Genomic DNA, 56708 nt, shown 5'->3' on the forward strand with positions numbered 1-56708 from the left:
TTTAATTTGACCAAACATGGGCACGAAAAAAAAAAAAAAAAAAGCTAAATTTTTTTTTATCAATCAATTTGAATGTTTATATAGGGGTATGTGATTTCAGCAATGCAGAAAAACAAGGAACTCCAGAATCCAGTCCCAATAAATTATACAGTAAAACGCGGAATGTCACATATTTTGGCAAAATTTGGATGAGTGAATAAACAGAAGGTTAGTACACTTAAAGGGTTAGTTCACCCAAAAATCTAAATTATGTCATTAATGACTTAATTATGTTTTTCATACCTTTCTGGACATGGACAGTATACCATACACACAGCTTCAAAGAGAGACGGAGAGCTCTCGGACTAAATCTAGAATATCTTAAACTGTGTTCTGAAGATGAATGGAGGTCTTACGGGTTTTGGAACGACATGAGGGTGAGTTAGGGCTGGTTGATTAATCGAAAAAGTAATCGAAACCGAAATTCAGAACCTCTAACCGACTTAATTTTCCCATGTCGGTTATTTCGTTTTTTTTATCCTGTTAATACTTTCCCCTTAAAAGCAAACTGCCGCGTGTGTAGCCACATGACTCTGCCCAGTCCAGTCAGTGGCATAAAAGCAAAACACGGAGCTGAACGCCGGTTCAACAAGTGATGGCATGCGAGTGTGAGCCTTGCGTCTTCACTAAACTTTGTCAGTTGTATTTGTTTTATGGTTTGGACATTCAAGCGATTAGACTGTCGATGTGTATTATTATTTCGAGCTCCCATGTTCGAGCAGCTGCATTGTGGCACAAACACTCATATAAAGAGTAGATGTGAAGATCGCGTGATTTTGTGATTTATTACTTAAAGTAGCTTAGAATCTCAAAACTTATTATAGCATTTTTTCTACTTTTGAAGTAATTATGCTATTTACAACCCACAGCTTCACAATAATATGGAGACAGTATGAATAATTCACACACGCAATCACTCGTACTGGTACGGTGCTAATTTATCTTTATCTGATCTTTATTTATCTTTTACACCAAGCAATAATCTATAAGAAATGTTATGAAAATAGATAAAATAACTGCTGATAGTGAGCTATGATGTCAGATCGCTCTTTCAAAAGGAAAAAATATCCCACCTTTACTAGTCAATCTCAACCGTCTGGCTGAGGCCAGTCTAAAAAGACGCTCAGGACGGTTGACAGAATGCTGTTGCGTGTCGTCATGAAAGTGTATCATTTTCACGTGTTATTAAGCCTTGTCACTTGCCAATTTAACCATTTAAAAAACTTTAAAGCATTCAAACACAAGACGCGGAAAAGCTGAACTGAGCAGCTGGTTACTCGTGCTGTGCTTGGTGCACATGCGGAGAGACAAACAGCAGACAGCAACAATGAACTGACCTCTCATATGCGGAATTGCTAATGCAATCTTTTTATACCACAGACTTAACATAATTAATCATTGCTTGGTAATTGGCCAACAAAGTATTGACTGTTGTCTGAAGTTTTGTTTGATTGCAATCCATTACATATCTTTCTATCAGAGTTATCTGATATTATCAAAATGAATTTCTTCCGACAGTTTAACTCTTGAGTTCTTATATTTTATTTCCATTTTCTTAAAGTCGGCATGAAACGGAAGTTGAGATTGTCATTTTTTCCTTGCTGTGACGTATATCAGAGTTAAACGGCTTCTGAAATTAGAAAAAAAAAATGTAGGGCGGGGCTTGGTTTCGTCCATCGGGGAATTGATTTGATCGTTGGAGGTTGGGCGTTGCAAACAAAATAGAGGCAGATTTGAATGCTAGTTTACATTCAGTTGTGGAGGATTTCTCTCCACCGGGCTCTCCACCGTTACCCTCCCATGAAGGATTTTTATTGAGGAGCCGGCGACGAGAACGAGGAGCGAAATTTCAGGCGGGAATCAGCCCATATTTATACGAGCCTCCCGCAAACCAAGATGAGTCGAGTGAAGTTGTCGGTCAAGTTCACCCTCGAGAGTTTCTCTGAGAGGCGGTGCAGAAACGAGACAGACACCTATAGTCGCAACCTCATCGGCTCTGCCGCACCCTTTCTCCATGGCACGTGACCGAGAGAGAAGCGAGGTCGTTTCGAGGGGGGATGGTAGGGTAATGTATTTGATTAAAGATTATAAGGGCACATGAATTTAAAAAAAAATAACGAAGTGCACAAATAAATCATTTATAATAAACTCTACAGTATTACATATAAAAAGAAAATTTGTAAAATTTGATTTCATGCCAACTTTAACTATAGCAAACAAACTGATAATATAAGAAAAGTTGAATGTGTCTGAATAAATTTAGTTTTCACTGTTTAATTTTTACAGTGCTATTTTACATTTAGTTATTCGGTTTCTGTACCTGGACACTTACAAACTTGAAAAAAACTTAAAACACAGTGTAAATAGCACAAACAAATAAACAGAACGAACATACAATTTAAACACTTTCAAATAGGGCCCACTGGTACAACCTGCACCGGGGCCCCGCAAACCCCAGCTACGGCCTGTTTACAGTACAAACCTTGTCAGTGAACTATGAGGGCAAAAAAAAAAAACCGAAAACAATACAGATAAAATAATCGTTCATTAATCGTAATCGAGGTAAAATGTTCAATTAATCGAGGTTTTGATTTTAGGCCATAATCGTCCAGCCTACGGTGAGTTATTAATGACGTAATTTTGATTTTTGGTGAACTACCCCTTTAACCTAATCAATTTATGTGTGGACTAGTGTCCGTGAACATTAATCTTAACATAATATATTACTAATGTATTTCTCAAAAAAATTAACATTACAGTTTCATAGGGCCATTTTTATATCAGCTAATTTACTTAATTATTAATATTATAATATTCCTAGATTTAGTAATATTTTCTCTAACAAGGTTTACTTAAGATACTTTAATTATATATGCCATTTAGTTAAGTTTAATTTGTTATTATCTACATTTCAAATTTTCAATAAGTGTACAAAAGCACAGTACTGTTTTGCTGTGGTTTTGAAAATGTCTTCAAGAACACGAATTTCCATTTCCTCTTCCCCATTTTAATATTAATGTCTGCGTTCTCCTCTTCCCTCAGACTGAATTTACCCAGCTAACATATATCATGCTAACTGATGCATGTAACAGAATCCAGGACGGCCAATATGAGCATGACACAGAGATGATGAAAATAAGAGCAACGTAACAAGGTAGTCAACCTTGCGATACAGATTCCTTCCTGGAAGAACAGGTATGACACAAATTGAAATGCTTCCACAATTATTCATTACTGCACTCGTGTAATTTTCGAGCAACTACAAAAGGTTGCAGGCAGTGTTTTGAAGTATGAGTTTAAAATATGGGATTCTCACTGTGTTTATTCAAGGCTTATTTATTGTGTGACACTTGGGAACAGCTAAGCACTGCTTGAACCTTTCACAGACCGAGACAGAAGCATCTCTTTATGACCAGGGACAGAAAGAAACAGACAGCGGCAGATAGAACGAGAAAAATAGAGAATACGAGAGAGGAGGGGGGGGGAGGGAGAGAGACCCGAGCTCTCTGCAGTCTCCAGTGATTATCCCTCACTCTCAACCCATCCACGGTCTTCTAATGATTCAAGCAGCAGCCATGTCAATATTCACCGTATAAGAGAATACCCAGAAGCCTTCAGAGACGATCCCGAGCCTTCAGCAGCTCTCTCCACATGCCCAGCATTCCCAATTCCATTTGATTCTTCACAAAACAAAGGCTGCAAAAACAGGCAGGGGGCATCTGGAAATCTCTGAATCATACTGCGATTCAAAACGAATCGATCTGTTTCTCTTCTCCCCAATAACACACACATGCCAACATCCAACTGAGCTAACACAATTACTGTGACATCTCCTGTTAAATAAAGAAAGCAAGCCCTCACTAAAAAAAGAAATGTAAAAAGCACAAGCACATTAGGACTTAACTGGCTCCCTTGCAGCCTATTACCACTTAAGAATCTTTGCATCCAAAGCAACTCTACTGAAACAAAAACATGATCGGCAAGGAGCCATTACCTAGATACAGGTTACGTTGCTGTGCCCGAGATTTGTGCACCTCCACACATTTCAGAATAATTATGAGCTCTTTGTCATCCCGTTTTGCATGTGATCACAGCTGGCTCCAGACTCCTTCAGATTAAACACTCAAAGCGACTTCTGCACTCAAGAGCACAGGTAAAAGAGATTCAGATTAAACTTTACCTCTAATTGAGCCACGTATCACACAAATCAAAGAAAAATCACTAACCAGCTACTGAACAACTATCGTTATCATGTCATATAGGATCATACTCGACATATAATAGTTGCAATCTCCCTCTACAAAGAAACCCATACATAAACACACTGTGGAGAGAGCTTGACATTCCCCTTTGCCATTTTATCTTGACATAAAAGTTATGTTAACACAATAAAATCAGCCTTAACACAAAAACCTAGTCTCAGCGTCAGACGTCATGGACACAGACCGATGCTCTGGTGAGCATAAGTCCAAAAAATTTTATGGACCACAGACTTTTGGATGGTAGTCTAAGCAATAAATTTGGTATTTTTTCTAAAATGTACAAGTACAACACTAGTATATTAAAACCAAAAGTTTTAAAAGCTCATTGAATTTAGAACAACAATCACAATACTGGATTTCCTATATGAGAACTAGATTGCTTTACACGAGTGTGTTTTTAATTTACGTCCACACTACACAACTTAAAAAGCAGGTCACATGACCATGTCAAGCAGGTACAATGTGCATGATGTCCATTGCTTAGACTGCCGTCAAGGATACGCAGATCGAATGGTTTGCAAAAGTCTCCGCTTTGGTCCGTTTACACTAAAACACATGCTCATAGTTTTCAAAACTAAAACAGGGTCTGAAGCATTTTCAAAAGTCTGTTTTCTAGAGTCAAAAACACTGGGGGAAAAATGTGAAAACGACAGGCGTAACCATAGAAAAGGTTTTGCGTTTTAATATGAAAATGCACTAGTTTTAAACATAGCCTTAGATTTAACAGCATTTCTAAAGAACTTAATGGCAAACGACATTTAAATGTAAAAATTTAAAACTAAAAATAGGGGGAAAAAATTGCATGTACAAGTAAATTATTTAACTGTTCTTTGTGAAGCCTCAGAAATTATTTCTAGACTTCACGTATCACATTACAGGCCATCACTGTGGCCTTATTACCAAACTAACTGGCAGTACATTACCATACCGAGTATTCCCTTACTTCCTTTTTTTTGCCAGCAAATCAAAAGACATATGACTCTGCAAAATTTACATGCATGAAACCCTAAAGCATTTACCTAAAAGGCTATTTAAAAAATAAATGTGATGTCTTTTCTGTAATTCCAGCCAAATACTTCATGTAGTCCTAATGAAAAAATCATTTGAACCACAGCCGCACAAATGCATCGCTCCCACTAATTAAAAACACATCAGGTCCAGAGGCAATGGAACATACATTGAGCTGGGTGGAGAATGGAGGGTGTTTCTGCAGTTTATAATATCAATTTGTCGTGTTAAAGCTTATTAAAAGTACCACCCTTTAACAACATTCAAAAATTGTAATGCTATGTAAAGCCCTAAACATAAACTGTTGGGAGAAAGATGCGAGTCAAAAGGAGGAAAGGAAGAGATGCTGCAAAACAATCTTAAAGAGAGGCACATTTCCTTCAGAACACTCCTGGGGATGTTTCTCAACTTTATACCTCACCTGAACATCTAAAGCACTGAGGTTTTGGACAGAACAAGGTTACTGCACCATCAACAGATGTCAAGGTTTGTCTCAGACAGTTGAGAGAAAACTGGGGTCAACTTCTAGGGGTAGATTTCCGCAATTTTCAATCTCTTTGCGGGAGGAGTGCCAGCAGTCCAGCACAGTGCAGTTGAGCACATCAGAGCAGCGGAGCACAATGTATGCTTGAGCATTTTACAGAGGCTAAATCTGGCTCTGTAAATCCTCCTCCTGCTCCTCCATGCCTGCTTTGAATTTAAGCTTTAGCACTAACAGAGGAAAAACTTGTACAAATGCAGAAATTCACATGAAGTAGGCCTGCACGATAATGGTTAAAGTAATAATCATTATTATTTTGATTACAATTGTAATAACGATTATTAATAACGATTATTCTATCCTGCTGAAAAAAAAAAAACTACTACAAAAAACTTAGCTAGTTTTAGCTGGTTCCTCTAGCTGGTCTCACAGCCTGACCTGCTAAGGAAGTGGTCAAAACCCCTCTAAAACAAGCCTTCTGATCAGCAAAGACTGGACTGGATGACCAACTAAAATCAGTCAACCAGCTTAAGCTGGCTTTAGGGTTTCTTTTTTTCAGCAAGGAAATACAATAACATTTCATGTGTCCTTTAACCTCCACTGACTATACACTGACTTCATTTAACCAACTATGATAATAAAAAAACCTCATGGTTTTGGTTAGTGTTTTGTCATCTGTATTCACATTACATTTTCTAAGTGACCATTTGTTAACAAATGGGAAAAAGCCACTCAGATCGCAAAGCAAATTTGCTCAAAGATCGTTAATACACACTGAAAACTAACATTGCCATGCCATTTTCAACACGAAAACTGTTAAAAACTTTAGAAACTCTTAATATAAATGCCCAAAATTCCAATTTGTGTTAATTTTTCAAAGTGCATTTATTCCTTAAACACAAGAGATCCATTATTGAAACTCTGTGAAAGTTTGATCATGGCACATTTGGTAAAACAAACAGCACAAATGGCTTGTGAAATGACACACATTGTCTATAGTGAGCGTGCAGATTTAACAAATAAAAACACCAGACAGAAAGTGTCTCTTTAAAAAGGAGAAACGCTCTGTTTTGGGGGCTCTTCACATCTGGCAACCACAAGCATGAACGCAAGTGAAGACTTGTTAGCAATGCAAGATAACGCAAATGCCAAATTAAAAAAGTTTCAGGATAAATAACGAGCCCGGCCAATATCATAACGATTATTTTTTATTAATTGAGAAAGGGTGGATATTGTTATCGAGATTAAAATACGATTAATCATGCAGCCCTAACATGAAGTAAACGATTGTTCAGACTCTGCTTTAATTTGGATGTCCTGCATTCAAAGACGCTGTTAAAATAGCTCGACAGCAGTGTCAGCAGTGGAAATCCACCTGTCGCTCAAACGGCCACGCCCTTAATTATGCAGAACTTTAAGGCTTAATATAATTTAAATAGATGAGTTATAAAAATAATAAAAAAAGAAATATCCAAATATATTGCCTTGCTTACAATATCGCTATGTATCGTAACATCGTATTAACCCCTGTATCGTGATGCGTATCATATTGCCAGATTCTTGCTAATACACAGCCCTACTTTTCCCAGTATATGCATTTACATCAGTGTTTCTCAGTCAGGGGATTCAGTAAACATCGAAGGGGGCCTGCAGATGACTTACAATTATTTAATAAGAAAAAACAATCAATTAACCAAAATATCTCAAAATCAAGATTTCCTATCTCACGGTCTTAAATGGTGAATTTTTTTTTCTGTAACTTAATTCTTAACAAGTTTATTACAAACAACAAGAAAAATCATGGGGCCTTTAAATATAACATTGGGGGTCCTGGAGTAAAAAAAATTGAGAATCACTGACACAAACATTAAAGGACTAACACTCAGACTAAAAGCCAATGTATACTTCCGTATCGAACCTACGCCGAAGCCTTATGTGCACCTCTCCAAAAAACTAACAGCAAGTTTTTTTTCGCGGACCGCAAGCGTTGTGATTGGTCTGCTAGAACCCATCCCTCCGTATGTACTTGAGTTTTGTGTGTGTTTATGGGCACTTCTAGGAGGCTGATAAAATGATATAAATTTTTATTTTTGATTGGACTATCAAGTTGGACTAACAAAGATGGAAAATTTGATGCATCCAACTCTTCACATATTTGATAATGCATTGCATAGTATACATGTGGACATAATGCTCGCAGCTTGACTGCAAAAAAAAAAAATTTCTATAGCTTTATAACAGCACATGTAAAAGTAAAAAGTGATTTTACTATGGAAAAAGTATATGAACACCTCAAACCTGGAGTGGCTTATTGCTTTGATATGTCATCATGAAAGCACCTGTCCATATTTGCTTTTAAATCTAGGATGGAAAGCTTTGTAATCTTCAGAAGAGGCTGTTTAAAGGCCCACATGCACCACTTTCTATTCCAGCAGGACAAGGATTAAAGTATTTAGCAGTCGCATCTCTAAATCCCATTTTGCTCATATGGAGGGACTAAAGGCTCTGATGCATCAAGTGATTTGCTGTAAATTTCACAGCACGGCTTAAAAACCACGTCTCTCCTGATAAAGCAATGCCGCTGCGATGTGCGATATGAATAAGAAAGATATGTGCACTAAAAGAGCACAATAGGCCATCACGACCGGTGGCGAGGAATGTCTCAGGAATGTCTAAGCACAAAAAATTCATTACAAAACACAATACCTGAAGCATACATTCCAATACGCTCGCTCGGCACGCAAACCATGGGTGGTATGAGAGATAGAGATCTGAACACATTCAGAAACACACCGTATCTCTACACAGCTGTGGGCTTCAAAGTGCATTAGATCAGATACACAAAACGTCCCTGAACGCAACTGTTCAATCTATACCCCAAAACTTTTTGGAGTGTGCGCATTCTTTCTTTCGCACAAAATATTCAATGCAGTTTCTTCCTTTGTGCACAGTCTAAAGAGAATCCATGTTGTGGTTTTCCTGAAGAAACCTTTATTCTGCTGCAAAGCCTGCCATTCAAGAGACACCTGCATGGAGAACACAAAGAGTACCACTTGCACCAACTCGCAGTAGGCAAAGACAACGCTGCGACCCACTATCTGTCTTGCTACCTCAGTCGCAGCTACTTAGAGGATTCTGCCTATACTGCATTCTTCTCATCTCCTGTGGAAGGCTGTGCTTAACTCCAATTCCCTTTTTATCTTTTTCTTCTGACTGCGCTTGCAACGTGAGGGGGAAGGGGGATGGAAGAAGGGAGAGAAGCTTTGAAAAGCTGCAGGGATTTACCTGTATTCACGGTTGTCCTGATATCTCTTACTGTTGGCCACCCGCTGAGGCACGGTTTCCATGAGCAGCTTCTGGGTCAGCCTGTTGCTGGGAGTGGAGTCACTTTCATGGTTCTGCTCCTGTTCCTGGTCGCACCGCCATTCCTCGTCTTCGTTCAGAGTTGGCAAGTAGCCTGGCAGGGCTTTGCCGTTGCCTGACACCGAGCTCTGGTCGCAGAATAGTTTGGGACTCTCTCCGCCCGTCCTGGTGTATTCCAAGTATATGTCGGACTTTAAAAACAAAGGGTAGGTGTTTTCTTCCATCATAGTCTGAATTTCGGTTTGCGCCTGGTCGAACATGGCAGGATCGATGTGAAGCTTCATCACGCAGTCCCTGATGAAGCTCTTGGTGGCCGGTTTGATCTGCCTGGACACGATTCCATTGTTATCCAAGATGTATTTTTTGTAAATGGCTTTCGCGAGTTTCAGCATCTTCTCGTTGCCTTCGTTGGCCTCCTGCTTGCGGAAGCCGCTGCAGGCGAACCAGAAGTCCAGCAAGTCGGCACACTCCTCCTGCTTGAGGAAAGTCCTGAACAAGTGGATGCCATCTTGGTCGTCTAAAAGCGAGTGCAAGGACTCCGCCCATTTCAGGTAGGGTGGCGTCGGGGAAGCGCTACCCTCAGGCTCATAGCCCAGATCCAGGTCGGGTCTTCTGGGCGTAGCTATGGAGGTCTCGTTCTTGAGGCTCTCGCTCTTAGACGAGTAAAAACTGTGGCCATATTGCCGTCCATTTCTGGACACCAGATCGCCCTCTTCCCCGGGAACCGGGGGTCTGGGGGCATCCTCAGTGAAGCTGCTGCCCACATCGGGCAGATAACGGCCCGTCTCGTTTATACTCATGCTCGCACTGTCCCTGCACCCTGTCCCAGTACAGCCCACAAGGCAGAAAGTTTATTTCCAGGCTTCTATTAATGCCACTGCAAAAGAATTCCTCCTATAAGAGAAGAGAGAAAGGGCATGGAAAAACATTCAGAAATGCTTGAAACGATGATGCAGTGTAAAAACAGAGTAAAAACCATGTATAAAACAGTGCTGATTAGTGCAAGAACCAAGTATCTGATGCAAAGACTTTTACCTGAATGCTGGTGTAACATTTCATACCAACAAAAAGAATATCCATGAGAAAATAACATTACATAGAGGACAACATAGTGTCACTAACTACTCGAATTGCTTTCATATCATAGTGTTTTCTCAGTGTGCTGGATTTTAAGTGATAAGTTGTGGCACACCTTCACACATGCATCAAGCAAAACAATAATTTTATCACCAATTGTCACAAGAAGCAGATCAAGTGTATTCCCAACATAAATTCTGCACATTGCATACAGCATTAAAAGATTACAAAAGTAAAGGATGTTAGTTTATTTAAACAACATGTATTTGCTATAAAGTTAGCTGCTTGCAGCTATGCATAACTGTTAGTGCACGCAACGTCTGACAAGGACACTGTAAAATAAGTGTTACCATAACATTTTAAACTTTAAAGAGATACGAGTCAATTACATAGTAATAATAGCTCCAACGGTACACGTGTTAGCCAATTTAAAACCTATGTATCTAGGTTTAATTAAACACTGCAGGGCTCTACAATCCCATTAAGTTTACAGTGGCCTCAGGCATCTATCTTAAAGCAAAGATAGCAAAAAAGAAAAGAAAAAAAGGCCAGCCATCGTGGCACAAACACTCACCTGTGACACGCTTTACGACACCAACCATAAATCCAACACTTTCAAGTTCCGACCTTAAAACCTTTGACTGCCTGCCAAATAGATTTCGTCTGATGTTCTTGATAAGCAAGCGAAGGAGGAAAGAAACCTTGAGCTTTCCCAGTCAATAACTTCACCAGCGCGAACTTCAATGGCGATGAGCTAGCAGGCTAATCCAGCACAAGACGCGAATGTATAAACATTTTACACACACACTAATGCTGTAGTTTACTAGCGTAACGCTCCTAGTGCTAACCTTAGGAGGCTACAAGCTAGCTACAAAGCAAAACATGATGAGTTTAAAACACAAATACAAACAACATCAACCGCATCAAATAACATAACGCGCGAGGAGAGGAAGTAACGTTACGTGCGGCGCGACACCTTCCCGAACAAGTGATCAAAGATGGTGAAAACACTTTGACCATCCTTGAGCGCACGGGCCGACATTTCTAGCGAGCTTGATCTACTCATCCGACTCAACTAGTGTGAAAACACGTTGTCACAGCACGCTAGCCATCTTTAAGCGCTACAAACGCCAATATATCCGATCATCCCACTAACGCACGGGGGAAAACGCGGCCATCTAAAAACGGGTCGCGTTCGCTGCGCTTTTCCTTCGCTGACGGCATTACAACAGCTCTCGCGATCTGCTTTGAAGTGAGCCCCACATTCATCGCATTCATGTCTCGGCCTCAGCAGCAGCAGCAGGAGCGGATGGGGGAGGGGAAAGTAAGAAACAAACTCCGTACACACACACAGCCAGGCCCTTCCGCAGCCCAGGGACTAGTGTGCAACTTTGCAACACTGGTTTTCGCACTCCAACACACGCCGATAGACCGAGCGCGAGAGCTTTATACGCGCGCCTCGATCTCGCGAAGGATTCGAACGCGAGCGGCGAAAAAGCGACGGTGCATTTCATCTCTCTCTCTCTCTTTCACATACAGTCTCTCTCTCACACACACACACACACACACAACACACACCGCTACCGCAAACCCCCATTACACCCAAGCTAGGAGGAGGAAAAAAAGTGCTCCGTACTGTACCTGTGAGAACCTACTCTCCGTTTCCGAGCGCATCGGGAATAGCGTTGTATGCGGCGAGATGCGAATCGTGTCATCGATGCGGCTCTCGGAGTTTAAAAATAACAAAGAAAACAGTCGCTTCTCCACCTCTCCATGGCTGTCTCTCACACTCCTGTGCCCGTGTGCGAGTGAGAGAGAGAGAGGAGCAGGAGATGTGCAGCGCCGCGCACGGCCAGAAATCACACTGCCGCCTGGAGAAAGAAAAAAGGGAGGGAGGATGAAGGCGAGGAAACCCTGGAGTGTGTGAGGAGGAGCGCCTTCGATTCACTTCCACTACAGCGTGAATGTGCTCTCAGAAATACGTTTTGCCAATTAAACAATTCAGAGGTGAACAGCGCCTCGAGGAACATAATTACAATGACATAGGCCCGAGAAGATAAGCCAGCAGTCTTCTAGAAAAAGCGCTTTGATTCTTCACTGAGCAGGTCGCCCTCTCACGGACGCCGCCATGTTGACATCACATGACCTGCCGAGTCATACAGAGCACCAGATGCCACCAGTACTACTACTAAAACTGTTTACTTTTCACTAGATGACCTAAACCAAACATGCATACTGCACAATATATAAACAAACATAATCTGCACTGAAATAAAACAAACAAACTGTTGGAAGATGTACTGGTAATTTTCTGCTATAGGTATGTTTCTAGCCTTTCTTCAGTGGAAAAAAAAGTGCCCATATTTTGGTACTCTTCTTTAAATGGTGTTGGGATATAAAAGGACATGCACAATCTTTACCTATAGTATAATATTGCTGCACACGCAATAAAGAGCTTCTTCATCATTGTTTCCTATAATAGTAAAATTGTTGATCTCATCCAGTGCTCTTTTAGTTTTTGTTTTCTCTCATAAAATATCCCTTTACTGTTAGAAACCGCTGCAAGCTATTCCATGCATGAGTGAATCGTCCTAAAGAATCAAACTGAATATCAAATACCTTTATGCAAATCAGTTTGGCCGTAGATCGAAACAGTGATTCATTCACAAATCTGGCATCACTTGTTCAGATTCTGAACAGCTCATGGAAAAAACTGATTGCTAAAATATATTCAGGGGGGAAAAAAAAGATTCACAGGCCGGTGTGCGGTTGTCTTTATATAAGCATGTATCAGTAATATTCCACAACATACACATTTTTGATTAAACATTTTTCCAAAAGACTTTAATTAAGTATGGCTTTTTTTTTTTTTTGAAAGTTGTGTTTTGAAAATCACATCATGTGATCTAGGATCTTTATACAGGGCTTTCCATTATAAAGACTGCAAGGCTATACAATGCACCCTCTTTTTCATCCACATAAAATCCAATATGGCATTTACCCTGTCTGAAGTCTAAGATTTTATGTACTTAATGAGTCTACAATGGTGCATCAGCATCTGTAAAATCTAAAAATATCCAAACAAGCAATCATTCTCTGCTATAGTGATGAAACATAAGCAACGACCTCCGGCTTCCATATATACAGACCAAGGGTAAACAGCAGGACTTCAAGCACCGAGTGGAAATTAACAACAGTCACAGCTGCCACACTGCAAAAACGTCTCCAGACCAGAGCCACCAACAACATGAAACATTTCTTAAGAGTGAATGCAAGAATATGTAGTATAAAACACAAAATAAACAGCCGAAAAGGAACAAAACAAAAGATGGTTAAACTGCTTTAGTGTGTAGAGGCAACAGTTAGCAAACAAACCTCATCCAAACTGATAAGTCAACCCAAAACCACACTAAATGCAGACAAAGCCATACTGAGTGCACCTCTAATATCTATTCATTTTGTAGTCATTCTGCAGATGTGTCAGTGTCTGTATGATTTAGAGGATAGTCCTGTATGCATGCACAGCTGTATATTTGTTGATTAGTACAATTATAGTGGACTATAAACTTGAGGAAGTCAACAGTTTTCCATCTGCAGTGTCATTGACACATTTAATGGCTCTACCGTGACAGCTTGGACTTGCTATCTGTTTTCAACTCTTTATTTTCTAGCTATCAAGGTGCAGTAATCTAACAAAGTTTACCCAGTAAATCCCTTCCTTTTACAGTAAGTTCCTTTGGTGTGCAATATTCAAATACTGTTTACACATAAATTTATTGTTCAAATTACAATTTAACCTACCAAAAAAACTAAACTAAACTAAAATCCCCAGCCTGAGCTTAACACAGTAAAACCTGAGTATGAAAAAGCCTCCTCAACTCTCTCAGTTTGAGCAGAGATTAGAATCGAGGTACATTTTGCATTGTATCTCTCCATCTGACAAAAGATGAAAGCAACGTGGGTAAAAGAAAGAATGCAAGAGATTTAAACACTGCTCTTTTCTTTCAGTCATGAAAAAGCATGCAGCAGAAAGTATCTTTATAATCCTGTTCAATAATTTTTTTAAAGTCTTATAAACCTTACAGACATTACTGGAAATACGAATATCCTTCATCCCATATTTAGTCTATTGAAGGGTAGAAATACTGTATTTCATCAGAGTGGACATAGACAGGCGAACATTGTGAGAGTCAAAACCTCTGCAAATGATATGTGGAAGGTAATTCTGGATTTATGAGTTAGTTCAGTGAAGGAATTCACATCTTATGACTTTGAACGGGCTGTATAGTGTTAAAGAACCTGCCTTTGAAAAAATTAGCAGGCCTTAAAGAGGAATATTACTTTGTATGCTCTGAACCTCTGAAGTTATGACTCAACACCTGGATATAATCAGGCATGTAATCTCATGGATTCATTGCAAAAAGATCAAAGGCCTTTGGAATGTGAAGCCCTGTTCCTCCTTTTTATGACTTTATTTGATTAGCTCATCTGAAAATGGAAGAGGGGTTTGTGTGGAACCATGAATTTAATGACATATTACAAACTGCTCATGGGAAATCAAGACTGGGTGTAGTTAGGCATTCATCTCGGAATTTGACACACCTTAACTTTCACAAAAGAACATTAAAGGAACATTTGTCATGGTTTGCCAAGTCAAGATTACCAAAAATGTAGGAAATTTTGATGACCATGCCAAATGAACAATTCCTTTTTCATTTCCTTTTCTTTTTTTTGTATACAAGATACACTGCAGTTCAAAAGTTTGGGTTTGGTAGGTGTTTTTTTTTTTTTTTTATTATGAAATGACTTTTTTTTATGTGTGTGTGTGTGTGTGTGTGTGTGTGTATACAACATATATATATATATACACTGTATACACATACGCACAGTATTGTAAATACATTTATTATCAAGACATTGCAATTCCTAACTATATATCTGCACTTAACATTTGTTTTGTTCCCATAATTCAGTCCGTTAACATGAATAAAAAAGGTAAACCGATTACCTGATGAAACGGTAAGTTTCTGTCTTGCGTTTTCTGGCTTCCCCCAGCTCTCCCTCCATTGACAGAAGATTCCATTTCAATACCATTAACTAGATCAAGTTCCTGTAAAAACTGCATCCTCCTCTTTTTCAGAGAATCCAAGGCGAATGTCCACAAAGAAACGGTCCATTCCAGGTAATTCACTGTCCCCATTCGAATCTGAAACATGAAAAAACTTTAATTATCAAATCATTAGAAATTTTTAACAATGTAGTTCCTTGTTTTTGTTTTTTTTACATTTCATATTCTGTTTATTCATACCCAAACATGCGCACACACACGCATATTATATATATATATATATATATATATATATATATATATATATATATATATATATATATATACAGTAAATTTTGATGATGAGCATATTTTTCCAATAATGTTTTCCAGTCAACAGACTATGCATGGGCTAGTGAATACTGGGCCAGTGCTTAAATCAGATGGCATCAGCAGCTGCAAACTCAGATCTATCCTTGCCCTTCCTGAGGCCTGGCTTTGATTACTGGGCCCCCCACCACGAGCCAACACATGGCCATGAGCGCATACCAACTCAGTGCACAACCTCTGAGCAACCACTTGGAAACAATCAAGAGGTAAATAGCATGAAATAGAGGTGTTTGGAAATGGTTTGGAGAGATCGTGGAGATTAGGAAAGCATTTAGTAATTGCTCAAAGCCAGATTATTCTTGCATTTGGACCATTCGAGCAGGAATCATTTGGGGAACTGTAACCAGAGGTCAGAGTCACGTGGGTGAATGTCAGATTGTTCTATCGTTGTTCTTCTACATATAGTGAAAGTCACAGTCCCGGAGGAAACTATTGGAATCATTTGACAGCTGTGTTTGGCGAGCTTCCTGCATGAGTTTTGATGGAGGTTGTGACTGGCAGCTGTAGCTGCCATTCTGCTACCTGTTGAGTGGCCTTGGAACTTTTAGACAAATGACATGACAGGTGCACTTTCAGCTTAAGTACCTGCTCCTCTACAAAGCAGCTGGGGTGATTGCTGGTAGGTTGCACAAGACAAAGAAAACAACAGCAAGTCTGCTCTGAAGTACACTGTTTGCTCATATTTTCCAGTTCTGCTCTCCCCACCATTCTGTCCGTAGCTATCGAATAAACCCGTTGTTTTTCTTCTGAAGAATACTCAAATAAACACACACTCAAGAAACTGTTACAGCTGCAATGTCAGAATGAAGCACTTAAGGCATACATTTCGCAAGATAAATCTGGATAAATTAGATGCAGGCATGTCAAAAAATAGGATATACTCGGTATAAATATGATGATAAATCATTGCAACGCCTGTAATAATTTAACTCACAGTGCACTTTCAGTAACCTTATCAGAAACCTTAAATTATACTATCGTAGTTTTTGTTAATATTTTGAATTCTGTTTTATTTCTACATTTTCTCTTTTCATTTTAATTTGAGTTAAAAATGCGATTAATTTTGTTGTGTTTTTGTCATTTTTATTTTTTTATATATAGTTTTAGTTTTTAGTTTTAATTTACATAGTTTTAGCTATTTTAATAATTCAACTTAAAACTAAAAGAAAAAGATAAGTGCCAGCTTAAATTAAAGAAGTACATTTTTAAAATATTTTATTTAATTTCAGTTAATGTTTATTTTATTTCAAGTTTGTATGATTTTAGTTTTAGTTCACATTAGAGTTAAAGAAAATAACCCTAATGCACACAAAATGAAATTATGCACTTCCATCATAACGCATATTAACTTAAGTAAATAAACATTTGAATTGAATGAAAATGTCTTAATTTACTATATAAGCATTTTTCTCTCCTTTAATAATTAGATATGTTTTATTGTTGTTTTTTGGACCTGACTTGGTAACAATATTACAATAATTTATGCAATGTAACAGGCTCCTCCAGCATGAGGGTTATTATATGTTAGGAAGAAACTGTCACATAATCATGTGTAAAATATACATACACATATACTTCCAGTTTGGCTTATCAAACTTGTTAAACGTACACATTTAATGACAGGTGATGACTGATATGGCACAAAAGTTTGAGGCAACATTTCAAAGCTTTAGGCTAAATAAATTCTAAATTCATAGGCAAAAGCTTAAATGTGTTACTATTATTTTGGATTTCCCACATTATTACTATCACTGCACATATATACTTAAAATATGTAGTATTATAAGGCATTATATTGCATTTTTAAAAGTACATTTGTTAAATTTACAAAAACTTATTGGTATGGCATTTAAGTTTATAGGGGGGGGGGGGGGGGGTTAGTTTGATGGGCCTCCAGCTGAACTGTGGTAATTTTAAATTCCAAAGGTTTTCAGGTCTGACTAATAGGATTGCTGTGTCACTCTATATTATCTGTATCAGCAAAAGTAGTTCTCAGCTTCAAGGACATCCCGCACCATAAACGCAACTCGGGAACTTTGTGGTATACGTGACACACGGCATGATAGCAGGCCCATAAAAGTAATTACCTATGATTTTTTTGCATTGCCGATGACATCACAAACATTCTTCAAATGATCATTACATCAACATTGCACTGCAGGAAGTAATAAAGAGTAAATAAATACATAAAACAGGTTTATGTTTACATCTTTGTTGTTTAACGTCTGAGATCAAACATGTTGTTTTGTAACTTGGTTCAGCTTTGTCCAGACATATTACCATAAATAAAAATAAGATATACCTTACTAAAATCACTGGTACACTGAGTAGTAATTCTAATGTTGTAGAAACCATTGTTGTTGTTTTTTTTTACTGAAAACATATGATCAGCAGAGTTTTCCAACAACATTTGGATAATGCTCAAAGACACCTTTGACTGTCTATAAATAAAGATTAGACTGAAGCATGCAACAGACATAAATTTACAGTCATGATAAAATTCCAATTAAGGGAGCAGGTATACCGAATTTGAAAATGGAGCATGACAGTAAATGTGGCAGGAAACAGATAAGTTCTTGGCCCACGGTCATTCATTTGAATTTTTAAATCACCTCTGACTAAAACATGTGGTGGCTTCCATCCCATTGTGGCATCTCACATCTGGTAGGTTAAGCAGGATAAGTTAAGTCAAGCCCACGGCGGTCTTCCATGAACCTATTGTTTGTGACAGTCCCATCTGCTCAGATTCGCCAGTATCAAGCGCAGGAGCAGATGAGAGGGCATCCACGGGGACCCCCGCTGTAACATCATAGAAGGAATGCTTCATCTGAGGAACTGAATCAATACCCCTCTTCAACCAAAAAAGAAACCTCAGAAAATGGAGATTTTATTTCTTCATGATAATAAAAATAAAAACACACTTGCCAAATAACTTCTTATCTCTTTCTTCTTTCGAATAACCCATATTTAAATTAATCTTTACGGTCAGTTGTTTGTTGTTGTATCTCCATACATATCTTACTAAATTAAGTTACTAAATCATAAGGAACTAAAAAATCATAAGTTACTTAAACATTTTCAGATCCATTAAACTTATTTGCATAGATATTTTAATAGCTCCGTATTGTTTTCCCTTACAGTTTTTACCTTTAAAAAACATGGAAAATAAGTAAATACAGTATTCATTTGCATAGATTTCACGGCATCTAATCTTCATGGTCAGTGACACCAATGACTGTAACACAACAACTATAGCCTATAAACTACACAATAGACATTCCAGTCTCTCAGCTGCATGTAACCAGGCCTCGGCGTAACCATTTCAGCGGCTGTGACAGACTAATATGCGACTCAAGCCTTCAATAAAAAGGCGATGACAGCCATGTTAGGTGAATGAGGATTTGAAGAAAAGGAGTGAGTTCAGCAGGTGTTTCTTTAGCTATGAATCAATTTGAGACTCTAGTTACTATTTCTGATCCCAACAAACTGGATATTAATTTATCACCAAATGCAAAAGGACAAAACGTTTACTAGGCCTATTCTGTTTACTACACAGTAAATTATTTTTCAAGTCACTGAATGTTGGTTTTAAAGAAGATACTTTTTCTTTCTACTTTTAAAATTTCACATTTAATTGAATGTCACTAGTAAATATTTATGAAATTGACTAGCAGTTTCTTAGTGAAAATAGTTTCAAATTAATCCTAAACCATTATTTTTTTTCAGTGTAGGACTTTTTAATGTGTTGAAAGAATTGACCCAACTAAGCTAAAGGTAAAATGACCACGTCTACCACAGTAAGAACTTTTAATGACTTTGAAGCAAGTGAAATGCCACTATTAAAATTAAGAAAGTCAAGACTAATAGATATTCCATAACAATCCCTTTTTTATAAATTAGACATATGTTCAATTTTGTGCACGGTACAACTTTTAACTTGTTAATTTGGAGTGGACACATGGTGGAACAAAGAACCATTATGAGCAAAAAAATGAATGATCATTCTGATGTCATGATATAAGTCCTCTCGACAGGAGAAAGAAAAACCATTTCTGGCCAGCATTCCTCTGTGTTGGTTTTTGTTACAGCTGCCAGTGCAAATTTACCCCTCCTTGTAGGCTGTGCTTGAAATAGGCTTATCTTTTGAGGGGCCTGATCAGTTGACAATAGCCCATTTAGATGTTAAAGCTGAGTGCTGCTCTTCTCATTTCTACAAAAGATAATTATTCCTTCAAATAAGTTACTTCAAGGGTCCTTTTAGCACTTCTGTAAAAAGTGGAATAATAAGACTTTGAATTATGAGGAAAAACTGAGATTTTCGAGACAAAGAAGCACATGCTTGAAATGTTCGGGGCTGGCAGCACTACGAAACAAAGGCGACGAGGGTCCGGTCCAGAAAAGCTGATTTATATTTTAATGATTGGGACATCAGAAAGGGAAAATGTCTTTGGTGTATTGATAAGCTGCTCTTTTTAGGGCTCGCAAGTCTCGGTAGAAAGGTGGTATCTAAAGACTGTCAGAATGGGCTCTGGAGTCCTGCTGATATCTTTTGTCATAGCTGAATAAATTGTGACTAACAAGGCCAAGAGTGGATTAGCCACAGAGGATTAAACAGGTTGTTGCTTGAGGTTTGTCTAAAACCAAACTACTGATTAATGTTTCCATACGAAAACATGCACATATGCCACATTCGGGTGCTTTAGCTTATTTTGTCGGCAAACAATGTGCCGCTAATGACACGGGGCTACAACGACAAATCGGCGAAAGACTCAGAACGCTAACAACTGTGCAGTCAGAGAGGCTTAAAAGCTTGTTACTATCGCCAATGCTATGAGCTAGAAATGCACAGCAAGCGGTCGCAACAATTGAAGCAGCGTCTTTGAAAGCAAGAGGGCCGTGACAGACATGAGTCTACGAGACGTAAATAATAAAGACACTGGCAAACAGCGCTACACGGAGAAAGAAGAAACTGCCGCCGTTATCAACGGTACACAATTGATGCACAAGCCATCTTCAGGGTTACCTCAGTGTACGGAAGAACAACTTTTTCACCGTTCTTCGTCGTAGAGTTTCCTGATTGTCTCAACGGATTTGGTCTCGTGCTACGCAGTCTGCAACATCGCCGGCCGCCATCTTTAATCACAACTGGGTTTAGTTGGCTATGGTTCTCCCCTCCATCTTTCTTTATCTTCTGCTTTCCACCAAGCCCCCTCTCAGTTTGTTATGAGGGCTCTTCTTTTGACATCATATCGTGATATCGACAGGTTCACGGACGGCTCGGTTGGGAATCGGCGAGAACATGGAGCTCTTGCTGCGGCGCTTCATCCAATGGTGGATTCTCTGACCATGCTTGATTATCTCGAAACATATCCGCTAAGGACAAATATTCATCCCAGATCTGAGGCCTTTGATCTGATGAAGGCCCGATTTGAAAGCCCCCTCCAAAGAGCCCTTTTATAGACAGCGTTCCCTCAGATGTTCCAAGTAATGAGATTTAGAGTGCTATGATTAATCTAGGCCAATTTCATACACACACAAACACACAAACACACATGAAAACACAAAGACATGGACATAAGCATACTGACTGATCGAATTAAGTTTACACAGCGATTCCTCCCATCCGCAAATCAACGGAAAAATATATACAAAAACCGAACAACAGCCCAGCTGGATTTCTTTGATCGTGCTTTGGAAAAAAATTGATTTGAAGAGGCTTCAACGACCATATTGAAAACTACGTCCGCAACGCTTTTTTCTCGCTTGCATTTGCCCAACGTTCACCGTCCAGACTATTATTCTTCGAGCTCCAGGACGACCAGCATTTATTTGTACTGGTAATGCTAATCTCGTTGACCACCATCTCTGACACATTTCACAGAGTCGACTCCGGGAACAATAATGTGAGTTTAGTCTCAAAATGGTTGATGCTCTCACCTGCCTCTCCTGCTGGGTGTCTCCTCCGCTGTGATTTCTGTGGTCCGCCATGACTGGGCGCAGTCGCCTACTTGCCACCCCAGAGTACTTTCTTATACTCATGAATCTCTTTCTGTTTCTTACTACTGTGTTGCTGAAAGATGTGCATCTTTACTTTATGTTGCAGCTCCAGCTCTGCAACCTGATTGGTGGACGCAAGGACCAGATGATAGACCTCAGAACCCTATTGTAACTATAGCAACAGACCCCACAGGCATGAGTGATTTGCTCCTAATTGCAAAGTAAACATTAGGAACGGAACTGGATATTATCACAAGGTGTGATGAACCTTGGGGTGACGATTGCAAAAATGCAATAAGCTTCAAAACGAAAACAAAGCTGAGCGCTGTCCAATACGCTGCCCATTCTAAGCAGGATGAAAAGGGAAGCACAAAGACCACAGAGTAGCGGTCCTTTTCAAACAGCTATGCAGTTTTCAGTGCTTCACGCCAATGCTATTTGATGTTTGGGAGCATTTCATTCATCACAAGAAAACAACAACAGACCATCGATGGGAAAAAATGCACAAATATACATGGCGAGGCGAGATGAACAAAATCGGTGTAGCCAGATGAGAGTGCTGGAAAGGAAAACACAGAGAACGCGAAAGATGATATTGCCTTTGTTGGGAAATGTTATCAGCTGCTTACCTTTCATACGGATTTCACACTTGCTTGTCTAGTAGCAGCCAGGGTCAGACCCAGCAAACCCTTCCCACAATGACCGATTTTCCATTCAAACCGTCCTGGCGTGGATCCTTGGTATTGCCTGCCACTTGCATTTGCATTGGCGCCGCCACTCTCAAACAAATTTACCACACACACTTTGTCTTGTTTTCAGGACTTCACATCATGGTGTCTTTAGGCTCGCGTCGGCTAGCGGTGGACTCTTATTGAAAAGACAGTTTTGATTCCGCACGCCACACGTTCAAGAACAGCGAGGTGGCTAGTGAGAAAAGAAAGTCACTACAAAATAGCAGCTGGCCATTAGTCTCAGTGGCCCCTCAGTACCCTGCACAGGCTCATATGTTTGGGGGGGGGGGGGGGGGGGGGGGTTATTGACCGAGGGAGGGAGATCACAGATACATTATGTTTAATGAGTCATTTTCATTGTTTATCACAAAAAAGAAAACCTACAGTAGAAGGAAGCCATTTGAAAACTAAAGCTGTTCAAGTTATTACTTTACATATTTAAAGAGACATTTCTTTTATAGAAGGAGCACAACTATAGATAATTGGGAGACATATTAATATAATAAATGTATTTAATAAACTTATAATAAATAAATAATGCAGTTTTTCTAAAATACACTATCCTTCAAAAGTTAGGGAAATTAATATTTTTATTTAGCAAGAATGTGTTAAACTGACCAAAAGTGACAGAAAATAAATTAAATAATGTTGCAAAAGATTTAAATTTTGAATACACATTCTTTGAATCTTTGTGTTCAAAAAAAAAAAATCCTGATTTTTTTTAAATCTAATTTTCCACACAAATATTAAGCAGCACAACTATTTTTAACACTCAGCATAATAGAATGATTTCTGAAGGGTTGTGTGATACTGAAGACTGGAGAAACTGCAGCTGAAAATTCAGTTTTGCCATTACAGAAATAAATGACATTTTAAAAATGTATATATAAAAAAAAACAGCTAATATTATTTTTACAATATTAGGTTTCTTATTTATTATTATTATTATTATTTTTTTTTTCAAATATTTGAAGCTTTGAATAAGAGACTTCGTTCAAAAACATTACCTTTTGAATGGCACTGTACCTTTAAATTCACCTTTTGGTTTTGGTTAGACCACGCTTTTTAGCAGGCATCTAAAAACACAAATGCAACATGCTGTAATGTTATATTAATTCTACTATAAAAATTCCAATTACTTTGATAATGTCAAATATGCTCACAAGAAAAAAAAAACAAAAAAAACAATTCAAAACCCAGAGGATAACATTTGTTTTTGTCAGGACTATCTAGTTCATCAAAGAATGACTAGTTATTATAGTCAACTAGTAAGAGCTATTTCGGCCCAATAGCAACAGCATTGCTAAAATAGCTACATTTGTTTTTCATTTGACAAAATAAGTAAAATAATTTCCAAAGTAAGTAGCCCGGTTACAATAGGTAAATAATAAATCAACCAGGCAAACTAGCTTTAAAATAATATTATGAGTGTAAGTATTAAGTAAATAGATGAAATATTTTAATCAAAGTACTGGCAGTTGCTGCAGTGGGACTGTCTTTTGCTGATGAAAGATCAGTTCGCTTTTCCCCTTCAGCAGTGAAAAAAGGGCACATAATAAACAATGGCAGCACATCATTAAAATACTGCACACCACGTACAGAGCAAAAACAACCTTATGCACCAGGGGAGATTCAAAATACTTTTATTTGGCTCATAGACAAACAATACCTAGTCATACTGTAGCTGAGGTCGATGTATAGGTCATTATAGAGCAGACTGATGTATTATTCATAAGAGAATTCTCTTCTGAATAATACAAGAGATTAAACCATTTTTACTGCCCACTTAGATTGTGAGTGGCATGATTGTGATACATGTGATTAACAAGATCTTAAATATAGACTGAACTGATGTTGTGAGTGCACATTTTAGCTCAAGGTGACTGATTAAATAGATAAGAAGACAGAAAAGTGTCAAATAATAGTAGGGTGTCGATTTCAAGCACTGAAACGGACTGGAAATGTCAAGAGGAGTGGCTTAAAAGTGTCAGCAAAAACAGAGTGAAATATCCTGAGGCTTTGAAGGTGTGTCAAAAGCGTATCCAGTTTCTTGCTGGTAAAATAAGGGCGGCGAACAGTTCCTATCACTTTAATGTAACAGCTCTAAAATAGAGCTAACACTAGCATACCCACTGACACCTTTTAAAATCAAACGTACACTGGCTGAACTGCTCCAGAAAAATAGCATATTCAATTCTAATAAAAATGACAACAGCTGAAGATAAATCAAGAGAATCATCCGTTCTAGATCTCTGTTATCCTCCTGGAGGACTGCTCGTCACGTGCTGAAATCTATTTTCCTTTGTAAGGCAGACAGTCTGTCATTTTATCCTCAGGATCACCAATCAGAACTGTCTTTGCAAGAGCTTCCGAGAAAGGCTTTTCTCACCTCAAACAGTGAACTGCTTCACCTAGAATTCCCTGTTCTCACTGAGACGGTTTGAACAGACTTTTTAGTCGACTGTTGCATGAATAAAAATGTCTCATTAAGGGATATTGAGACTCAGGGATGGTTATACGACTGCGGTGCTGCATTGATTTGAAGATCAGCGGAGAGCAAAGGTGTTCAGAGAACTGAATCAATTCTGCATAACAATAAAATCCAACATCGCTCCATCCCCCAATGACACACACTCACTGCTGGCTTAAGATAAGATGAGACATAGTGTGCTGATTTTGATGTTTGATGAACACAAATCAAATCCCACCTCATAAATTACAAAGAGACAGTATAGGATTTGCAAATCCGCGTGTTGTAAAATGTCATATTTAAGTACGTAGACACAAACCAAACAACCAAATTCAATTACAGCATATTTGCAAAGTGTATAGCCTTCTAAGTCTTAGTTATCTCTAGAAATAATTATTATCTCTAAATTATTATTACAGAAGAAGGTTGACATCTTGACGAAAAACTTGAACTATAGAACTGACTATAGTTAACTACAATTACGAAAACTCCATTCATTTTTATTTTAAATTTTAGTTAACTTAAAACGAAAATGAAGAGAAGCATAATAAAGCTACGTGTTGATAGCTCTATGCATTTTTTTTAAGATAAACATATACAAGATAAACATATACAAATAAAGCATACAAAATTGAAAAGTACAATTCTCCAAAAGTATGTTTTGACACAGTAAATAAAATAAAATAATGTTGATAATAACACTTAACAAAAAGTACTAATGTTTTGCCTTTTTATTTATTATATTGCTATTTTGTTTATCTTTGCTTTATGTGCTACTTATTACCATTGTTTCCTTTTTTCTTTTTTTGCAATAACAGAAAGCACTTTCTTGAACACTTTTTTTAAAATCCCAACTGTTATAATAATATTTATTATTACAATTTAATATCTATTAATATTTATATTAATAGACATTAAATATTTGCTCAGCTATAGCAATTACTGTGTGCGTGTTTGTGTGTGTGTGTGTGAAAAAAAATGTATTCACACATATATGATCAGATGGCTTTCTTTACATTTGTGAAAAAGGGTATCATAACTCTTTCTGACATTATGTATATTAAATTATGAACTGTGTGAAATATGAATAAATGTCATTATATATACCTTTTTCATCTTGGTCTACACTAATACACATCAAAAGCAGCACAAACACAGAAGACATATGGGCAGATATCACGCAGCGCTTTGAAAATATATCACTTACAGACCATTATTCAAAATATGGCCCTTGCCTATACAGTGCCTTTCCTATTCGCTCTGAAATCTCAGTCCAGAGCTCAGCCTGCTCAGGTTTCAGCAACAAAAATGAGCTCTTCTTGCATTCTTCCCACCCCCATCTCTGTACAGCTCTCCCCCTCCCACCTCTGGCTGTCTCTCTCGGAGACTCTTGTTTATTCCTCCCCTCAGGCTGTAAGATTGGAGCCCGGGCCTGCCATGAAAGAGCGCACACAAAACAAGAGAAGATTAAAGGACCGAGAGATATAAGGAGTGCATCTGACCAAACCATCTGTGCTACTCAAAACCATTTTTTTTAACCCTACAATTACATGCAGAGGTGTAAGAACCGCAGTGCAGGCAACCACATATAGGAAGCAGCAACATAAACACAAAATATGAGTGTTTATTTATGGATTCAGACATAGATGCTGCAAAGTATACAATGAGTTCAGCGAGAACAAACTAGAAGAACGATTGACCTGCACAGAGAAATACCACAAAAACCAACATAAAATCTAGTGTAGCTCTTCCCCCAGTTTAGATGCAATCTACTGGAATGGATGAATAACAAATACTGCAGATTTATGCAGTTGTATTTAGGGAGGGAGAAATTATATTTCTAATACAAATTCATGAGCTTGACTGAGCTGAACGGAAAATGCAAATGGCATACTTCTGGAAGGACACAATCTAGCTAATGCTTATTCTTCAAAATCTGCATTTAACATTTTTTTTTTTTTGGCTTACAGAACAGAATATGGAATTCTCTTTGGAGATCATTTATAAAAGAAAAGAGTTACATACTCACACATGATAAAATTGAAAATGGTCTGGCCCTTAAGTGTGTGCAAAATAATGATCATGCAGTAGGTTTCGTGCAAGAAGGGTTTGTGTCTGAAAGCAAGGTTATGTATATAACATAAGTTCTATACATATATGTGTGTGTGTGTGTGTGTGTGTGTGGTATATATATATATATATATATATATATATATATATATATATATATATATATATATATATATATATATATATATATATATATTGCTTAACAAAAAACAACTGAAAGTGGGGGATCACATCACATTATGAAATAAATGTTTTTCACCAATAAATGTTAGCCACAATTTGTATGACTCCTAGAAATTCTGAGTAAAATATAAGTATATTCCCATTTTTTAGATCACCAGGGTGTAAAGGAGCATGAAATTGTCCAGCCGACTTTCTGTTTCACGGGAGTATAAATATCAGGTATTACAAAGTCCAAATTCCCCTAATAATCCATCAAGATGAGAAAAACCAAAGAACACAGTTCAGAAAAAGTGACTAAGAAAGTAGCTAAAGTATAGAAAATTCCCATTTCCACCATCAAGGCAATAATTAAGACGTTCCAAATCAACTGTAGATGTTAGGAGTCTGTCTTGAAGAGGACGTGTGCCTATATTGTCTTAATGCAGAGTGAGAAGGAGAGTCTTGGGGTCAGAAAGCCTAAAAAATTATCAAACAGCACCAACATCGCCACAAGTTGATTGAGACTGTTTTTCAATAATAATAATAATAATAATAATAATAATAATAATAAACTGCTCTCATCCAAAAACAAACTCCAGCATATTCAGTTGCCAGACACAACTGGAAATTTAAATTGAGTCAGGTAATGGTCAGATAAAACTAAAAAACATTGTTATTTTTTTGGAACACACAAGATGGGTTTAAAGAGATAAAAGCACCCATTGCCTACAGATAAATATAGGCCTACAGTTGGATCTTTAATGATGCAGGCATATTTCCTGCCTGAGGTCCTGGAAATCTTGTTTAGACACATGGCATCATGGATTCTATCAAATAATAAAAAATAAAAAAAACATGACTGCCACTGTTAGAAATCTTACAATGGGGCTTGGTTGGATCTTCATTCAGGACAATGATCCAAAACGAAATTTCAAATCAACAGAGAAATGGGTCACTGAGCACAAAACGAAGTTTCTGCTATGGCCATTCCAGTCCTCTGACCTGAACCCTCTAGAAAATGAGTGGAGTTAGCTAGAGAGGAGAAGCACCAACGTGGAGCTGGGAATCTGAAGGATCTGATCTAGAGAGATCCTGGATGAAGGAATGGTCTCTGATCTCTTTTCAGCTGTTCTCCAACTCATCAGGCATTATAGGTGAAGACTCAGAGCTGTAACCTTGGCAAATGAAGGTTGCAAAAAGTATTGAATAAAAGGGGGCCAATAATTGTGGCCAACGTGTATTGGAGAATGTTTATTTCATGATGAGATTTCCCCCCTTTTCAATTTTTTGTTTTGTTTCAGTGACAGTTTAGATTTTTGTGGGGTTTTTTTTAATGAACAATCAAAGGGATAAACAAATCAGATTTATTTTCACAGCCGAGTCAGGCTGGGGTTCCAGTTATGTGTATTTATATAATTCTGAGCGAGTAGCCACTGCCACAAAGATTCTGTAAATAGAAATTTAGAGAAAAGATTTGGGCTCTGATTAAGATGATCATGCAAAACTCATTATTTTGAACACACTGGATTGTTTACTCTGATACAAAACAAATCCTAGAGTTAAAGCAATCCAGTCCAAAGCCTGGGTTATTTTCCATGAAGATATTTTGACCCACGTACACAACAACACTGCGTTAAGAATCCTTCCATTACTTTTCACATATTATCAGGTCTAGACAGATATGGAAGGCATTTTCTGCCAAATTTAAATAAATAAATTAAATGATTAAAATGAAAATTAAAACCAGATTAACAATTTCATTACAGAAAACTGTACGCAAAATATGTGACAAAATTGAGAATTAAATTAAATGATTTCATTTTCACAGTGACATCCCTGTCAAATTGAAACATAAAATGCAATTGGTGATTTCACATTTGATTTTCAATACAGTCTCGAGGCAAGACTGCCAATATTAAAATGAAAAGCCAAACGTGAAAAATAAACTACAAATACAGTTTTTACAAAGCTCTTTATTAACGCTCACGCAATAATGGTGACACAATTCAAATTTAAATGTAAATTTTACTTTTCATTTTAACTCCTCTTTTATTTCACAGTTTTCATTTTCAAAGACAACCTGCATGCAAATTCTATGTTAATGAGTGGGTGTGGCTCAATTACGCTGTTACGTGGAGGAGCTAAAATGGCGGTTATGGCCAGTATAGCAGCAGAATTAAACCAGCTAGCAAACATTTCGGATGATGATGACTTCATTTTGCTACGAGTTGAATCTATATTGGATACACTTGGAGATTTTGCAGCCGTCACAAACTCCGATGTCGATCCTCGAGTTATAAATAGTCTTAGTGAGGTTGTGCAGTGCCTTCAAGTTCGGTAAAACTGGCAAGATATTCACAGATTCGACTTTTTCCGGATCAATAACTCGCGAGCAAAACGTTTTTGGTACACGAATTATGCCTCTTTTTACTCGTAGTGATGTAGTAAACGAGCTACAAGCGAGTTTGCCTGAAAACAAGCTTTCCTCCGCTCTGTACAAAATACGTTGATCTCAATGCGCTGGCGTCTGAGAGACAAGTCCTAAGGGACCGTCTGCAAAGTGCGAAATAGGTTACTAATAAAATACTTAATAACTTCACAGTAACACACTGTAGTGTCACCAAATTCAGTTCACACATCACTGCTCTTCTGCTGCTTATACTACAGTGTTGGTTTTAAAAATAGTTGCTTTTGCACAATTTTACGATTTTTTTTATTATGAAAACGTCAATAACGTTACTGTAACACACTGTACTTTCACCAAATTCAGTTCAAACATCACTGCTCTCCTGCTGGTTTTTTTTTTTTCATAATAAAAAATCATAAAAAATGTGACAGCAATTATTTTCAATATGAGTGTAGTAGTATAGCCAGCAGGAGAGCAGTGATGAGTGAACAGAATTTGGTGGAAGTGTGTTACAGTAAAGTTATTAACTATTTTTCATAATAAGAAATCCTAAAAAATGTGCAAAAGCAATTAATTTCAAAATGAAAGTTGTAGTATAACCAGCAGGAGAGCAGTGATGTGTGAACTGAATTTGGTTGAAATACAGTGGGTTACAGTAAAGTTATTAACTATTATGTTCAATAATGGTGACTTTATTTTCCATAATAAAAATCATAAAAAATGTGCCAACGCAATTATTTTCAAAATTAAAGTTGTAGCATAACCAGTAGGAGAAACGTTTTGTGTGAACTGAATTTGGTGGAAGTACAGTGTGTTACAGTACATTTATTAACTATTGTTCATAATAAAAAAAAAAATCATAAAAAATCTGCCAAAGCAATTCCTTTTAAAATCAAAGTTGTGGTATAAACAGCAGTAGAGCAGTGATGTGTGAACTGAATTTGGTGGAAGTAAGGTGTTACAGTAAAGTTATTAACTATTATGTTCAATAACAGTGAATTAATTAATTTTCATAATAAAAAATCATAAAAATTTGCAAAAGCAATTACTTTCAAAATGAGTGTTGTAGTATAACCAGCAGGAGAGCAGTGATGTTTGAACTGAATTTGGTGGAAGTACAGTGTGTTACAGTAAAGTTATTAACTGTTTTTCATAATAAAAAAATCATAAAAATGGTGCAAAAGCAACTATTTTCAATATAAGTGTTGTAGTATAACCAGTAGGAGAGCAGTGATGTGTGAACTGAATTTGGTGAAAGTACAGTGTGTTACAGTAACGTTATTGACGTTTTCATAATAAAAAAAAATCGTAAAATTGTGCAAAAGCAACTATTTTTAAAACCAACGTTGTAGTATAAGCAGCAGGAGAGCAGTGATGTGTGAACTGAATTTGGTGACACTACAGTGTGTTACTGTGAAGTTATTAAGTATTTTATTAGTAACCTTTTTCGCGTTTCGCACTTTGCAGACGGTCCCTTAGGACTTGTCTCTCAGACGCCAGCGCATTGAGATCAACGTATTTTGTACAGAGCGGAGGAAAGCTTGTTTTCAGGCAAACTCGCTTGTAGCTCGTTTACTACATCACTACGAGTAAAAAGAGGCATAATTCGTGTACCAAAAACGTTTTGCTCGCGAGTTATTGATCCGGAAAGTCGAATCTGTGAATATCTTGCCAGTTTTACCGAACTTGAAGGCACTGCACAACCTCACTAAGACTATTTATAACTCGAGGATCGACATCGGAGTTTGTGACGGCTGCAAAATCTCCAAGTGTATCCAATATAGATTCAACTCGTAGCAAAATGAAGTCATCATCATCCGAAATGTTTGCTAGCTGGTTTAATTCTGCTGCTATACTGGCCATAACCGCCATTTTAGCTCCTCCACGTAACAGCGTAATTGAGCCACACCCACTCATTAACATAGAATTTGCATGCAGGTTGTCTTTGAAAATGAAAACTGTGAAATAAAAGTGGAGTTAAAATGAAAAGTAAAATTTACATTTAAATTTGAATTGTGTCACCATTATTGCGTGAGCGTTAATAAAGAGCTTTGTAAAAACTGTATTTGTAGTTTATTTTTCACGTTTGGCTTTTCATTTTAATATTGGCAGTCTTGCCTCGAGACTATTGAAAATCAAATGTGAAATCACCAATTGCATTTTATGTTTCAATTTGACAGGGATGTCACTGTGAAAATGAAATCATTTAATTTAATTCTCAATTTTGTCACATATTTTGCGTACAGTTTTCTGTAATGAAATTGTTAATCTGGTTTTAATTTTCATTTTAATCATTTAATTTATTTATTTAAATTTGGCAGAAAATGCCTTCCATAGACAGAAGCTCCAGAGCCTCAATATATATTATGGGCATGGTAATCATGACAGAGCACAAAACCTACTCTCCAGTATGATTTATTTTTTTTATCTTAAGTAAAGCCACGATTCAACAGCCTCCCCTGGTGGATGTAACGAATCACTTGTAACGAGAATGAACTGGATGTGAACTAAGCCCTTAGAAGACCGATCCATTTTAGCGAATCGGTTCACTCGGACAATTCACTGCAACGAGCTGATTCACCGAGACACTACTCATTTATAAGCAAGGTTTCCAGAAGAAAACAAATGTGAAATACTCCCTTTCAGTTTGTATAATTATATATGTCAAAAGTCTATCGTTTATTATTTCAACATGACACAGCATAGTTTTGTTAAAGTCCCAAACGAATTCCTTACAGGCATAACATACTTACGAATCACTCATGAGAACCCTTTATGATCATTCAAGAGACTTTTCTTCTGGGCTAAAGTGATCGTAAATTACAATTTTAAGTTAAATGCAACATATTTCCACTTCATACAATCCACTGACAGCGTTAAAACAGTCCAAAATATAAAATTCACAGGCATTTATCTGATAGATGCTTGCTCACACTCGACATTTCTGCAGAGAAAATCAGATGTGATGTGATGTGATGGTCTTGCGTTCATTGCTCTCATGCGATGAACATTCATGGGTAGTTTTGTAGACGCTAAATGCCGTTTATGATGCGAGTATCCTCTGATAACTCATTGGGTCTCAGAATAGAAACTGGAAGCTGAGTGATGTTCATAATATAAAGTCGGAAACTGTGTCTCAGAGCGCAGGCGCGGTGGCCAAGTGGTAAGGCGTCGGTCTCGTAAACCGAAGATCACGGGTTCGAACCCCGTCCGTGCCTTTTAAGTCCAATACAGTCCAACCTGGGTTCAAAATGCATGTAATTGAAGAACAAAACAGGTTTACCACAATGCTGCACCGCTCCTTAACATGCTCAAGGTCTTGTAAAATTGGGAACGAAATAAATTCAGAAATGGGCATGATATGATTTGTCTGTATGGGCTACCGGGGTTCATCAAACAAAACACACCTGAACCAGGTCTTCTAATCACTTTAAGATTTCGGCCAGTTGTGCTGGAACAGGACGGTGGGTTACCAGAAGCAGAGTGTAAGATCATATCATAAATCATGAGAAATCTCACTTATAGGCAGTGTATGTTGTTTGATTGCTTGAGTGCATTGGTTTACCTAAAGTAACCCAGTGGTATAATGTGTGTTATAATACCTCTTTAATCTTGCAGCCCGTGATACACTGTTTTTTTTTTTTTGCATTTACTTCTAAGATTTGTTGCCATCCCTACAGATACAGTACTGTGTAAAAAACAAAACACTCATCAGTTTCCTGTTATATATATATATATATATATATATATATATATATATATATATATATATATATATATATATATATATATAGTACAGACCAAAAGTTTGGACACACCTTCTCATTCAAAGAGTTTTCTTTATTTTCATGACTATGAAAATTGTAGATTCACACTGAAGGCATCAAAACTATGAATTAACACATGTGGAATTATATACATAACAAAAAAGTGTGAAAAAACTGAATATGTCATATTGTAGGTTCTTCAAAGTAGCCACCTTTTGCTTTGATTACTGCTTTGCACACTCTTGGCTTTCTCTTGATGAGCTTCAAGAGGTAGTCACCTGAAATGGTCTTCAACAGTCTTGAAGGAGTTCCCCGAGAGATGCTTAGCACTTGTTGGCCCTTTTGCCTTCAGTCTGTGGTCCAGCTCACCCCTAAACCATCTGGATTGGGTTCAGGTCCGGTGACTGTGGAGGCCAGGTCATCTGGCGCAGCACCCCATCACTCTCCTTCTTGGTCAAATAGCCCTTGATGCCTTCGTTGTGACTCTACAATTTTCATAGTCATGAAAATAAAGAAAACTCTTTGAATGAGAATGTGTGTCCAAACTTTTGGTCTGTACTGTATATATAAACAGCTTTTTGAACATTTTAAATTCGAGAGGTTTCATATTTCCAGCATTACCAGTGGATCCAATTAAACGACTGACTGAGCTGCATTAAAAAATGCTTTTCGATCTAATCAATATCAACTTGTAATGTGGTGAAATTGTGTCTTAAATTGTGTTGTTCTGCTGAGTATGTTCAATTTTATTTAAAAAAAACAATTATGTGCTAAGAAATGTTGACCCGTCAGCCAAATTTAAATGCTGAATTAAATCTATTTTATAAAACGGTAAGTATGACTGATACATGTTTAATATGATTATATATACAGTACACGTGGAAAAAAAATATCAGCAGCATCTTGTCTGAGGAACCCGGAAGGTTGTCTGTGCGTGACGTCACGGTATTTTCATCTTTTGCAAAAAAGCAACGTCACAATCTCAGCAACAGAGGGCGACAAAGAGCAAGAAATCAATACAGTAATCCTACAGGTTTGATTGCAGATTAATAAATCACGCTTTCACGTATTCAAAGACTCTGCGTCTGACATATCTGTGACGTTCAGCGCAGAACAAGCGCGATATAAAACTGCATACACATATACAGTTGCATCATTAATTTAATTTAGGTCTTCCGTTCAACTAACACGAGCATTTATCTGACTAAACAAGCAAACTCGGTCATAACGACTCGGGGGTTTCTAAGAACATCCCTTCCTAGTTTCTATATTTGGAAATGACTTCTAGGGAAATAGAAACTGCCAGCCCCCCAGTTCTACTTCGCTCCCTTTTTAAAGCAGAGGAAAAGCATCGGGCAGCAAGATGACCAGCCACCCCATTGATGATCTTTAATAGACTGGAGAATGTCGGCAAGGAATTCAGCACACAATTGGCGTGTGTTGCTGAAAATGGCATCTCCCCCTGCACGGCCCCTGCTTACCTAGTAGCGTGACCATGAAGCAATGCACGAGCAGAGAGATCTTAACATGCACAGAGTCAGTCTGCTGCTCCAGACGCTTGCTCATCCCACCAGCAGGAGCACGTATAGCGTGCACTTAAAGAAACAAGGTCTCATTCAGATCGGCCAGATGTTTCTTTCAGTCCCCCTGTGCTGCTTTATTCATTCGAGGTAAGTTTTAAGCGATATTACATCGATGTGCGTTTGCGCGTGTTTTCACTGGCAGGTGTGATCGGAATTGGGGCAGAGTACTTATTCATTCCACTGATGATGTCATAATAGACATTCTTCGAACCCGTACAATGGGAATTTGCGTTCGAATTTAACTGGGACGTATCGAGATGTGTCTTTTAAAGCAACAGCATGCCATTTTAGGTGATTATTGCCCCTTTTCGCGGATATTGCTTCCCGACAGAAGCAGACAGATTGTGTCTGAGAGAGTACCTGAACTCTCCAGGGAGCCGAACACACTGTCTGGGACTCAACTGATGCCTGTGTCTCCTAACAAAAGCCCGTAGTAGGTCGGTCGGATAGCGTTTTAATAAAGCTTTCTAACGTCTTCCTCAAGTCATACGCTTGAAAAGTTCATCTGATCGATTTTGTACCCACTGTATTATTTTAGTGCATGCATATGCATTCATATGTGTAACATTTTTCACTTGGAAGTCATGGCTGAAGAAGGTCACTTGCTGTGATTTGTTATCAGATGTCTTCGAAACAAGCCTAAAATGTTGAATTAATGAGCATGCATGGAATTTCACATATTTAGTTCAGTTCAAGTTTATTTGTAGGCTAAAGCACTTTTCACAATACAAAGGAGCTTCACAGAAAATGCATATGTTTCAGTGTTACAATTTTAATCAGTGTAAAAAAAAAAAAATTTGGTTAATATTTTATTATGCATTGTGAATTTAAATACATTGTGATTTCAGTGACGGGACTTTGGGGGCAAGATGAGTATTAATCTCAATCCAACTGGCCCGCAAAGTCCCGCTTCTGGGACTCACTCTAACAGCGAGACAAGAGTACATAGTTAAACTTAAGGTAGTTATTTCTCAAACAACTGTATGAGTAACAGGTACTTAATTGAATATGATTTCATCATGTTGACATGTTTGTGCCTGATTGTGATGCAAATGGTTTTATTGCATAAAAGTTGTGCATAAACTTGTTCACACTATACCACTTCCATAAGGGAGTTTCCACAATGATTGCATAAAAGAAAAACTGTTGGTTTCTCCAAGGATCTTTCAGTGAACAATTCTTAAAAGAACCATTCATTTCTTAAGGCAAATAATATTTTAATAATCGAAAGAACCCTTTTCCAGTGTGATGGAAAGGTTCCATTAATGTCAAAGATTCTTCGTGGAACCAGTGTAGTCACAAAATCAACACAGACTGTTGCAAAAGCATTTGATCTGAAATGATAAAGTCTAAATGTAATGCCGCAGGGAGAATGAGGGGCTTTTGGGGGCACTTGTGTTTCAGTTTTACCATCATAATGCCCCTAAAAATCCTTATTGCTCTTGCACTGATCACCATTTAGATTTTAGATACTTACATGCATGTGTCATGAATGCATAGCCCGCTCTTATTGCAGATGAATTTTGCTTTTGGCAATTGAAAGGAGTTGTGTGTTCCAAGGACTTACCTCCACAGTCTGCCTGAACTTATGTATGCTACATTAAATGGACATTGCTAATACCACCAGTCCCTTTCATTTGGGAATATCGCACATTATATTTCGTGCTCAGTAATGTTGTGCTGCAACGAAGACAGCTCACTAAATGCCTTAAGCATCTGCTGCATCTACTCAAGCGTTCTGTCATCCAGCTGATGGTGGAAACAATCTGGTTTCATTCTCAGTCTCCATTTTATGTCAGGCACAGTTTGATCTTCCTGCTGAAATATATAGAACGGGCCCATCCCCTGAGGGCCGCGCAAAACAGACTGAACAGACAAGCACCAAAGGAATTTCTACAGTCCGAGTAAATTCGCAACTCTATGGAAATCATTTGTCTGTCGTTACAAAGAATGCTAGTCATAAATGGTTATATGAGTTTGACACTCTACGGGGGCCGTTCACGTCAATCATGATTTAATTATGAGACACTGCCAAAAGCTATTGCTGACAAGAATGAATGGAAATTGGAGTATTATACACTGCTATGTGCTTTATGTAAACAATACAGGGGCAACATCATTAAGGAACGGTCATTAAAAACAGCAGAAAAAGCCATAGAAACCTTTGTTAATGTGTTTTGGTGATCTTTAAGTGCACTCTAAAACATATCATGCCAAGTTATTATAAGAACAAGGGGTCTATTGCTAGTCTAGGGAACAGGATGTGTTTCCAAGAATGTGATGAGCCTAATGCCACATGTTAGTTGGGGATAGTTTTGTTATGACTTGCCAAAGTGCAATACTTGAGATTATTGAGTAGTAAACGTTCACATACTCTGGGATTATTTTCGGTCATCTTTAATAGATTTAAATGGCCTATGGTTCGTAATCTTTAACAATACATTTGCAGGCATTTTGGCTTGCATTCTGGCTTTAAAATCTCTGGGCACTGGGCACAAGTCCTGCTGGAATTAGCTGTGGTGCTTTCTCTGTTCTGTGGCTCTGTTATGGCTCAACTCATGGTAATAGGAGAAGGGAGAGTTTCAGATGGGAAAGTAATTATTGACACCCCACACAGCCAACAGTTCATCCTTCCTCACTGAACTCACTTCACATGACAGAGTTGTGATGCCTGTACTGTAATAGATTTTAGGGACACACATTTGAGTATGTTAATGTTTATTGATATAAATTAGAAAGCAAACAGTCTGAGCAACATGTGCTCTCCAGCCCCTTTCAAAGAAAACTTTTTTTTAAATATGAGAAATTTGCCAAAAAAAAATGCCAAAACAAATGCATAGGATTGCATTTATTGCCTAGTCACTTGCTTATTGTTGGTTAAGGCCTCTGAATCAGTTTTAAAGAATGCACTGGAGAGCCATTTGTGCTGAGTTGGCAGTTCACATTAACAGTTTTATATGAAATGGTTTGTGTTGTCAAAAACCCCATGTAGAATCTTGCCCTGACAAAGAGAGTCATTAAACGAATAGTTCACCCAAAAAAGAAACATTTCGTATAAATGTATTCACTCTCATCCAAGATGTAGATGAGTTTGTATTTTCACTGAACCTGATTTAGAGAAACTTTGTCATGTGCTCGCCAATGGATCCTCTGCAGTGAATGGGTGCCGTCAGAATAAGACTCCAAACAGCTGATAGAAACATCACAATAATCCAAGTAATGCAAGTAGGCTTAAATATGGGTCCTCTATCCATAATATTGCTTTCTCCAGTGAAAAAGTAGTTTAGTCTAAATCAGGAAAAAAATAGGCACAGATCAGGCTAAAAAATATATGAAGTTGTGTGGACTATTGTGATGTGTTTATCAGCTGTTTGGACTCTCATTCTGACGGCACCCATTCACTTTAGAGGCTCCACTGGTGAGAAGGTGATGTTTGAAATTTCTCCAACTCTTCCGATGTTTGGGGCTTGTTTTATTTATTGTACACAAATAGCAGTCTTTTTTTTTGTATGAATCTGTCGTTACTATCAGTATACATTATTTGATAACATAAGAAAAGACCATTGCATAGTTATAAACTAAGCCGTTATTTTAGCTTAATTTTAAAAGCTCAAAAACTGATTAAAAGATTTATCGTTTGCTCAGTTAAGTGAACCTCTTGAGAAGTGATGGGTTGGAGCATAATGTAAGTGTGCCTCCTGAGTGTTATCCATGTTTTTTTTTTCAGTATTCTTGCATGTCTCAAGACAGATAGATCAAACAAAAAAAGTTAGTTTGGAAACAGGAAGCAAAAAGGGTTTCTGTCTTCTGTAATTTACATCTTTCAACCTTTCCTTGGGGTAAAGCCGTAGGCTAATACCAAAAAATAAAAAAAATAAAAAAAGATTTGTAAACATCACCTGCCTAATTTCAGTGCTTTCAATGTATTTAATTGAATGGTTTAGTAATTATAAATTATTACGTGTGATTGGCTGTATAGAAAGAATATAATAAAATCTTTTACATAAGAATGATGTCATCTTTTCATTAAAGTTTATGTCAATCTAAATCAGTACGATGTGTTTGTTAACAAAATAGCAGGCACTGTGAGGTTTAGACACATTTAACTGAACCCATTGGGAAATAAACTTGTCTAGAAACGATGAGCTGAAAATGCAATTATTACAGTTTAAAAACTAATGTCAACAACCAAATCATCAATATGGCTCACAATAGGGCTGTAAAACATGTTTTTTTAATACAGTGCATTACTAAGGCCCTCAATCAGCAGCCATAATTAGAGAAGTAATTCATGTGTGCCGCTTTCTTCATAAAAAGCCCTTTCATAAACAAGAAGAAACACTTAATTGCAGGGTTAGAAATATTACACCGTTAAATATGGCTACAGTGCTCATTACAGTGCTTGTAAATGCCAATAGGTGTATCTTAAACATGAAGACGTAACCATGCAATAATTCTCCTGCTTGTGCACCAACAGGTTTGCTGAAACACCATCCCATGAAATGATTCTCACAGGTGTCAGCAGGGTAAGATATATAAGAAAATCACACGTGACTGTTCTGCCCTTGCGTAATGCAAGAGGAATATGTTTACCGTTTCTTACCCTACGGTTATATTTAGAGATCAACAGAAAGGTGAACAGAAAACAGGGTGCATGTCATTAGAGCGCGTCAAACGTCACCTTGCTGCTTCTGCCATGAGAGTATATCTATCTATATCTGAGACAGATCAGTCCACAGTTTAAGCTTTTCAACTTCACGGTGATGTCATTTTGCAGATCATTTCAAATATTGTTAACTGGTTTATCTGATATCTCTTAGATATCCTTAAACGAAAGGTTGGTTTATCCTTTCGTTTAAAAAAAAGTGTTGTTATATTGTGTAGATCCTGTTTTATATCACATAATATATATATATATATATAATTATTTCCTATAGCTTACAGATACTGTGAACGCAGCATCATGTGAAAGCAGTCCAGTCTGGTAAAGGGAGGGTGTTACCAAGATAAATTATGTAGTATTCAGCTAGTCATATGATCTTGATCATGACCCTGTGAGGCAGTCTGCTCAATGTAAGATATAAAGAGCTTTGGCGCTGATATGATTGCAGTCTTCATATTTTTCTAAATATGAAGGTATTGATCCCATGTGAGAAACTGTGGTGCTTCAGCTACAACACAGTCAAAACTGTGCATTAGTCAAAAAGAAAACTCCATATTTAAAAACAAGATACACAATTTATACAGATAGGCTAAAATTAATTCTTGAGGCATTAAAACTTTTTAATCAGAAGACAATAGACACTCTGAATCTGCTTGAATTTGTACACTTAATAAAAAAAAAAATACATATTAAACTACCTAAATTATCTTCAAATTGTCAGACTGACTTTTCTTGTAAATTATTCTATCTGCTGTTCACATCAACATCTTTCCTTCTATTTTATCCTTAAAATATCATTAAGCACCAAAATACATGTAAACTGTGATGTCAGTCATCAGAAAATGACTTTTTAAACACTGCAGTGTTGTCTTTAGCTTATGACAAGTGCTTTAGTATCTGTCCGATTTGACAGCAATTGTTGACTTCGTAATGATAGCCATAAGTGGCCGATCACACGGTTTTGCCTTTAAAAATGCACGATAATATCTGAATGCAGAGCTCCAGCACTGATGAATGGAAAAGAATGTGGGATTTCTTTGTAAAAGCGTGAAACGTATGGTGCCGCAGTAAAAGCCACCGGTCTCCCACGTTACACACAATTACAGACTGTTTATTATAAGCGTGAGCTGCAGTTTTGTCATCTGCTGCTTTAAAGAGAGTTCAGCCAAAATAAAAATGCCATCATTTACTCACCCTCATTCTAAATTAAAATTCTTCTCATTCTGATTCTAAACAGCACATCAGCAAATACTAAAGTCTGTACACACATCTTTATTGCGGAAATGTTGTCAAATGTAGAATTTAAGTATATAATCCTATACACATTTGACTTTGAAAATAGTGACACCCCCATCCGCTACAGCTGAGCTAACAGGTTTGCCACTGTTAACGACATTATACTGCGTAGTGATACATCTTCTCTGTGTTTTTATTGTCTTGTTGGCTGACCACTGTTGTTAGCAATCCCAAAAGTAGATAGTGTACCACCACAGCAGAGATTTCAGGACGATTAACCGGACAAAACTTTAAAGACCTTGGTTTACAAAAGAATTATGGTAAAATGGAATGGTAAATGGACTGCATTTATATAGCGCTTTCAACAGACCACATGGCCATCCAAAGCGCTTTAACAATTTGCCTCACATTCACCCATTCACACAGTCATCATACACCGACAGCGAATGTCAGCCATGCAAGGCGCCATCCAGGCTCGTCGGGAGCAGCTGGGGTTAGGTGTCTTGCTCAAGGACACCTCGACACTTGGTCAGGTGGAGCTGGGGATCGAACCACCAACCTTCCGGTTTGTAGACAACCTACATGAACCACTGAGCCACTGCCGAAATTATCTCTCACCAAACATGCTATCAAAGTTGTTCTTGCATCTGGTGCACATTTAAAAGAGATAACAGACCTGACAGAGCTGGTTTTGTTGTTTGATTTGCCAGTGGGCCTCAGTAATGGATCATACACTGTCTTTGTGGTTGTCACGAGCTCATCACACACTGACTACATGCTCCTCTGAAACAGTAAACTGGCTTCTGACTGCTGCTGCAAACATCTTAATTTCTCAAGCACTCTTAAAAATCAAGGTTCCAAAAGGGAGTTTTCAACAGCGATGGCATAAAAGAACAGTTGTTTTGGTTTCCTGCAGAACCCTTTAGTGAACAGTTCTTAAAACAATTTTTACAATTTTAAAGAACTTTAATAATCTAAAGTACATTTCTTTTTGTTGTATGTAAAAAAATATTCATGGGACCATGATTGCCAATAAATAACCATTATTTAAAGAGTGTGCTGTGCATTTTATTCACAAATGGATTATGAATGCAATATCGATATTAAGGAGTATTCCAGTTACAGCATTCATTACATGTTGTTGGTTACCAATGAAATCTACACTGACACACTTACAATGTGAAATGAAAAAGAAAATATAGACGGAAATTAATAGGATAGTTCACCATATCCACTCACCCTCATTTAGTTCCAAATCTACATGAGGAACATAAGACATCTTGAGAAATATCTTTTTTGCCCTTACAATAGAAGTCAATGGCCACTAAATCAATTTGTTCCCCAAATTTCCAAAAATAGCTTCTACAGATACAAATACAGAAGATGTAAATGAATTTTTCATTTTTGGATGGACTATTCCTTTAACTCGAACTATTCTAGGTGAAAATGACATCTCCACACCTCCTTATATTACACAAAGAAGCACGTATCAACTACAATGCAAGTTATCTATCGAGAGATGTCTTTTTCTTCATTGATCTATTAAAGAGATCGGAGGGGGTGAGGAAAATGCTGACTGGCTCTATTGTAGATGAATGTCTTGCAAGGCTTTAATTTTATGATCCATGCATCCTCTTGCAGGCGGTATTACTGCGTGGCAAACCATTAGTCCTGCATTCTTTGTATCTGTAATGCTCCGGTTGTGTGGGGAGAGGAGCGTAGCATGCTTCATGAGTTCACGGGGTCAGGGAGTAGCAAGACACACCACACACACACAACACATTAGACAGAGCTCCCTAGCAGTTCAGCTCTTAACTGAAACCACATGCCAGCCCCTCACAGCCAAACCAAATGAATGAATGTCTATTCTGAATTAAAGCTGAGCCCAGCTTCATGCATTAAGGTGGCTGGCTGTCATCCGATATTCATTTGTTAGCATGTTTGCCTTTTTTTCTTGTCTGCATTCGCAGCAAGGAGCTGTTGTATGTTTTTGGGTTTTGGGGGAAACTCGCTGCGATGATTCCCAAGTGGTATTCCTTGAAGATTTACTTCCTGTGTGCTCTCGTGGCTGCTGTGTCTTGGGCCTTTTTCGAGGGGAAATGAGAAAGGAAGCCAATGCACACGGCTTTTATTTCTGAGTTACATCCTCAGTGTTCCTGCCCACCGAATGGATTTATAGTTTCAAAGTGAAGGACTAGATGCACATAAATTACATGGCAGTGTGTGCAACATCTGTAAAGACAGAGGGCAGTTATGGATCAGTGGGACCGCTTCCCTTTCTTTCATTTACATGTTTATATGACAAGGCCAGGGAAGAGTTTTTAGACTGAAACAGATGAGACAGGTTACGACTTGAGTCACTGCTCCCTGAGAAACGGCACGTTTGAGAAAAAAAGATTCACTGTATGCTACAAGTTCAGACATTTCTTTTATCAGTCAAATAAAAAGAAAGTATTGATCACAGATCCATGTCATTTTCACACACCCATCTATCCAGCTAGTTGTCTGTCCATCACATTCAACACACTGATTATTGAATACTACTGTAATCTGTATTTAGATTAATAATGAAATATGATCCAATAAAAATAAATAAATAAATAAATAACCATAAAAAACAACACAGTAATATCTCTGCATTAACTTCTTAACTAGCTTAATATAAAAGGCAAAACAAAGATTGATAACTGTAAACATCTAAAATCATGGTTTGGAGAACATGGGACCATAGAAAAAGTGTCTGAAAAAGAATGATGATGAAGTAATACCTCCATAGATAATGCAGTCCAATTGGTTCACGTTCCACTTAATCAGTCTCCTTGTCCTGAAACTTTCCTGATCTAAACATGGAATATTGTTGGCCAGTTTCCAGAAAACTATGTGTTAGGAATAATGCAACAGTTATTCAGCTAGACCATTGCAGTGAGATGAATAAACAGCCATATTGGTGTAAAGTGCATTCTGAAATGGTAAAACTTGTTGTGGCAAAAAGTGAATTAAGTTCAATAAACAAATTATCTTAGGTTTATGTGTATTGTATCCAAGGTATGTTAAAGAATGTAATGAAATCAAGGTTCTGATATTAATGCCAAGGTGATTGTGTAAGACAAAAACTGTAATAGATACATACAGATATATTATTATTCAAAAACAGTATTAATTAATTTATGGACAAAAACTAAAAAACTAAAATCTCAGTAAAAAATAAAAAATAAAATTGCAATTGACTATTGTTTTGTTTTTGTTTTTTTGGTGAAGAACTTGTTTCCAACTATCCTTTGTGGCAAAGAGGCAACAATGAATTGAATAAAAGCTTGTTTAGTAAATGAACTAGCGTCTGTAAACTGGCAGTAGCTTGTTGGATCAGTAGCGCACTAAAACAAACGTTCATCCATAAATACCTTTTAAAGTCTTGCAGGTTGAACAAAATGCATGGAAAACCAGAAATGGCAACTAATGTCATGATACTACAGGTCAGCTGAGCTGATAAAACACCATCCACACTCGTAGCGCTGTTAAATTTTTATTTCTTTGCATCAGTTTCCAGGTAGGAGACAGTGAGAGGAGCTCCATATGTTAGCTGTGATCTCCAGAGACTTCAGTTAGATCCATCCATCAGAGTGTGAAGCCACAGCAATATGCTATCAAATTACACCAATTAAGCCATGGTCAGCCTTTTTGTGTGATCATAATGCTTTCTACACAGCCAAAAGTGGAGTTTAAATGCCTTTTCCGGAAGGACATGAGGAAGCCTTTTTTTTTTTTTGGATGAGTAGCTAATGCCAAGCTCCAAATAAACCCACTGATACAACTTCTAGAGCTGTTCGGGTACAGGCCATTAAACCTTGAAAGTAATTATATGGCTTGCTATTATGAAGGTGATCATCTAGGCTGCTTGATTACACATGGGAACATGATTATACAGTACTTTCCGATGAGAAGCAATTACATCCTTGGAGAAACTAATGCTACCACTTTTATTAACCATCTTAAAGACAGAGTGAGTTGGTCATCACTTTGATTCTGTATACTGCATGGATGCTTCTAAATGTTCCATTTATCGTCTGTGTTTGAAGGCATCACTAACAAAACCTTTGGTTATGGTGATCACTAGATTCCTTTAAATGTTCAGAAGAAGCCATTGTAGACCTTCCTATTCCCTTTTCCCAGCAGCTACTTGTTAAAGGTGCCACTTTTGATATTTCTTTCTAGTTTTCCAGATAACAGTCAATTGAGTCCAGGTGTTTGGGACAATTGCACAATTGCACTCAGAATCCATGATCATGTTTACATGTTAACTTTGTCTTGTGTTGTTCTGGGAACTTGCACTGTAAATTGAGAGAAAAGCATCATTTGCCTTGCATAATTTGCTGATGAAACTCTGTTTGATATTTCCATTTAAAACATTGATATTATATTGTATTAGGGGTGCCTTAAAATGCCCCCCAAAAATATGGAACCTAATGAGTTAAACTTAATGACTTAATAAGTTAAATTGATCAGAAATACCATATTACATAGTTTTGGACTGCATGTAAACAATCTTTAATTGATTGACAAATATCCACTTTCCAAGTAGAAATGAGTGGGTGTCATGATTTATGAGATTAAGCATGTTAAGATGTTCCTTTCCATCATTAATATTCTGTTTTCCCTTGACTTATACTGTACAGAAGAATTGAAGTCACAGTTGTTTTGTTTTTCAGCTTCCAGCAACCAGATGCACTTCATGGCGATTGATAAAGAAATCCCCATGCGCCAGGAGTTAAAAGGTCCAACAAGTAAGAGCATTGTCTACAATCTCAAGATGCTCTCCCAATCCATGTGACTGCAGCGGCATATGACTTCCATAACTTCATCGCTCATTAACCGCTGATGGCAGGACACAATTGAATGAGTGTTTGTAGAACTTGCCCTAGATATTAGGATCTCAGTCCTTGGCTTTGGCTGTTGGGCAGATCTTCTCCTGTTTCAGATAGCTTCACCCTGCCTGACAACAGACCTTGAGGAACTTCACATGAGAGTCCCATGTAAGGAGTGAACTATGGGACACAAAGGCCAGTTATCCCTTAGCAAGCACCACAGAAAAACAAAAGACAGATTATCATGATCTACCATGGTGGTGTTATTAAATTACCTCATCTACAAATGAGACAACACAACCGAGTTACTTAGATGTGCGCAGACAGTGGAATATGTATTCTTTGTCTATTAATGATTTGGAAGGCCTACACCAGGCTTTGTAAGGTCTTGAATAAAGCTAGTACTGATTAGACCAAAAATACATATGGGAAATAGACCTAGGCCATCTTTAAAAAAAAAAAAACAATATTCCCTATATAGCATTGAGGCTAGTATGCATGAATGACTTCGACTAGTCGATGTCTGGACTTGACTGGGATGTCGTTTCAAAAGCAATGCATTTATAAAATATATAATTTAAATAGTCTTTATATTATGTTGTATATTTAAAAATAATGCCGATATCTCTGAAACATTAAAGTGAAAACGAACAAGAAAAGTCCTATTGTTGTTTGTGGTTCGTGTGCGAATAGAAACTGATGGTAGGATGCCACCTAGTGGTAGATTTCATGCATCCAGCAGACCGCTGTCTAGTTTCATTCAGCTCTTACCTTCATATAAAAGACAACAAGCTCTATTAATGAACCTGATGTCATTTCTGTGTAATGCTGGGAATGAGAGCGAGGATAAGCATTAGACCTTGAGAAAGGACGCACACCATTTATGAGGAGACTTTTAAGGACACGAGGTGGGTGGGAGCTAGATTTCCTCCTTGGCTTAGAAAAGACAACACAATCTTTGCCAGCTACAGAATTCCCATCATTCCCTGGATATTAACACATTCATTTTAGGTAAAGGAAATTGCAAACCAGACCAGCTATGGTCATATTTAAAGCTCCAGAATGATCCATTCATCATGTTCTGTTTGTATGCTGAGTAATAGGCTACCTCTTTAATGCTACATCAGTCTAGGCATAAACTGTGTATTAAAACCCACTAGCTTTCCGTTGGGACTTTCAAAGTTATAAGAGTTTGAAAGTATTCAGATTAATTATATGACAGTGTATTTAAAAGGTATTATAATATTTGTAATTCCTTCATGGTTAAAATACTTAAAAACTTGGCATAACTAGAAAATGTTGTTTTCATTATAAAAATGGCCATTAAGGTTTTATTAATTAACATATTTTTTTTTCCAGGTTTAGAAATAACCCTAGTGGGGAAAAAATGTATTTAAATACATTTATTTTGTGCCAAGTAAATACATTAACAGGCTGAGATCCGACTAAAGATATACTGAAGTGTATAAGATTGTGCTAAAGTGGAACTATTGCAAGTATACTTTAGGTGCACTTTAAATATCTTCCATTCAAAGATTATTATACAGAGATCATGCAGTCCTTGTTAATGGTGATATTAAAACATTTTTGGCAGAATATTAAGAAATGTGCATCGTGCAATGAATAAATATTCCAAATAAAGTATAATTATTATAAGTCTTAAGTGATATGTCTATACTATTATAAGTACTATTTTAAATAAATTATGGCATAGGGTTTTCTTATAACTTCACACTTCCATATGCATATCCAAGTTTTTCAAGGCCATATGATCGGGGTGGGGCATTGTTAATGAGGGGGATTCAAATAAGAAATATCTTTATGTGAAGTTGTTTTGACTTGTTTTTAGTCATCCTAAATTAGGGGTGTCCACACTCTGTCCTGGAGGGCCACCGTCCTGCAGAGTTTAGCTCCAGATTGCCTCAACACTCCTGCCTGGAAGTTTCTAGCATGCCTGGTAAGACCCTGATTAGCTGGTTCAGGTATGTTTAATTGCTGTTGAAGCTAAACTCTGCAGGACCCCGACCCGCAGGACCGACTGTGGAGACCCCTTTCCTAAAGCAGCTGTATGTATTTTGCAAATTGTGTCTGCATGCAGAGGTCCTGACAGTACTCTACCTATTGTTTATGACACATTTACATTAATAACTAAATAACTCTCCCCACTCTCTCTGCAGTGCCAATCAGAAAACGCTCTGATGTCATGACTGAATTTACGTAGCTAAGAAATGAGCAATATGGTGATTATTTTGCACGTTTTAATCTATTCGCTTTCGAAAGTCAGCTATGCAAATATAAAATACACATATGTGGAAAATGGAAATCATTTGAACAGAATGAAGTCTGTAATCAACATCGAACATACAATACAAGCTCAAAAAGATTTGTTTGCCAAATTTCAAGTAAATGACATTAGTAGATGTGGCAGGTAGGACGAAGATATCCACAGAGGAAATCTGGCCACAGAGCATAATTTCGGTTGTACGGTGCCTCTCGGAGGCATCTGGCTGCTTCCCGGTCACATCGGCAAAGGATATTCGCACATCTGTCATTAAACGCATCTGCATTGAAGACATAAATCATAAAATTGTCGGCTGTGTAAAATGAGTAGTTTGCATACAGTGAAGGAAACCATATTTTAACCATGCACTAAAACCATCACTTCATGCTTCTTCAACAATATACTGAGTGTTTCCTATCTTGTGGTTTGGTAAAAACACTGCCTCTTTTCAGCCTGAAGTCTTCCATCTGTTATAATTCACACCCTGTATTAATACTACTTCCTGAAGCTGAAGGAAAAGACTAAACAAAACATTCATAGTCATATTTTCCCACAAGTTCACATTCCTCTTTTAAGGATTGCTGACTTTTTCCTCTTTCTTATTTTGACCCCAAGCTATTATAATGTAAAACCTGATTCTAAAAGAATGAAAATATGGCGGTTTAATATCTAAATAACACATCATACCACAGTCAGACCCATTTTCTTCACAAGTTCACAGATAACTATATGTTTTCGTCTGACAGCCTGTGAATTCTGCATACCCATAACAGCAGTCATGTCTGTGGCAACACCTAAAGAAGAACAAATGACCTTGAGCTTATCTGTAAATGAAATGGCACAGAGGACCTAGCCCAGTTCTGTCTGGTTTTCATTTTTTTTTTCTCATTATGTAACATATAATTCAAGTAGACTTGCAGAAATACAGAGCGATGTCATATAAGGTGGGCCGCTGAACATTTCAGACAGATAAACTGCTGAGTAAGATTAGACACAGAAATCCCAAATGTGGTGTAATAATATCAGCAGTTATTCGTGTTCAACCATTCGTTCAGTCATTCGCTGTCATGAAGAACTGCAGTAATATCCTTAACTGAGGTTAAGGGAAAATTTCATATATTATGTGTGGGAGAGCTGGGAGTAAATAAGCCTTTTCTGAATGTCTGAGGTAATGCCACAGATATGGACAAGTGTCTTACCAGTCTGCTCTGTCTCTTGGCCACCCTTGACCCCCGTGACCACAGTAACATCCATACTTTACATAAGATAAAGCTGATCGTCCCATGCTGCACTTGATCACACCAGCTAGCTCCAGCAAACCCCTTCTGCTCCGTGAAGACGTCTGTGGCTGCAGGGAAGCCATACTGACTGAAAGGAGTAAAAAGGAGAACAAAGGGGTTTATAATAGTGTAACCAATTTTTCTTTACATTTATATTTATTCATATAGTAGACTTTTAACATTTTATGCTGCATACTTTTAGAACAATTTCCCATAGTCTCATAAAGCTATGTTGTTATGTTACCATATGCCCAAAAATGATACATTTATAGTCATTTATTGTAACTGTCTGCAGGACTTATGGAATGACTTAAAATCTATTGTCCAAACGCACGCACAAACACTGCGTCTATAGCGACCCAGTCTAATAATAAATAATAAATCTGGATGTGATTTAAGAAAGCAGTGTGAGTGAATAGTTAAATGAGACGTGAGCAGCATCACCTGTAAAGAGCAGGAATGTGTGACACAGCACAGTCATTGTGCTCACAGGTAACTTCTCAGTGGCGCGTGAGTTCTTCAAAACTCATTGGCGGAAGTTCGTTTTGAGTGCGCGTGGTGTGCAGCGCATTCTTTGTAACTTTCCACGCAGCCCGCACCCGAAGATGCACGAGTTCAGGGCGATTCCATCAGGTACATTTTGACGGAAAAGAGTGCATAGTTTTTTTGTGTTTTTTTTGCATAGTTTGTCCAACGCTTTGTATTTTAAGTACGTTCTATTTATATTGTATAAAAATAGAATTACAATTAATTTACATACTAATACATTTTTATATTTGCTTAAAGCGGTCTTGTGTTTGATGCGAAATAAAGCCACTAATTTAAGATTGTTTTAACAACTTCCTTACCTCCAGTGACAGTCCATGTGACCAAGATCTATTTTTTACGTGTTTTTTATTTTTGTTTAAAAAAAATTACATATTGACTTTTTGACTCAATTTGTTTTAATAGCATCTTTGTGGTATTGGCCAATCTGTGCAAAAGCAGATTCAATATCCATTTTATTATTCAAAGCAGAAGCACGTTTAAAAATCCATAAAAATAGACCACTGACTATTTATAAGAAGGATTTTTTAGGAATATTTATTTATTTTTTCCAGGTGTTTCACTTGTATTTGAATTGTTTTTTTTTTTTTTTTGTACTAGAATGTGCATAGCAATAGCTAGACTACTATTAGCCTATTCAACGTCACATAAGACGCATTCATTTACTGATGTTCATTACACTGTTAAATAATATGGTTATTGTATTTATGAATGTACATAGTTACTTAATTGCAAATTAAATACATGTTAAAATCCTATGGTTATTGTATTTATGAATGTACATAGTTACTTAATTGCAAATTAAATACATGTTAAAATCCTATATCTATCTATCTATCTATCTATCTATCTATCTATCTATCTATCTATCTATCTATCTATCTATCTATCTATCTATCTATCTATCTATCTATCTATCTATCTATCTATCTATATTTATTTATTTATTTTAAACTAAGCTTGCCATCAGTTTGAAAATGACCGCAGCGGTTTTCGAGTACGTCTGAAGAGGGCACTGTCTGTAACCATCTTCAGCTACTTACTGAAAAAGTGAACAAGACGTCACGACAGTGTTGCCAAGTCCGTGGTTTTCCCGCAGTATTTTCTCCAGTATTGGGCTAACTCAACACTATTACTGCGGGTTGAAGCGAGCCCAATCTTGATATTTATCCCCTGGAATGTGAATTTTACTGGAGGATCCCCGCTATTTTTTTTTACCAGGGAAACCCCTCGAAACGCGAATGGGCTTGATATGAGTAGCAATTGGGAGGGTTTTGTTGCAACAACCTGGCAACCGAGGATCACGTTGCCCATAGAAGAGACAGGACTGACGAACACATTAAAACATTAGCGATTTTATGGAGCGCTCTCTTTTCCGCTGAACACTGATCTACTTACGGTGAGTGTTTTTTATGGTAGTAATACATCGATTTTTTTTCACGTACAAATGCTCGCGTGGCCGCTGTTAAACTGATGTGGGTGGGCAGACGTGCGCGGTAAAAATGCTAACGTTACCATGCTAGTTTACCTAACGACTGTTCACACAAGAGTTTGTATGACCAACCATTTGGCTAGCACACAAGACCTACGTGTTCCTGGTTTCACGGATAAAAAGGTCAGAGTCTCGGTGCAAGTCTTGCAGCAAAAAAAAGCCCACTGGCATAGGCAGTTTGTGAAAACATTTGGATATACATTGTTTATGTTTCAAAGATAAGAGAGCTCCTTTTTGTGGACAGTGCGTCAAATGCGCGCTCGAACAAACGTTAGGATCCCCGGCTCACTTCAGTTTGAGACACACTTAATTAGTGTTTCTTTATTACAGAAGCTATCTTTATGAACTATGCTAGAAGTTTCTCTGGCTAACGTTACATCAACAAATATGAGACGCCTCTTTTTGGTGAATTTCCCTTGACTGCCTCCAAGGGGACCAAAGTTAAGGAAGTAAGTTATTTTATACTGCGTCCCTTACTGGTTTACCGCGTGTTGTCAGAAATGCAATACAGCGGTGTCCGATTTGGAAGTGAAGCATTATTTTCTGTCGGATAGTTTGAATGAATCAGTTTGGAAAAAACCTGAACAGAACGACTGATCAAACACTGAAGTGAGTCGGGCTTGTAAGTTAAAATAGGCCGAGAACCGATGGATGAATTGATAGTGAGAACCTCTTTACAATAATCCAGATCTTTGAATTTATTTGAGCGTTCTTTACATTATAAATACTTTAGATTTATATTTAATTTACTTTCTAAGTTGAATTGTTGTTGCAAGAAACGAACTAAAGATCAAATAAACAGTAACGTGTATTATCAAATGCGTATTTGAGAATGACACGTTTTTACATCATCGTTAATCACAGGGTTCCTACGCAGTTTGGAAATATATTGAATTTGTACGGGAAATAAGAATGCAGAGAGTATGGGAAAAAAAAGTCAATTTCCAGACTTTTGCCCCCCCATTTAGATTTTTATGTTAGAAAATTAAGAATGTAATGAAAATATACTTATCATAGAAGAAGTGTGTTTTCATGACAGGTGTTTAGTGATTTCTTTAGTGATTGTCAAACACGACTGAATTAATTCAAGGTGCACTTTTTCATTATGCAGGACATGATATATATGACTAAATTGTAAACTTGAAATGTTTCCTCTTGCCATGAAGATGCTGACTGCTGCTGACATGGCGTTAAATCATAAATAAATACATTTTCATTATGCAGAAATGCAGGTTATAGGCATCTTGGGGTTTTCTTCATGATGTTTTTAGCACCGTAAAAGGTAAAAAAAAATAAAAAATGTATAAACTTGTGTGTGCATGAGAAACCAATAAACTTAGCATATTGGAAGATGCAAACTGAGCCACTTAATGCGCCATCAACACATTTCGAGGTGTTGTTTTATTTTGGTCGCCACAGAGTAGGCTATGCATTTAAGCAGACATAAGGCCTTGAAATATGATGTACTGCCCTAAAGAGCCAAATTTTGCACACTTTTACCGTACCAGTCTTCCTTGAACTTGGCAAATAGGACAATGCACACAGCTGTATTTTTCCATCAGCCCATGTCATGACTCATGTCATTGTTTCTCCTTGGCTACAAAGGATGCATTAAATTGGACATTAGGCCTTGATTTTAGAGGTGTACCACCCTAAGAAAAGCCACATTTTGAGCAAAAATATCTCCATTAATTCCTGTGCCTCCATGTAAACTAAATTTCTTCATGGTAAGATGGCAGTGACACATAAAGTAAATAAGTTATAGTATATATAAAACTAAAAATTGTAATGATTAAGCACACACAAAAATTCCCATGTGCATCTCAATATTTTCTTGAAGGCATAAAAAGTTTGTGCGTGCAAAAGTCTGTTTTTTTTTTTTTTTTAGGGGCTTTGTATGTTATCACTTCAATAAATAAATCAATAAATAAATATAACTATTCACATATGTCTGTGCTATATACCAAATATGAAGCTGAAAATAATTTTCTATTAACCATTTGTTAAATATGGTCTGAAAATATACTGAGAGGTTTGGTAATTTGTTGATGTATATATTTTTGGATGGAAAATGTGTAGGATCCCTGGTTCAATCACCGAATCGGTTCTTTGGAACAAACTGTTCTGAAGAACCAGGTTACACGAAGAAAAGTCGAGCATCCCACCACTGTTGAGAAATCATTGCTTTTTTTAAATTTTTAAACAGAGCAGAATGCAAATACTTTCCCAGTACTTTTCCTATTCCTATTTCGCAATATGACACGTGTCAATACGTGTTACTTAGGCAAATCTATGTCAAGTCAATGTATCTGTCTGATTTCTGTAGGCCTGTATATTTATATAAATCATAGGTGTTGACTGCAGTAAAGTCCTACAAGCAAATAGGAAGATGTCAGCCACAGGCCAGGAGCGAAGCAGCCGATGGCAGGACATTCAGAAGGGCTTGCAGTTCATTCAGTAAGTAAACCTGTGAACTTCAAGTTTTGATCATGAAGAGATGACTGAAGTGGCTTCAGTTTGTGTTATAGAGGCAAACGGAGAAATAGTTTCAGACTGACTTCATCCTCTTATGTTTTATTTCTGTCCCATGAAAAGAATTTGGTTGCTGTTCAAACATTTTCAGGAATGCAAATTAGACCCTGCTTGGTCACCCAACCTCTCTAATTCATGACATGTTGATTCCCCACAAATCTGTCATCGCTCACGTTCTGCGCACCTGTGTTTTAATGGTTTCAATTTTTTTTTTTTTTATCGTAGGTCTACCCTGCCTTTTCCTGGCCCTCAAGAGCAGTATGAGGTATGTGGTTTCCACTCACCATCAATCCAGCACTGATCACAGTTGTGGATTAGATATTTACATTATGAATTGATTTTTTCCTCCAGGTGTTCATCCAGAGTTTGGTGAGGAATCTGTTTGGTGAGGGAAATGATGTGTTCCTTGAAGGCGAATGGACGCGATCTGTTGAATTATACACAGAGGCCTTAAACATAGCGGAGTATGCAGAATCAGAGGACATCATCATCTCTCAAGACCTGAAGGAGAAGCTTTTTGCGAACCGTGCTGCATCCTACTTGAACATTGTAAGAATCCACATTCAACTGGATGTGTAAAGTTGGTCAAAAATGACAGCAAGGGTATTTATAATTTTTACAAAACCATTTATTTTCAACTTTTTTTATTCATTAAAGAATCCTACAAGCATGTATCACAGTTTCCACAAAAATATTAAGCATTTTTTAACATTGATAACAATAAGAAATGTTTCTTGAGCTTCAAATCAGAATATTCAGATGATTTCTGAAGCAGCATGTGACACTGAAGACTGAAAATTCAGTTTTACCAACTCCAAGAATTTACCAAGAATAAATTACATTTGAAAATATATTGGAGTAGAAAACTGATATTTTAAAGTGTAGTTATCTCCTTTTTTACTGTATTTTTGATCAAATGAATGCAGCATTGCGGAGAATAATAGAATACGCCCTAAAATATTAAAACAAGCTTTTGAATTTAATTATACAAGTAAACAGTGTATTTCCATGCGGTGTTTGATGACTGCTTATGCTGCATAGTTTTTTAATTCACTGTAATGTGTTTGTGGTTATTGATACAGGGACTGCACGATCAAGCTCTAGAGGACTCTGAAAAAGCTCTTCAACTCAATGAAACCAACTACAGGCGCTTTACCGGAAGGCTCGATGTCTAAAAGAAATGGGAAGACATCAAGAGGGCTTATGAGGTGGTTGCTAAATGCTCCATGGCAGTGCCTCAGGTCAGAGCACTTAACTCTTAGCTTTTAATCAAGCCTTTTTGTATTCCTTGGTTCTTCATCATGTTTCATTTGCCTTGTAGGATACTCGTGTGATTGAAATGACCCAGGAACTTGCCAAAATGTTGGGGTTGAAAATCCGTAAGGCTTATGTCAGAAGCAAGGTAAAAAACAAAACAAATAGGCTAGCTACTTTCTAGCTAATTGGGGAAAAAAAGTATTAATTTAGAATAATTGGTTCTAAGCTGGGGAAAATAAAGCTTATTAATCTGTGTAATTATTTGACCAGTCTCTTTTTTTTTTTTTTTTTTCTGAAATCAGCCTGCCTTAAATGTTTTGCCCTGTTCAAGTCTGTCAGGAGCCGGTAATGATAAGGTAAGATGCTGGATATGTGTGTGTTTAAAAATAATGAATGTAATAATGAGTTTCATTCAAATTTTCTTTTTTTTTTTTTTTTTTTTTTTTTTTTTTTTTTTACAGCATTCTCCGAGCTCTGCCTCCGTAGAGCATATTGAAACGGGTAAGTCAGTGTATACCACCATGAGAAATGTATATTACTGTTCAAAAGTGTAGGTGTCACAGTTTTTTTTTATTTTTACATTTGTATTTTTTTTTAAGGACGTTAAAGAGTTGAAAATTACCCTATAAATTACTTGCCCTCGAGTCATCCTAGGTTTATACGACTTTCTTCTTTTAGACGAACCCATTCTGAGTTATATTTCAAATCGTCTTTGATCTTTCAAGCTGTTTAATGGCACTCAGCGAGTGTTGCATGCATCAGTCCAAAATGATTTATAATAAAAAGTGTCTCACACGGCTCCTGGGGTGAACAAGGCCTCATGTAGCGAATTGTTTTTGTATAAAAAAAAATAAAAATCCATATTTAAAAGTAATAATCACTTTAATTTAGCTTGCACCAACAGTTGTAGACAGAAGCAGTTCTGGGAGCTTGACATATCGATGTCAGATCTGCGCATGCACCAGTGAGTCTCGTGAAAACAAACATTTGTTAACAGGAGCAAAGTTTCCTTAATATAGCAAAGGAAAGCCAGTCTTGCTTCTTGGCTTATATCGAAATCCTCTGACAATCTTTTCAAATCCTCGTTTTGTACTTCTAATTAGTGACCGCTTTTTTGTTTTGATCTTCACTTCAAAAGCATTTTAAAAAAACAGACTATCGGAGCGCTAATGCATTAGGGTTGGTCTGTTCACTTCTCACTGCTGTGTGTGCGCACTTGGATGGGTTTAAATGCAGAGCACCAATTCCGAGTATGGGCTTCCATACTTGGCAAATGTCACGACTTTCACTTTTCACTTTCATTGTGAGGTTTCACTGCAGACATTGCTCAATGGCAATTTGGTAGACATCACCCAACCCTACAATATATTAATACATCTTCAAATAAGGTCAGCTCAAGAACGCCTTCTTGTCTCCACAGAAGTGGGCCAGTATATGCAGGTATGGGCGGCCCGGTACAAGAGTGTTCTACAGTAAGCAAGATGGGAAGAAGTAGAGTCTAAGCCTCTTGTCAGTGTCAACTCGCCAACGGTCGTCCCAGTTGAGACAATAATCCAGAGCCTGTTCCCATGCCCGTACAATAATGGAACCAGGCTTAATGACTCATTACACAGTACCAGACACCCACTTGGACTATGATACAGATATTTTCGGGGATGAACTGGATGAGCTGTTGGACAGAGCAAGTCCTTCTGAGTCCTCTTTG

General features: G+C 37.4%; 1 long non-coding RNA gene, 1 other non-coding gene and 2 pseudogenes across 2 annotated transcripts; 2 read left to right on the plus strand and 2 right to left on the minus strand.

The window, feature by feature from the left end:
* Nucleotides 1-9013: 9013 nt before the first annotated feature.
* LOC113071837 (axin-1 pseudogene) lies at nucleotides 9014-21766 on the minus strand (annotated as a pseudogene).
* A 10884-nt stretch (nucleotides 21767-32650) lies between these two features.
* trnat-cgu (transfer RNA threonine (anticodon CGU)) lies at nucleotides 32651-32722 on the plus strand. The gene has a single exon. It is a non-coding gene; the product is annotated as a tRNA-Thr (tRNA).
* Nucleotides 32723-47068: 14346 nt separating this feature from the next.
* Nucleotides 47069-50044, minus strand: LOC113071839 (uncharacterized). Its single transcript, XR_003280251.1, has 3 exons — nucleotides 49621-50044; nucleotides 49096-49264; nucleotides 47069-48176 (listed from the first exon to the last, which is right to left on the minus strand). It is a non-coding gene; the product is annotated as an uncharacterized LOC113071839 (long non-coding RNA).
* Nucleotides 50045-51348: 1304 nt separating this feature from the next.
* Nucleotides 51349-56702, plus strand: LOC113071840 (zinc finger CCCH domain-containing protein 7A-like; annotated as a pseudogene).
* The last annotated feature ends 6 nt before the right edge of the window (nucleotides 56703-56708 follow it).

The sequence above is a fragment of the Carassius auratus genome, unplaced genomic scaffold (assembly GCF_003368295.1).
Source record: "Carassius auratus strain Wakin unplaced genomic scaffold, ASM336829v1 scaf_tig00008290, whole genome shotgun sequence".
Classification (NCBI taxonomy): Eukaryota; Metazoa; Chordata; class Actinopteri; order Cypriniformes; family Cyprinidae; genus Carassius; species Carassius auratus.